The following is a 72,089-nucleotide window of genomic DNA, read 5'->3' on the forward strand; positions in this document are numbered from 1 at the left end:
CCGTCTCGAAGCATTTTTTGATTAAAATAATCTTCTGGCCCTACCTGTCATCCTGGTGATTGTAGTTTGCACGCCGATCTAGTCAAGAGAGGAATATATATCTTAATTTATGGTGGGGTAAATGTTAGAAGTTGTAGCAAACATTGTACACTGCGGGTCTTTTAGCCAAGTTTAGAGGCAAGCATGTGGGGCCAGTGCTATGATGTGTCGCGTCAACACGTACAATGAGGAGAAGCTTGATTACTACTAGTACGCCCTCTCCCTCGCCCATGCGCGCGGTGGCTCACAGACGAGGAGATGCTTTTGCTTACTACAACAAGCTTGTAACGCCCACGATGCGGCTATATCTCCCATGTGTCGAAGCACGACTTAGAGGCATAAATGCATGGTGGTTTTGTTGCAAGAAGGGTCATCTTCACACAATCCCATGTAATGAACAAGAATGGGATAAAGAGAGTTGGCTTACAATCGCCACTTCACACAATACATAAATAAGATCCATACAACATTCAAAATACACTCATAGACCGACTACGGTCAAATCCAAATAAAAAGAAGATAACCCCAAATGCTAGATCCCCGATCGTCCCGACTGGGCTCCGCTACTGATCATCTGGAAACGAAACGTAGTAACGACCAAGGTCCTCATCAAACTCCCACTTGAGCTCGGTTGCGCCACTTGCGCTGGTATCCTCGGCACCTGCATCTGTTTTGGTAGAATCTGTGAGCCACGGGGACTCAACAATCTCACACCCGTGAGATCAAGACTATTTAAGCTCAAGGTAGGAAAAGGGGGGGTAATATGGTGGAACTGCAGCAAGCACTAAGCATATATGGTGGCTAACATACGCAAGTGAGGGCGAGAAGAGAAGCAACACGTCAGCCGAGAAGCTAGAAGTGATCAAGAAGTGATCCTGAAACTACTTACGTACATACATAACCCAAACCGTGTTCACTTCCCGGGCTCCGCCGAGAAGAGACCATCACGGCTACACACACGGTTGATGCATTTTAATGAAGTCAAGTGTCAAGTTATCTACAACCGGACATTAACAAATTCCCATCTGCATCATAACCGCGGGCACGACTTTTGGAAGATAATATACCCTGCAGGGGTGTCCCAACTTAGCCCATCATAAGCTCTCACGGTCAACGAAGGATATACCTTCTCCCGGGAAGACCCGATCAGTCTCGGAATCCCGGTTCGCAAGACATTTCGACAATGGTAAAACAAGACCAGCAAAGCTGCCCGATGTGCCGACAAATCCCGATAGGAGTCGCACGTATCTCATTCTCAGGGCACATTGGATATGTCAAGCTACGAGTAAAACCAACCCTCAAGTTTCCCCGAGGTGGCCCCGCAGGCTGCTCGGTTCGGACCAACACTCGGAGGAGCACTGGCCCGGGGGGGGGGGCTAAAATAAAGATGACCCTCGGGCTCGTGAAAACCCAAGGGAAAAAGGTATAGGTGGCAAATGGTAAAACCAAGGTTGGGCCTTGCTGGAGGAGTTTTATTCAAAGCGAACTGTCAAGGGGGTCCCATAAATCACCCAACCGCGTAAGGAACGCAAAATCAAGGAACATAACACCGGTATGACAGAAACTAGGGCGGCAAGAGTGGAACAAGACACCAGGCATAAGGCCGAGACTTCCACCCTTTACCAAGTATATAAGGTGCATTAATTAAGCAGGAGATATTGTGATAATCCAAAGTATCCATGTTCCAACAAGGAACAAACTTCATCTTCACCTGCAACTAGCAACACTATAAGAGGGGCTGAGCAAAAGCGGCGACATAGCCAAACAACGGTTTGCTAGAATAGGATGGTTAGAGGCTTGACATGGAAATATGGGAGGCATGATAAACATGTGGTAGGTAGAGCTAACATAGCGATAGAGTGAGCAACTAGCAAAGCAAAGATAGAAGTGATATCGAGGGTATGGTCATCTTGCCTGCAAAGTTCTCAGAGTTGTCGAAGGCTTGATCCTCGTTAGCGTACTCAACAGGTTCCTCGTGCACGTACTCGTCTCCCGGCTCTACCCAAAGCAAGAACACAAGCAATGGAAACACAATAAATCACGTGCAATGCACAAGCCACATGATGCAATACATGTCATGATATGCGAGATGTGATATGCAATGCGTATGCGTGCTCCGGAAGGGAAATGATGAACAAGGCATCAACTTGGCAAACCAAGTAGGCCGCTGGAAAGATGAGATAATTTCGGTTGGAATCGATATAAAGATCACCGGAATCGGATGCACGGTTTGCAAATGGCAAGCAAAACAAGAATTGACACAAATCTGCGATTAACAGCACGATGCTACTTAGCATGCAACAAGAAACTATGCTACAGCACACCAACATAAAAACAAAGCATATGGAAGTGATCTACAGGAGATGCTTGACAAAAGAGGAACACTGAGCTACGGCTAAATCACACAATAGCAGGTTCAAACAAGCATGGCAAAAGTGCAAAGGATATCAGGTTGGACATGGCATAAACAGCATCAGGTAGCAATGTTCAGAGCAAGCAATCAACATGCTACAGGAACTTGTAATATCAAAAGAAGACATGGAATGATTCTACTCAAACCATAGAACAAAAGTCCCTTACTGACCATGAGCCAAAAAGGATCAGAAGATATGATGGCACCCATGTAAACATAGCAAGTTCCATTAACAGATTCAGCAAACAGAGCATGGCATTGACAGAATTATGAAGGCATCTTCGCGAGCTCGATTCACTCACCACAAGTCATTGCATGACAAGATAAGCATAGCATAAGCAAGAAGACATGTTTATGAAGCTAACCATGGCAAGAACAAGTTCATAGACTGCAAGGATCAACTACAACAACCTTGGCAAAACTGAATATCATGTAAACAATCTGCCAGGAAACAATTTATAGCAAAAGTAGAGCACGAAAATGACATGCTAGACTACTCCATAATTGCAAACATGGGCATGGATGGATAGATCATAACCATATGTTCAAAACATCCTTACTGATGTATCCAAAATATGCATGGATATCTCTGTAGCATCAAGTTTACATGGCATAAAAATAACAGCAGAACAGGGACTAAAAACAGCAACATCACGAAGCCTAGTTTGCATGCTTGTGCTAGTCACCACATTGATCACAAAAATACATGGTAAGCACCTCTGTAAAGAAGGTATGGCATAGAACAAAACACCTGTAGAGCTCATGCCCATAAGATGCACACAATAAATGTAGCAAAAATGATAAATGCACACATTCTGTTAAGAATCAGAAACTAATATCATATAGCACTCTTGCATCAGAGATTTGGGCATCTCGATGACCTCAAATGAACATGGCCCAATGGAACAAAATGAAGAGCACATCCTGATGAACATTTTGATATATCATGCGCAGGACATGGAGCTACGATGACGGAGTTATGATGCGATGAACATGTCATAAAATTATACAGACTTGGCGGAAAAAAACTAAGTCAACCTAGGTTATTCCAGATCTGGATCCGGCTCGGGCGTGCGGATCGAGGTGGGCTGGTGCCTCGCCGGAGCTACTGGTCGGGAGGGGGCCGGAGAGGAGCTCGGGGAAGGCCGGAGCGCGGTCGAGGTCGGCCGGATCCGGCGGAGGCCGGCGCGGTCCCGCGGCGGGCGAGGCGCCGGAGGACGGACGCAGCAGCGGAGGTCGGCGCGGCGACCGAGGTGGCACGACAGGGATCCGTGGCGGCGGCGGCTGGCAGCTGGCGGCGGCTGGACGACGGTGAGGACGACGAGGCGGAGGCGCGGACGGGCGCGGGCGGCGGTGAATGGGCCGCGGGGGCCCCGTGCGGGCCTGGCGGGCCGGCGGCGCGCGGGCGCCGGGGCCACGTGGCGGCGGACGGTTGGCTCGGGCGGCGGGGCGGACATGTCCGGCGCCGGGCGGACGTGTTCGGCGCGCGGAGGAAGGGGAAGACTAGGGTTTGATCCGGATTTGGACGGGGAGGACATATTTGTAGGTAGAGGGAGCTAGGAGACTCCAAATGGGGTGTAGTTTTCGCCCACACGATCGTGATCCGACGATGGAGAGCATGGAAGTGACTTAGATGGGTTTTTGGGCTTTTCAGGAGGGGTGTTGGGCTGCAACTCAAAAGAGGCCTTTGCGGTTATCCGGTTAACCGTTGGAGTATCAAACGACCTCCAAATGACACGAAACTTGACAGGTGGTCTACCGGTGGTGTACCTAGGCCACTTGGCAAGCCTCGGTCCATTCCAAGAACGTTTAACACCCACTCACAAAAAGACACAAGAGGGGTGCGCCGGTGCATGTGGGAGTGTCGGATTGCAAAATGGACAACTGGGAAAATGCTCGGATGCATGAGACGAACACGTATGCAAATGAGATGCACATGATGACATGATATGAGATGCATGACATGAATAAAATGCAAAACAAAAGACAAAACCCAACCACGGAGGGAATACCATAGCACATAGCCGAAAATGGCAAGAGTTGGAGTTACAAATAAGGGAAGTTACATCCGGGGTGTTACAACACTCCACCACTACAAGAGGATGTCGTCCCAAGATCTAGGACTGAAAGAACTCCGGATATTCGGAACGGAGGTGATCCTCGCGCTCCCAAGTGGCTTCTCGGTCGGAATGGTGTGACCACTTCACTTTCAGGAATTTGATAGACTTGTTGCGAGTCTTGCGCTCGGTTTCTTCAAGAATAGCAATAGAGTGCTCATGATAAGAGAGATCTTCTTGGAGGTCAATTTCTTCAAAGTTGATAGTGCGCTCAGGAGTCTTGAAGCACTTGTGAAGTTGTGACGCGTGAAACACATCATGCACGTTTGCAAAGTTGGACGGAAGCTCAAGTTGATAGGCGAGGTCGCCTCTTTTGCCAATGATCTTGAAAGGACCCACGTATCTAGGGGCAAGCTTCCCTTTGATACCGAAGCGACAAGTGCCTTTCATTGGAGAGACGCGGAGGTAGACATGGTCTCCGATTTCAAAAGCCACATCATGGTGCTTGCTATCATAATAGCTCTTCTGGCGCGATTGCGCGGCTTTGAGATTCTCACGAATGACTTTGCACATTTCTTCGGCTTCTGTGATCAAGTCGTTGCCAAGAAGCTGGCGTTCACCTGTCTCGGACCAATTGAGAGGAGTACGTCACTTTCTGCCATAGAGAATTTTGAATGGGGCCTTGCCCGAACTCGCTTGGAAGCTATTGTTGTAGGAGAACTCGGCATATGGAAGACAATCTTCCCACTTCATGCCAAAGGAAATGACACAAGCCCTGAGCATGTCTTCAAGGATTTGATTGACTCACTCGACTTGGCCACTTGTTTGAGGATGGAAAGCTGTGCTGAAACGAATGTTGGTGCCCATGGCCTTCTGAAAGGAATCCCAGAACTTAGAAGTGAAGATGCTTCCATGATCTGAAGAGATCAATTGTGGAATGCCGTGCAAGGAGACAATTCTAGGGTGTATAGCTCTGCCAGCTGAGCTGCTGTGATAGATTCTTTGATAGGAAGGAAATGAGCCACTTTGGTAAGCTTGTTAATGACAACGAAGATAGCATCATTTCCATGCTTGAACTTAGGAAAACCAGTCACGAAGTCCATCTCGATATGATCAAACTTCCATTCCGAAATAACAAGAGGTTGGAGGAGACCAGCTGGTCGTTGGTGTTTTGCTTTCACCCTTCGGCAGACATCACATTCATTCACGAATTGAGCAATTTCTCGCTTCATTCGAGTCCACCAATACGACTGCTTGAGGTCATGGTACATCTTCGTACTTCCAGTATGAATGGATAGGAGGGAATTATGTGCCTCATTCATGATGACTTTTCTCAGATCACCTTTTGGAACCACAATTCGATCCTCGAAGAAAATAGTATCTTTGTCATCCAAGCGATAGCACTTGTATTTGGAAATGCCCTTGTCGATACCACGTTTCACCTTCTTCACCATGGTATCCAGGAGTTGTGCCTCATGAATTTGATCTTCCAAAGTAGGAGAGACTATGAGGTTGGCAAGAAAGCCTTGAGGAACAACTTGAAGATTCAGCTTGCGGAAAGCTTCACAAAGATGCGGTGGAAATGACTTGAGAATTAGACTGTTGCAATAAGCATTTCTGCTCAAAGCATCTGCAATCACATTCGCCTTGCCAGGAGTATATTCTATACTTGGATTGTACTCTTGAATCATTTCGACCCATCGAGTTTGCCTGAGGTTGAGGTCAGGTTGAGTGAAGATATACTTGAGACGCTTGTGATCGGTGAAAATGTCCACTTGCCTTCCCAATAAGAGATGTCTCCATGTTATCAATGCATGGACAACTGCCGCCAACTCAAGATCGTGAGTGGGGTAGTTCTTTTCGTTGGGCATCAACTGACGAGAGGTATAAGCCACAACTTTCTTCTCTTGCATTAACACAGCACCGAGACCTTGAAGTGAAGCATCACAAAAAACTTCGAATGGCTTAGATTCATCAGGAGGAGTCAAGACAGGAGCTGTGACTAGCTTCTCTTTGAGGGTGTTGAAAGCAACATCACACTCAGGCGTCCAGACATACTTGACATGCTTCTGAAGGAGGTTGGAAAGAGGCTTTGCAATCTTAGAGAAGTTCTCAACGAATCTTCGGCAATAGCTTGCAAGACCAAGAAAACTGCGGAGCTGCTTGACATTCTGAGGAGGTTCCCAGTTCACAACTGCAGACACCTTCTCGGGATTAACAGTAATGCCCTTGGCGGAGATGATATGACCAAGATAAAGAACTTCATCAAGCCAGAACTCACATTTGGAAAACTTCGCATAGAATTGATACTCTCAGAGCTTGTCAAGGACCAATCGCAAATGTTTGGCATGATCCTTCTTATTCTTGGAGAAGACCAAGATATCATCGAGATACACCAAGACGAATTCATTGGTGTAGGGGTTGAAGATAAAGTTCATCATTCGAGAGAACATTGGAGGAGCATTGACAAGGACGAAAGACATGACAGTATATTCATAAGAACCAAAGCTTGTTCTGAATGTTGTCTTGGGAATATCTTGTTCACGAATGCGAATTTGATGATAACCCATACGAAGGTCAAGCTTGGAGAATACTTTAGCACCTTTGAGTTGCTCGAAAAGCTCATTGATGTTGGGAAGTGGATACTTGTTCTTGGTTGTCTTCTTGTTCAATGGACGGTAATCGACGCACAGTCGGTCTGTGCCATCCTTCTTCTGGACAAAAAGAACTCCACAATCCCATGGAGATGAACTCGGTCTGATCAAACCCAGACGCTCTTGTTCATCAAGCTGTTTCTTCAATTCCTTCAGCTCCTTGGGTCCAAGCTTGTAAGGGCCCTTGCAAACGGGTTCAGTTCCAAGCTCAAGATCAATAACGAACTCGACTGGCCGATGAGGAGGCATACCCGGAAGCTCTTCTGGAAAGACATCTTGGTACTCAGAAACGACTAGAATTTGAGAAATAGCATCCAACTCGCCCTTCTCATTGAGAGAAAACAACCGAATGGTTTCATCACGAGCGGCATAGATGATAACATCCTCAGAAGAGTGTGTCAATTGAATCTGCCTAGCAGTACAATCAAGTTGAGCCTTGTTCTTAGAAAGCCAGTCCATCCCAAGAATTAGATCAATATCCGAGTCACCAAGAACAAATGGTTTAGCCAAAAATCTATAGTCGCCCAACTTGATTGTGGTATCCGGAACCACCAAACTAGAGCTCAACCGTTTACCCGGAGAAACGACATCCATGGGTTTACCCAAATGTGAAGAGGTGAATTCATGCTTGGCAAAAAACGGTCTTAACATGAAACAATGCGATGCACCAGTATCAAATAAGACTTTTGCAGGAATAGAGTTAACTAGAAGGTTACCCATGATCACATCTGAAGAATCCTTTGCCTGAGCTGCATTCATCATGTTCACCTTTGCATGCTTTGGATTATGCTTGATCACTGCATTGCTTGAAGATCTCACAGGAGGAGGAGGAGGAAGACGTCTTTGGTTGAAGCACTTGTTCGCATAGTGACCTTTCTGCTGGCACTTGTTGCAAGTCACCTCTGAGACCGGACGATGATACAGAGCATTTGACCTTGGAGCTTGAGAATTTGACTTGTTCTGATAGCCTGGGTTGGGTGGGTGGGAAGATCCACGACCACCTGAGTTCTTCTGCTGGTAAGGCTGACGAAACGGAGGAGGAGGAAGGTAGAACTTCTGCTGCTTAGCTGCCACTTGTGAGGAAGAAGAAGACTGAACTGCATCCCTGATTCTCTTCTTAGAAGCCTCACACTTGAGCTAAGCGCCTTCTTGCTTGAGGGCCATATTGTAGAATTGATCAAACTGAGTAGTCTCGACAAGAACGAGAGCTAACTGCAGATCCTCTCTAAGGCCACCTCTGAATTGATAGATCATACTCTTCTCATCAGGAACGTCTTGTTTAGCGAAGCGAGCAAGTTTCTGAAACTGCTTGTTATATTCGTACACTGACATATTGCCTTGCTTGAGATTGCGGAACTCCTCACGCTTGCTCTCAACAACACTGGTAGGGATGTGGTGAGCTTTAAAGTCCCGACAGAAGTCAGTCCAAGTAATCACTCGACCTCCTCTGGAATCCTTGTATTGCTGGAACCAATCAGCTGCTTGATCCTTGAGCTGAAAAGAAGCGAACTTGACGTAGTCCTCAGGCCTGACATTGCTACATTCAAAATGCTTGTTGATATCCACGAGCCAATCGTTGGCGTCTATGGCCTCAGCACAGTAGCTGAAAGACTTCGGCTGATTTGCAAGGAATTGGTTGAGGGTAGAAAACTGAGGCTGGTGATTGAACTGCCCTTGACTTGGATTCCCTTGGTTGCCTTGGCCTTGGTTGCGCTCTTGCATCAGCTAAATCAGCAACTGAGCGTTGGCGTTTGTGGTTGCCATCAAAGCTTGCCATGCCTCCGGAGGCGGAGGTGGAGGTGGAGGTGGAGGGTTCTCCTGACTCCCATCATTGCGTTCTGGATTCTGATGCATTGTCGGAGCCATCCTGAAGAGGGTGACATCCGTTAGCATCTTGATAGACAGATAGACAAGTTGAATCAACGGATAGAAATTGCAACATATAGTCTTCACAATAAACATTCGAACAAGGATGAACGAATGAATTCCCAAAGCTAACATCACACATCCATTAAGGTGAGAAGCCACTTGATAAGAGATTGATGAATGAAATAAACAAGGTACAACCGAAACAAATAAGTGGTAAGGATTACCTAATCACAAACCAAATATCTGCGGGAAGAAATGCTAGAGCTACTTGAATCCCACCTATAAACTCCCGAAACTTTCTGGTTATGCAATCAGGTGTTGGGGATACAGGGGAAGCAATGTATCTCACCCAAACTAACACTCCCTACATCCAGATGTATCCATCCATCAACACATATCCAAGAAACCTTCGGAAATCGTGCACCTCAACCTTCGAAAAGCATCCGTTATATGAGTTATGGCAATACTCCCGAACTCCCGCCCCAGTACTGGGTGGCGTCGAGGTTATCTCACCAACAACTGCATAAAAGAGATTTTCGATGTTGGCAAAACTCAGGTATTCCAGAACTGCAACGATAAAATTGTGACGACAACACCTCAGAGCTCAACTCCCCAGGTCACTGCCACATAAAAGATAGGAGGCACCAAGAACAATGTTCTCGTCACAAAACCATCAGAACGATTCCAAGATACCCGCGTGATCCTAAATTTTTTTTAGTGAAATTTGAGGAGAGGAAGGTCAAAACATCTACGTCAGGGGACCTGACCAGAGCGATGAAGGGACTGGGGAGTAAAAAGAATCCTACTCTTCGATATATATAATCCTAAGACTCAAAACATTTTTTTGTTCTAGACTCAACAACGCCAGCAAACAATCAAGCAGGGGGCTCCTAAGTCGGGGATGGCTCTGATTACCAACTTGTAACGCCCATGATGCGGCTATATCTCCCACGTGTCGAAGCACGACTTAGAGGCATAACCGCATGGTGGTTTTGTTGCAAGAAGGGTCATCTTCACACAATCCCATGTAATGAACAAGAATGGGATAAAGAGAGTTGGCTTACAATCGCCACTTCACACAATACATAAATAAGATCCATACAACATTCAAAATACACTCATAGACCGACTACGATCAAATCCAAATGAAAAGAAGATAACCCCAAATGCTAGATCCCTGATCGTCCCGACTGGGCTCCGCTACTGATCATCTGGAAACGAAACGTAGTAACGACCAAGGTCCTCATCAAACTACCACTTGAGGTCAGTTGCGCCACTTGCGCTGGTATCCTCGGCACCTGCATCTGTTTTCGTAGAATCTGTGAGCCACGGGGACTCAACAATCTCACACCCGTGAGATCAAGACTATTTAATCTCAAGGTAGGAAAAGGGGGGTAATATGGTGGAATTGCAGCAAGCACTAAGCATATATGGTGGCTAACATACGCAAGTGAGGGCGAGAAGAGAAGCAACGCGTCGGCCGAGAAGCTAGAGGTGATCAAGAAGTGATCCTAAAACTACTTACGTACATACATAACCCAAACCGTGTTCACTTCCCGGGCTCCGCCGAGAAGAGACCATCACGGCTACACACACAGTTGATGCATTTTAATGAAGTCAAGTGTCAAGTTATCTACAACCGGACATTAACAAATTCCTATCTGCCTCATAACCGTGGACACGGCTTTTGAAAGATAATATACCCTGCAGGGGTGTCCCAACTTACCCCATCATAAGCTCTCACGGTCAACGAGGGATATACCTTCTCCCGGGAAGACCCGATCAGTCTTGGAATCCCGGTTTGCAAGACATTTCGACAATGGTAAAACAAGACCAGCAAAGCCGCCCGATGTGCCGGAAAATCCTGATAGGAGTCGCACGTATCTCATTCTCAGGGCACATCGGATAAGTCAAGCTACGAGTAAAACCAACCCTCAAGTTTCCCCGAGGTGGCCCCGCAGGCTGCTCGGTTCGGACCAACACTTGGAGGAGCACTGGCCCTGGGGGGGGGGGGCTAAAATAAAGATGGCCCTCGGGCTCGCGAAAACCCAAGGGAAAAAGGTATAGGTGGCAAATGGTAAAACCAAGGTTGGGCCTTGCTGGAGGAGTTTTATTCAAAGCGAACAGTCAAGGGGGTCCCATAAATCACCCAACCGCGTAAGGAACGCAAAATCAAGTAACATAACACAGGTATGACGGAAACTAGGGCGGCAAGAGTGGAACAAGACACTAGGCATAAGGCCGAGCCTTCCACCCTTTACCAAGTATATAAGGTGCATTAATTAAACAAGAGATATTGTGATAACCCAAAGTATCCATGTTCCAACAAGGAACAAACTTCATCTTCACCTGCAACTAGCAACGCTATAAGAGGGGCTGAACAAAAGCGGTGACATAGCCAAACAACGGTTTGCTAGGACAGGATGGTTAGAGGCTTGACATGGCAATATGGGAGGCATGATAAACATGTGGTTGGTAGAGCTAACATAGCGATAGAGCGAGCAACTATCAAAGCAAAGATAGAAGTGATATTGAGGGTATGGTCATCTTGTCTGCAAAGTTCTCAGAGTTGTCGAAGGCTTGATCCTCGTTAGCGTACTCAACAATTTCCTCGTGCACGTACTCGTCTCCCGGCTCTACCCAAAGCAAGAACACAAGCAATGGAAACACATTAAATCACGTGCAATGCACAAGCCACATGATGCAATACATGTCATGATATGCGAGATGTGATATGCAATGCGTATGCGTGCTCTGGAAGGGAAATGATGAACAAGGAATCAACTTGGAAAACCCAGTAGGCCGCTGGAAAGATGAGATGATTTCGGTTGAAATCGATATAAAGATCACCGGAATCGGATGCACGGTTTGCAAATGGCAAGCAAAACAAGAATGACACAAATCTGCGATTAACAGCACGATGCTACTTAGCATGCAACAAGAAACTATGCTACAGCACCCCAACATAAAAACAAAGCATATGTAAGTGATCTACATGAGATTCTTGACAAAAGAGGAACACTGAGCTACGGCTAAATCACACAATAGCAGGTTCAAACAAGCATGGCAAAAGTGCAAAGGATATCAGGTTGGACATGGCATAAACAACATCAAGTAGCAATGTTCAGAGCAAGCAATCAACATGCTACAGGAAATTGTAATATCAAAACAAGACATGGCATGATTCTACTCAAAGCATAGAACAAAAGTCCCTTACTGACCATGAGCCAAAAAGGATCAGAAGATATGATGGCACCCATGTAAACATAGCAAGTTCCATTAACACATTCAGCAAACAGAGCATGGCATTGGCAGAATTATGAAGGCATCTTCGCGAGCTCGATTCACTCACCACAAGTCATTGCATGACAAGATAAGCATAGCATCAGCAAGAGACATGTTTATGAAGCTAACCATGGCAAGAACAAGTTCATAGACTGCAAGGATCAACTACAACAACCTTGGCAAAATTGAATAACATGTAAACAATCTGCCAGGAAACAATTTATAGCAAAAGTAGAGCACGAAAATGACATGCTAGACTACTCCATAATTGCAAACAGGGGCATGGATGGATAAAGCATAACCATATGTTCAAAACATCCTTACTGAAGTATCCCAAAATATGCATGGATATCTCTGTAGCCTCAAGTTTACATGGCATAAAAATAATAGCAGAACAGGGACTAAAAACAGCGACATCACGAAGCCTAGTTTGCATGCTTGTGCTAGTCACCACATTGATCACAAAAATACATGGTAAGCACCTATGTAAAGATGGCATGGCATAGAACAAAACACCTGTAGAGCTCATGCCCATAAGATGCACACAATAAATGTAGCAAAAATGACAAATGCACACATTCTGTTAAGAATTAGAAACTAATATCATATAGCACTCTTGCATCAGAGATTTGGGCATCTCGATGACCTCAAATGAACATGGCCCAATGGAATCAAATGAAGAGCACATCCTGATGAACATTTTGATATATCATGCGCAGGAAACGGAGCTACGATGACACAGTTATGATGCGATGAACATGTCATAAAATTATGCAGACTTAGCGGGAAAAAACGAAGTCAACCTAGGTTATTCCAGATCTGGATCCGGCTCGGGCGCGCGGATCGAGGCAGGCCGGAGCCTCGTCAGAGCTGCTGGTCGGGAGGGGGCCGGAGAGGAGCTCGGGGAAGGCCGGAGCGCGGTCGAGGCCGGCCGGATCTGATGGAGGCCGGCGCGGTCCCGCGGCGGGCGAGGCTCCGGAGGACGAACGCGGCGGTGGAGGTCGGCGCGGTGACCGGGGCGGCGCGGTAGGGATCTGAGGCGGCGGCGGCTGGATGGCGGCGGGGACGACGAGGCGGAGGCGCGGACGGGCGCGGGCGGCGGCGGACGGGCCGCGGGGACCCCGCGCGGGCCTGGCGGGCCGGCGCCGGGGCCACGTGGCGGCGGACGGTTGGCTTGGGCGGCGGGGCGGACGCGTCCGGCACCGGGCGGACATGTCCGGCGCGTGGAGGAAGGGGAAGACTAGGGTTTGATTCGGATTTGGACGGGGAGGACATATTTGTAGGTAGAGGGAGCTAGGAGACTCCAAATGGGGTGTAGTTTTCGCCCACACGATCGTGATCCGACGACGGAGAGCATGGAAGTGACTTAGATGGGTTCTGGGGATGGTTTGGAGGGGTGTTGGGCTGCAACCCAAAAGAGGCCTTTGCGGTTATTTGGTTAACCGTTGGAGTATCAAACGACCTCCAAATGACACGAAACTTGACAGGTGGTCTACCGGTGGTGTACCAAGGCCACTTGGCAAGCCTCGGTCCATTCCAAGAACGTTTAACACACGCTCACAAAAAGACACAAGAGGGGTGCGCCGGTGCATGTGAGAGCGTCGGATTGCAAAACGGACAACTGGGAAAATGCTCGGATGCATGAGACGAACACGTATGCAAATGAGATGCACATGATGACATGATATGAGATGCATGACATGAATAAAATGCAAAACAAAAGACAAAACCCAACCATGGAGGGAATACCATAGCACATAGCCGAAAATGGCAAGAGTTGGAGTTACAAATAAGGGAAGTTACATCCGGGGTGTTACAAAGCTATCCCTCCCGCACACAGTGGATGGACATGCAACAGTTGATTCGATACAGTACAAGTAGTAACATCATTGTTCGACTTCTCGAAGAGGCGAAGAGCCAAGCACAACCCGAACGTGGTAGTTGCGAATGCTCCCGTGATAGTATTTTGTGTAGGGGTGGGGCGTAGTGCGACAGTTTTGTGGCAATTATTTTCTATTGCTGTTTGCGTCCAATAGATGCCACCGTCGTATGCAGATCTTACGGTTATTGTGGCGATTGCTAGTTATAGTCATCTTACGAAAATCAAATAATCCCAAAACAAACCCTACCATGTTTCTTGTTTGTAGACATGAATAGGAATCAACCAATGAGAGACGTGGGACGTACTACCTAGCACGGCACGCAACGGTCAGTTCATTGCATGCAATGGTATTAGTAATTAGCAAATACTCCCTCCATTCCTAAATATTTGTGTTTCTAGAGATTTCAACAAGTTACTACACCGTAAATGAGTACATATGGAGCAAAATGAGTAAATCTACACCATAAATATTTATGAACGGATGGAGTATTAAGTTCTCTTGTTTTCCTCTCTGCCTTGGTCGCGGTGCACAGTATAGAGTACTACTACTGACTAGTCTCTTTTTGACACGCATTTGCGTTGATACAGCTTCAATGCCAACGAGGGAGAGGGTAGTGGTTCCCTAAACGTTGAACGACCAATGATGCCTCCTCATTCAATTAGCATGCAGAGGTAAGTAATTGGAGAAGCAGAATGGAGCCAGCATGATGTGAATGCAACACAGTTTGGACTCTCATATAAAGGCGCCCCGCCACTCCAATCCATCATCTCCTAGTCTCTGCACAACACAGATCACTACAATCCAAGACCAAGAACAAGTGACCAGAAGCCACAAGCACCCATGGCGTCGATGGACGTGAGTGGCAGTCAGTTGTGCCAGATCGTCCAAGACGCAGGCATGCGGCCCCGCACCACACATCGTTTCCAGATGGTGCTAGCGACCGCCAGTGTCATAGCCCTCGTCGACGCCAGCTTCACCTCTCGCATGCGTGAGATGATGGTCCGCTCCATCCGCAAGTTCACCGCCGTCAAGGAGCGCCCTGACGACCTTGCTATACTCCTCCAGCCAATGCGACAGGCTCCTTGTTGCATACCACCCTCATCGGCCTCCAAGGCGACGAACTCTTTGAAGCACTAGGGGCCCTGTAGTCGCCGGAGGTCGCAACTAAGAATGTGCACCTTGAGGCCGCGCTCGCCGTGCAACGCGTCGCCATGCAAGAAACCGATGACCTGCACATCCACATCTACGACAAAATCGTCTACATTGGCCACTACAAGGCAAGTGAGGACAGAATGATGTTGGACTTCTTCCACCAGCTGGAATCTTTGGACGCAATCATTTGGAAGCACGTTGACCTGGCCACGAGATCCACTGCTACTTAGCTGTTGTTCGTTGGGCCGGCGCCCTGAGTCGAGGAGGAGGTCATCGATGGGTGCATCTTTCTTCTTGCCTCCTGTAACCAGCACTACATCGCCTCGTGGCCTTAATGTGTTAGTGTATGGCATTTTTATTCCAGTCATAAATGACATGTGTGATCCCTTGCTCTTATTTGGCGTTAATTATATGTAGTATCACTGTATCCGTCCTGGTTTACTACCTACATCCTAGTTTACTATGTACGTCCTGGTTTATTACTCCTGTAAGTGCATCTAGTGCCCCTTAGTGATTTTGGTGTATTGAAGACTTATAGGTTAAGGAACTAATGTGTTTGTGAGTGTACACAAGTCTAATAAGTCTATGAGGAGTTTGATATTTCCTAAGGAAGTCGACCCCTAAAAATGAATGCCTTCAGTTGAAGACTTTGAAAATGAGGAATTGGTATGACCTTGGAGATATTGATAATGATGCGAGGACTATGAAGCATGAAAACCTTTTTTCATAGTTTAATTTTCCTTTATTGATTCATAAGAAACACCATAGTGTTAAAGGGGGTCGAGATAATACTAAGGAAAAAATTCCAAGTGATGCTCATCTCAATGCCAACACCTACCCAATCCTTTGAGTGAAGCCTTTGGAAATCTCATAACAGTTCAGTCAATTTCTTCAGTGACAGAGATGAAGATCTTCTGGTCTCCGAGAAATTTGTTCTGACTGAGGAGTTAGGGATTCGCCAGTGCGGATTGCCTACAATGAGGAACATGATAGCCCTGATGAATTTGAGAGCTCAAATATCCGACCGTTGGTGTGCTACGCGCCAGCTGTCCCAAATATCTTATTCACCTAACGGTCATATCATTAGGGGCATTTATGTCTTATCATGTTGGGCTGCTCCCAGACTACAAATAGCCGCCCCTTCAACCACTAGCTGGTTGGCTACTCCGAGAGAAACTGACACTTAGAGCATCCCATCCTCTAAGGACATTGAGAGAAAATCATCAGTGAGGAAAAACCCAAAACCCCAACACCTAAAACCCAAAGTGATTGAGCATCACTGAAGAGATTGTTCCTGTGTGTAACCGATGCTTGTTACCTTTGAAGACTGTGCATCTTCCAGACAGTTAGGCGTCATGGTCTAGAGCATCCAAGAGGAATTGTGGATCGCTGGGTGACCAAGTGGTTTGGAAGTCACCTTGAAGACTTACCACGAGTGATTGGGCGAGGTCTGTGTGACCTTAGCTCAAGGAGAATACTGTAAGGACTGTGTGTCCTGGGACTGTTTGTCCTTTGGTTTAAATACCAAGCCGCTCCAACCAAACGTACAACTGTCATAACAGTTGGAACTGGTCAACCAAATCACTGTCTTCACCAAGCTACTGGTTCTATTTCCTCAACCCTTTCATTTCCTCGCTCATGTGTTGATGAAATTGATCGTTATTATTTGAAGACTTTGACTGAAGACTTTCTCAATTTCCACAATCCTATTTCTTTAGTCATCTTGTCTTGTGCCTGCTTATCCCGTTTACACGCTACCTGTTCTCTATGTATGTTTCATTTCATCATGATGACTATGCTACTGTCTTGTTATGCATGCACCTGAGTACTTATTCCGCTGCTTGTATTTCGTCACTTAGCAAATTCCTCAACTACAAATTCCTCAGTGACGAATTTGTAAAAATCGCCTATTCACCCCCCTCTAGTCGATATAACGCACTTTCAATTGGTATCAGAGCAAGGTACTCCCTTGTTCTGTTTGATTTTGGTTTAACCACCTGGAGTTTTAGTTATGACGACCCTAGGTATGAAGAAAGTGTCATGCCCCATCTTTGATGGTCATGATTATCCTAAGTGGAAGGCCATGATGAGGAAGCGCCTCATGGCGATGAACAGTGAGCTGTGGACCATCACTGAGATTGGTCTTACCGATCTATGCAAGATGGCGCATGCTGATGACATTTGCAAGTACACTCAGCTGGACACTATGGCGAGGGATATTATCTGCTCCTGCCTATCCAGAGATGAGTTCAGGCGCATTATGCATCTTTGCAACGTGAAGCTTATCTTGGAACGAATCTCTGATGTCTATGAAGGTCATCGAACTTGCCAGGATCCTTGGTTCCTCGAGTTTAAGGCATCATTCAATACGATGATGTTCGAACCTGAATCATCCTCTTCTTCAGCACCATGCCTCCTAGCAAAAGGTGCCAAGGTACTCGAATATACCTCATCTGAATCTAGTGAAGATGAGTCTGATGATGATCTTGGACCCAACTATTCCAAGCTTGCTAATATTGTCACTAAACAACAAAAACTTTGGAAAGGGTTCAGAATCTGCTAGACAAAAGCGATGACCTGGTGGCTGGGGAAATGGATCAAACTCAAACTCTGACTAATGATCTTAAGCGTCTTCAGTCTAAGTTTGATAACCTTCAAGGTTGTCATGAAACACTATTAGCCAATCATGAGAAGCTTTCTTATGAATTTCTTCAAATAAAGCAAGATCTTGAGAAACTAAGGGTGAGTCATGATGATCTTCAAAGGGAAAATGATTCTTCATTTGCTCAATAGATCAATTCCGCTCAGGAAGAACTCATTCCACCATGTCTGAAATACATTGAACGTGAATCTGCTAATTCTTCACTTGAAAGTTCAAATGCTTCTATTGCTGCAAATTATTCAACTATTTTTGTGGTCACAAATTCCTCATCTGAGGATACCACAAGTATCACTGATGATAATGTAGGGTTGAAGGAATTGTATGTGACACGCATGTACGAAAGCCTCAAAGGGCATCACGCTCTTTGTAGTGTGCTCAAAAGGCAAATCTTGAACATGAACCCTAGGAAAGAGGGTATTGCCTTTGAGATGAAATTCAATGTTGATGGGACCTATTGGAAACCTGAGCAGTATCCCAAAACCTCATGGGTTGTTGCAGAAGGACCTCCCGTAGATCCATCTACTTTATCCGGCTTTACATGTGAATCTTCATATTCATCTGATGAGTTATTTGAATCCAACTATAAGATGTTCAAAAAGTAGAAAAGTAAAGTATTTGCTTGATATGTTGGAACTAACAGTAGGAACGGTTCCCCTATGAAGAAAATCTGGGTTCCCAAAAAGTGCCTTGAAAGTCTTCAGGTGAATGTCCTCATGACACCACCTATGAAGAATAGGAACCCCAGATTAAATTCTTCATATGGACCAAAGTATTCATATGGATCAAATTCCTCATATAATCATCATCATGCTAATGCATCTATTTCGCAAGGAAAGTCTAAGAGTTATTAATATGTGCACTATTCTTCAAATCATTATGTTCATAAGTCCACGGAGAATTTCTCTGCTTATTCATATGCATACTCTAACCCATCTTATGTGAAACGAAGTGCACTGGCTTCAATTCCACCTTTCTCTTATGGAGCTCGCAGAATGATGAACTCTTTACCACCCCTCCAGATGTGGGTGGTGAAGAAAAAGAACTAATCTCTTATGCAGGATCAGGTCTCCACACAAACTTGAATGTCTGAAGAATTTGCTGGAGACCTGAGAATGCTTGAAAGGAAGCAAGCTAATCATGAAGAAATGAATTACTCATTTCTCATGTCCTTACACTACTATATCTACTACACTACTTGATGAAATTCTATCTGATGAATTTGATGTCATATTCTTCACTATGAAGTATATGAGTTCATAAGATACCACTAATTCATCTGCAGGATGAATCTCTCAAAGCTATTGAGTGGGTCCTTGACAGTGGATGTACAAATCACATGACTGGTGATAAGAACTTACTGATGGACTCGGCTCTATCTCCATAACATCTGAATCATGTTACCTATGCTGACAAAGGAAAAAAACAAGGTATTGGGTCTAGGTAGGGTTGCAATCTCAAAGGATCGACTCATGGACAAAGTCATGCTTGTAGAGTCCCTCAGATTCAACCTCATGCCTGTCTCAGTGCTTGTTGATCTTGAAGGCTTTAGGAGAGGAGACTTGTATATGGTTGATTTCTCTGCAGGACCACAGCCTGCCACATGTCTACTTGCAAAAGCTTCAGAAAAATGGCTATGGCATCGATGACTAGGTCATGCTGGGATGAGGAACTTGCACACTTTGGCAAAGAAGAAGCACATCATTGGCATCGAGGGTGTCAAATTCCTCAAAGACCATTGTCGGTGTCAAAACCGGCGGATCTCGGGTAGGGGTTCCCGAACTGTGCATCTAGGCGGATGGTAACAGGAGACAAGGGACACGATGTTTTTACCCAGGTTCGGGCCCTCTCGATGGAGGTAAAACCCTACTCCTGCTTGATTAATATTGATGATATGGGTAGTACAAAAGTAGATCTACCATGAGATCAGAGAGGCTAAACCCTAGAAGCTAGCCTATGGTATGATTGTTGTTCGTCCTATGGACTAAAACCCTCCGGTTTATATAGACACTTGAGAGAGTTAGGGTTACACAGAGTCGGTTACAATGGTAGGAGATGTACATATCCATATCGCCAAGCTTGCCTTCCACGCCAAGGAAAGTCCCATCTGGACACGGGACGAAGTCTTCAATCTTGTATCTTCATAGTCTAGGAGTCCGGCCAACGGTGATAGTTCGGCTATCCGGACACCCCCTAATCCAGGACTCTCTCAGTAGCCCCCAAACCAGGCTTCAATGACGATGAGTCCCGCGCATAGATTGTCTTCGGCATTGCGAGGCGGGTTCTTCTCCAGATTCTATATACTTGTCGAATAGTGTCCGGCTTCTGATAAATGCTGTGCTCCTTGGCTAACATGCCCAATAATGGCCATCTTCCACGTGGCGAACGAATGCGAAAAGCCAGGGTATTTTTAAACTTTCCCCCCTAGCTGGGCAAATGAGCTGCCTATAAAAAGAGACGAGGATCTCGATCTGAATCACACCATCCCCCCTTCGCAAGCTTTCGTCAGAGCCCCTCTGACAAAAAATCCATTCCACCATGGACAGTCGACGCGGCTCCTCCTCTCGTGCTCCCAGCCCCAAGCCTGGGGATTGGGAGAGATGTTCAGTCCCGCATAGCAAGCTAGTGACGCTCCAAACAAAGGGATTTCTTCCCCCGGCCTTCATGGTTCCGGTTTGAGCCTGACTTGCCACCTACAAGGGTGGAAAACAAGCAGAGAGCGTCCCTGATCCTTCTAAAGGAGAGCGGGTATGCTTTGTCTCTTATCTGATAAGAGGACTCGGATTTCCTATACACCCGTTTCTCCGGGGGCTCCTGGAGTTCTATGGCCTCCAGCTGCACCACCTTACGCCTGCCTCCATTCTGCACATCGCAGGCTTCGTAGCCCTTTGTGAACTGTTTTTGGGTGTCGAGGCTCATTTTGCGCTGTAGAAGAGATTATTCTGCCTCGTACCTCGTTCTCATGAGGGGTCAATATATCAAGTGGGCGGAGCCGAGCTATGGTGCATCACCGGGACCGGATATCTATCCGGAACCCCGAAGAAGGCGTCCAAAGACTGGCCTCCGGAATGGTTTTATATAGAAGACGCCACGCTACCGAATCCCGTTCGGACCAGCCTCCCGGAGTTCAGTAATGCTCCCTTGAAGAAACGCCTAAGTTGGGGTCCACGGAGCCCCCAGAGGAACAACGACAAGGACGTCCTTTACCTGATGAGCCGAATAAGGTTGCTGGCTCATTCCGGACTGACCATGATCAGTGTCATGGCCACATGCATTATGCGGGGGGTGCAGCCGCTCCAGTATAAAGGCCACCCCATGTGGGATTTCAACGGGGAGGATGATGCCACCCGTCATGGCCGTAAGGGGCTGGGATCGGTCGCCGATCTGGTGAAGATTTTGTCCGTGCTGTACAAGGGGGAAGAGGAGGATTTTCTCCGCGTCAGTCCATTGAACGGATTTTTTATGAACAATCCTCGAAGCTGGGTAAGAGAACATCCCCTTTTCCGCACATCTGATCTGTACTCCCATGGTTATATATTTCATTTTGTGAGTTCGACGCAGGAACTGCGTCAGGCCGTAAAAGATATAAGCAGCCCGCCTCCGCAACCCGAGGATCCAGAACGGTTCCTTGATCCGGCCTCCCAAGAGGATCCGGACATATCGGTGGAGATGATTGATGGGGTATTTCACCAACTAAGCATTGATAATGCCTTGATTGCCTTTACGGCCGACTACCCAGGAATACTTCCAGCCTCATAGGTAACTGAGACCGAAGCCCCAGTACCTTGCTGATTACCCATCCGTGCTTTATTTTTTATCACCGTATATCAATGGTGTTTTGCAGGGGGTGCCTTTGAGGCGGGAGGCCGAGCCCGTGGCGGCTAGCCAGTAAGAGGCAGCACGGCCAAGCAGGCTGAAAAGAAGTGCGGTCCGGACTGAAACGCCGCCGCAACGGTAATGCGTGTCACCATATTCCCAGGATTGACTCCGGGAAGGTATATTAACGTTGGTGCTCCTTTCAGGAAAAAGAGCTCTCGCCGGACTGTATCCGGAGAGATGGCCAATCGAGCCTCCGCCAGCCAGGCTCGAACGTCGGGTCCGGAAACGGAGGTAAACACGAGGCGTGCGTCGGATGCTCCTCCGACAGAGGATGCCGACAGATTGTCCGCCACCAACTCCGAGGTGGAGAGTGCCATGAATCACAGGCGCCGCCGGACAGTTCTTCGTGACGCATGTTTCTCCCAAGAAGCATTGAACGCCTTCAATTCGGGAGACGCGCACCTCCGTGCCGCTCAAGATGGTCTAGCCAGAGCCATGGGGCAGTATGTAAAAGACATACGGGTGAGGAAATTTGACAGTTATATATGCCAGTAGCCCCCGAGACTTAAAATTAGTTAGGAGAACTGATTTAAGGGTCATTTGTTATGCAGGATCTTACGGAAAAGAATACCCGACTGTCTCAGGAGCTTGAAGAGTGCAAGCCCCAGCTTGAGGCTGCACTAGCCGCCCTAGGGGGAGCAACAGAGACCCCCTCTGGTAATATATACTTCGAAAGATAAATAGTTTGTGAAGTGCGGCGTGTGTATAAGTCTGACAATAATATTGCAGATGGCGCCGGACTAGATCCGGACAAGCAACATCTCCTGCGCCAGTTAAAGGCCAGCAAGAATGTGCTTACAAGGGTGAGGCAAGAGAAAAATAATCTCCAAGATGCCAACACCAAGCTGGGTGAGGAACTAAAGGATGTTCGAGCCCAGCTGTCTGACTCCGTTAAGGAGAATCGGCGGCTTCGTCGCGGCATTTATAGTAAGTGCTTGAGCGAGCTTTTTTTTTGAAAAGAAGAGTTCGGCGAGGAAGTCGACTAATAGAAAGATGTCTGTAGGTATGCTCATAGGTCGTCCTGCAGAGGAAATGCCCGGTTCAACGGGTGACCTACTTCCCGAGTTGCTGCAACTGCACGAACGAGTTCGGCAGGTGATGAGAGACGTCACCTAGGCCCTGTGGCCATCCATCTCCCTACCCGAAGGCCTTGGAGAGATTGCAGAGAGGCTTCAGGGAGCACGGCGGCGCTTCCGGCTATGGAAGATATCGGCCTGCCGACAAGGCGCCAGGGAGGCCTAGGCCATGGTGAAGATGCGGTACACGAAGGCTGACCCAAACCACATGGCCGAGGTCGGACCTGTGGGGCCCGATGGGAAGGAGATCCCTGTGAGCTTAGTGTACGGCCAAGTAGAGTTGGCCGCAAAGTATTCCCAGCGGGACTGTAAACTAGACAGCCTATTAGATGGTATTGAAGAGGAATACAATCAGTCGATTTGACTATGTAATTAAAAATGACATGTAAAATGCCTTCTAGCCGGATTGTAGATCGTTTGTCGTAGCGGACCCTTTCGCTTCAACCTCGGGACCCTATCGTCCGGAGTGTGTACGAATACCCTCGCGGTTATGTAAGAACTGGGGCATGCATGGAGACCAGGTGTAGGGGTCATTGGTGCTCTATCAGACAAGTGCCCAACTAGTTATGTTATATTACATGGTTAGTAAGAAACATCTTCCAGGGAGAATAGTTCCGTTAGGGGTTCCTTTCCCTGGGAGGCATGCCCTAAAGTGCATGTCCGGACTGCGAAAAAAGCAGAAAAACATCTGGGGGCAGATAAATGAATAAGTAAGAAATCGTCGTTTAGTTCACCGACCGAATATTCCCTTAAGAACGCTAGCTTTCGGCTTCACCCAGTCTGAGGTACGCGTCCGGCTGACCCGGTGGTAACAATCGCAGAGGTGCTCCCTTTACCACCAAGCCGAATAATCGGGAACGTAGGGGTAAGCACAGGAGCCAGGCAATCCAGCTTGGCCAAAACGTAAGTCATATCGATGCATATAATGGTGAATAAAAGGTACATGCGGAAGTGTGACACATGTGTTGGGCATAAAGCCCGTAGAAATAAGCTTCTGTTAAAGAAGCCCCCAGGTATATTGAGCGCGGACAACGCGTCAAGTGTGTGCGAACAATGCACAAACTAGCCTTCAATGGCTTTAGAAAAAGGAGGGAGAAGAAGAGAAATAAAAGACAGTTAAGGTAAAAAATATAGACAGAGGAAGGAGAGGAACCCCGAGTCCGGCGCTAGGCGTAAAATCTTCGGAGACGGGCTGCATTCCATGGGTTCGGCTCCAGTCGGTTATCCGATGCGTTTCGCAGACGGTCCGCGCCTAAGGATGGCAATGGGTCGGGTTTGGATCGGGTTGAACAATATCAAATCCATATCCATATCCATGAAGACAGTCTTTGCCCGCCCATGAAAAAATCCATGGGTGAAAAATTATGTCCATGTCCAAATCCGCTGGATATCCATATCCAGTGGATATCCATTGGGTTCTCTCGGGACATATAAATAAGACTTAACACAATATTAACATAAACTCTTCTATTCATCACCTCGTGGCAGGCTAGGCTTCACATAGGGTAAATTAACATCCAGTAACAACCTAAGATCATTTAGTATTTTTCTAACAGATGAGAATGACGAGTCATTTAAGAAGGAGATAAAAATAAGGGAAGGGGTGTTGGAGTATGTTTCAGAGGGGATTGACTGTCAACTTATAAAAGTTACGATGTAATTTCTTATGCATGTTTTAGATAAAAAAAGTGTAAAATTGTCGTGGGAGATGTGAACATGGGGCAGGGGTAGCAGATTTTTCCCCATTAAGTCTTTCTATCGGGTCGGGTTTGGGTATATCCATGGGTACAAGATTATATCCATGCCCTACCCACGAACAATCGGCTCGGGTTGGGGCGCCGCCATGGAGACAAAAGCATATCCAAACCCTATCCATTCGGGTCGGATATCCATGGATATCCATGTCCATGTATAAAATTGCCATCCTTATACACGCCGCCGGTCAGGACTTGGTCAATGATGAAGGGACCCTCCCATTTGGGCTTGAGTTTGTCCTTTTTCTTGTCCGGCAGGCGTAGAACTAATTCGCCAACATTGTAGGCTTTGGCCCGTACTTCTCTGCTTTGGTATCTTCGAGCCTGCTGTTGATAGAATGCGGAACGGGCTTTTGCCACATCGCGCTCCTCCTCCAAGGCATCCAAACTGTCCTGCCGATCAAGCTCGGCTTCTCTTTCTTCGTACATGCGCACGCGAGGTGAGTCATGAATTATGTCGCAGGGCAAAACTGCCTCTGCGTCATACACCATAAAAAATGGTGTGAATCCGGTAGTGCGATTCGGCGTGGTCCGCAGCCCCCAGAGTACGGAGTCGAGCTCCTCTACCCAATGTGTATTAGATTACTTGAGGGACCGCACTAGTCTAGGTTTGATGCCGCTCATGATTAGACCGTTTGCTCGCTCGACCTGACCGTTAGTTTGAGGGTGATAGACTGAAGCGTAGTCGAGCTTGATGCCCATGTTTTTGCACCAGAGTTTGACCTCGTCGGCCATGAAGTTCGTGCCATTATCAGTGATGATGCTATGGGGGATGCGATAATGGTGTACTACCCCTGATATGAAGTCTATCACCGGTCCGGATTCGGCCGTCTTAACAGGCTTTGCCTCTAACCATTTGGTGAATTTATCCACCATGACCAGTAGGTATTTTTGCTTGTGGGTTCCTCCTTTAAGGGGTCTGACCATATCAAGCCCCCAGACCACAAACGACCAGGTGATGGGTATACTTTTAAGGGCGGTGGGTGGCATGTGGCTTTGATTAGCAAAGAGCTGGCATCCTACGCATCGTTGGACCAAGTCCTGAGCATCTGCCCGGGCCGTCGGCCAATAAAATCCTGTATGGAAGGCCTTGCCTACAAGGGCCCGGGCTGCGGCGTGGTGCCCACCGAGTCCGGCATGAATTTCAGCCAGAAGATTTCGCCCTTCCTCTTCGGAGATACACCTTTTAAGGACTCCAGTTGTGCTTTTCTTATGAAGCTCTCCCTCATGGACCTTATAGGCTTTAGATCGCCGCACTATGCAGCGGGCCTCATTTTGGTCCTCGGGAAGTTCCTGCCTAGTTAGCTAGGCTAGGAATGATTCTGTCCACGGGGCAATGACTGCCATTATTGTGTGGGCTGACGGTGTTATTTCGGTGGCGGAGCCACCAACTATGTCGGAATGTTTGGTGAGGGGAAGTGTGGTTAGGTCCGGGCTGTTATTTCCGGACTCTCCCTCCCATGATATGGATGGCTTGAAAAGCCTCTCTAGGAAGATGTTGGGAGGGATGGCATCGCGCTTTGCGCCAATGCGTGCCAACACGTCTGCTGCCTGATTGTTCTCCCGGGCTATATGGTGAAATTCAAGCCCCTCAAACCGAGCTGACATTTTTAGGACGGCGTTGCGATAAGCTGCCATTTTTGGACCCTTGGCATCAAAGTCTCCATTTATTTGGGATATCGCGAGGTTTGAATCCCCGCGGACCTCTAGGCGCAGAATGCCCATGGAGACTGCCATCCGGAGACCATGTAGAAGGGCCTCGTATTTGGCTGCGTTGTTGGAGTCCGTGTACATTATCTGAAGTACGTATTGGACTGTATCTCCAGTTGTGGATGTCAGAACGACACCAGCCCCCAGGCCGTCCAACATTTTGGAGCCATCGAAGTGCATGATCCAGTTGGAATATGTGCCGTACTCTTTAGGGAGATCGGCTTCAGTCCATTCGGCGATGAAGTCGGCCAAAACCTGCGACTTAATAGCTCGCCTTGGCTTGTAAGTTATGTCGAATGGGAGGAGCTCGATGGCCCATTTGGCAATCCGGCCCGTTGCGTCGCGGTTGTTTATAATGTCATTAAGAGGTACTTCGGAGGCTACTGTTATCGAACACTCTTGGAAATAGTGTCGCAGCTTCCGGGATGCCATGAACACTGCATACATTATCTTTTGATAATGCGGGTACCGTGACTTGCATGGAGTTAGGACAGTGGACACGTAGTAAACTGGTTTTTGGAGAGGGAACTTGTGTCCGTCCGTTTCTTGTTCGACAACGAGCACCGCGCTTACAACTTGATGGGTTGCCACGATGTATAATAGCATTGGTTCACCCATGTTGGGCGCGGCCAGGACCGGATTTGTTGCCAATATGGCTTTGATTTCTTCGAGTCCGGCCGTGGTTGCATCCGTCCACTCGAAGTGTTCGGTGCGCCGCAGGAGGCGATAAAGGGGTAATGCCTTTTCTCCTAAGCGGGAGATAAATCGGCTTAGAGCCGCCACGCATCCAGTCAATTTTTGTATTTGTTTGAGGTCTTTTGGGATATCCAATTGTGACAGAGCTCAGATCTTGGCTGGGTTTGCTTCAATTCCTCTACCGTATACGATGAAGCCCAAGAGCTTTCCGGCTGGTACGCCGAAAACGCATTTTTCCAGGTTGAGCTTAATGTCATATCCTCAGAGATTGTCGAATGTGAGCCTGAAGTCGTCTGCTAGAGTTTTGACATGCTTGGATTTGACGACCACATCATCTACGTATGCCTCCACTGTTTTGCTGATCTGATTTGCCAGACATGTCTGAATCATGCGCTGATATGTTGCGCCGGCGTTTTTGAGCCCGAAGGGCATTGTGTTGAAGCAGAATGGGCCGTATGGAGTGATGAATGCTGTTGCGGCTTGGTCTGGCTCTTCCATCTTAATTTGGTGGTAGCCGGAGTATGCGTCGAGGAAGCACAATGAATCGTGTCGTGCGGTAGCGTCGATAATTTGATCGATGCGGGGAAGGGGGAAGGGATCCTTTGGGCAAGCCTTGTTAAGGTCCTTGAAATCGACACACAGGCGCCAGGATTTGTCCTTCTTTGGTACCATTACTAGGTTTGCTAGCCAGTCCGGATGTTTTATATCTCTAATGAATCTGGCTCCAATAGTTTGGCTAGTTCTTCTCCCATGGCATGTCTCTTGGGTTCGGAGAAGCGCCGAAGAGCTTGTTTGACTGGCTTGAATCCTTTTAGGATATTTAGGCTGTGCTCGGCCAGCCGGCGTGGGATTCCTGGCATGTCTGAAGGGTGCCAGGCAAAGATGTCCCAATTTGCCCGTAGGAATTCTCGTAGTGCGGCGTCTACATCAGGTTTTAATTGTGCCCCGATGGAGGCCGTTTTTGTAGGGTCCGTTGGATGGACTTGGAATTTGACTATTTCGTCCGCCGGTTTAAAAGAGGTGGACTTGGATCTCTTATTGAGTATCACATCATCCCTGTTCACCGTGGAGCGCAGCGCAGTGAGTTCTTCGGCCGCTAGGGCTTCGGATAGTGCCTCCAAGGCTAGTGCGGCTATTTTATTTTCGGCACGGAGTGCTATGTCTGGGTCACTAGCAAGAGTGATGATTCCGTTGGGTCCGGGCATTTTGAGCTTCATGTACCCGTAATGGGGTATAGCTTGAAAAATTGTGAATGCCTCCTGCCCTAATAGAGCGTGGTATTCACTGCTGAACGGGGCCACTTGGAATGTGACCTCCTCGGACCTGTAATTGTCTGGCATGCCGAACACCACATCCAGTGTGATTTTTCCTGTACAGCATGCTTCCCTACTGGGGATTATTCCTCTAAAGGGTACGCTGCTCCGCTCAATGCGGCTCCAGTCTATTTCCATTTTTCGAAGGGTTTCCTCGTAAATGAGGTTTAATCCGCTGCCGCCATCCATGAGTACCTTGGTAAGGCGAAAGCCGTCCACTATTGGATTGAGGACCAATGCGGCTGGTGCTCGGGCTGTTCGGAATTTAGGTACGTCACTAGCGTTAAAGGTAATAGCTGTGTCACCCCATGGATTTATTGTTGCTACCTGGTGGATTTCGGCGAGGCTGCGGATTGTTCGTTTCCGCATTTTATTTGATGCAAAAGTTTCGAAGACTGTTAATACCATACTGGTATTGCTGGGCTGGAGCTCTGGAGCTAGAAGCTCTTCGCCACTTTTGGCCACCTGCCGTAGTATCCAACATGCTCTAAGGCTATGAGTTGGCGTGGCGCCCTCTGTACTATGAATTTTGCAGGGTCCGTTGAGCCATCCCTCCAGTACAGTTCCATGCCCTTTAAAGGGTTTTTGCTTTTTGGTATTTAACCCAGGTGACTGGTAATGATGCACCCTTTTACTTTGGACTGGGGTTGTGTTCAAGGCCGGATTATCCCAAAATTTGATTTCGGTTTTCCAGGCGCTCTCCATCGCACAGTACTTTCGTACTATGGATGCCAAGTCGGCGAAGCGTGTAATTTCGCGACGACTTACAGCGTTGAGGATTCCTTCGTCCGTGCAATTAATGCAGAAGAATGAAATTGCGTCCTCTTCACGGCAGTCCTTTATCCTGTTCATGACCAGGAGGAATCTGGCCCAGTAATGATGTACTGTTTCAGTGGGCTCTTGCCAGATTTGGGATAGATCGCTTATGTTTGGGTGGGCGGGTGGAGTTAAATTCCAAACTCCGTCCGATCTAAGACTCAGGGGCCAAGAAGCTTCAGAACTTGGAAGCTTGGGTTCTTGGACGTTGTCTGATGAATCTGGCCCGCTGCCTGACTTTAAGTTCAGGGCTTGAGTGGTGTTCTCCCCTCCGCGGGAATCCGGCATGGATGGGTCAGGAATCCGGACATAGCTAGTCCTTAGGATAGAAGAAGGGTCGCCGTATTGTTCCTCTACCACAGCAATGTGGTGGGTAGCCTGGGGAGAGTTAATCTCTCTCAGATCGGTTTTAGGCCCAATCTGGTCATAATCTGTAGCGACTCCCAGGGCGGCGATGCGATCCAAGAGCTGGTTCAAGGAGGAGAGCTCCATTGGATCTAACTGCTCGGCGATTTCCGAGTTGACATGAAGATTGCTTTTGATGATCCGAGAAGTCATCGTCGGCGCGGCGGCCGAACAGGCGGTCATAAGAAAACCCCCTAGCCGGAGAGTTCGGCTGATGGCCAAAGCTCCTTTGGCAACGGTGTCGTCTTTAAAGACGGGACGAGGCATCCTTCCTGATGGCGATGGCACAGAGGAACTCTCAATGAAAGCACCAATGTCGGTGTCAAAACCGGTGGATCTCGGGTAGGGGTTCCCGAACTGTGCGTCTAGGCGGATGGTAACAGGAGACAAGGGACACGATGTTTTTACCCAGGTTCAGGCCCTCTCGATGGAGGTAAAACCCTACTCCTGCTTGATTAACATTGATGATATGGGTAGTACAAGACTAGATCTACCACGAGATCAGAGAGGCTAAACCTTAGAAGCTAGCCTATGGTATGATTGTTGTTCGTCCTACGGACTAAAACCCTCTGGTTTATATAGACACCGGAGAGGGATAGGGTTACACAGAGTCGGTTACAATGGTAGGAGATCTACATATCTGTATTGCCAAGCTTGCCTTCCACGCCAAGGAAAGTCCCATCCGGACACGGGACGAAGTCTTCAATCTTGTATCTTCATAGTCTAGGAGTCCGGCCAACGGTGATAGTTCGGCTATCCGGACACCCCCTAATCCAGGACTCCCTCAACCATCTTTGTGGGGCTTGTGATGCTAGAAAGATGACCAGATCCAAGCACCCCTCGAAGACTATCATGACTTCCTCTCGTCCGTTTGAATTGCTTCACATGGATCTCTTTGGCCCCACTCATTATGCCACACTAACAAATGCAACATCTCTATATAGCTTTGTTATTATTGATGATTATTCTCGTTACACCTGGGTGCATATCATCGCTTACAAAACTGAAGTGCAGGAAGTCTTCAAACAATTTTCCTCAAGGGCCTCGACAAATTTCAGTGTGAAGATCAAGCATATCAGGAGTGAGAATGGGAACGAGTTCAAGAATACTAGCCTTGATTATTATCTTGATGAACTTGGTATTACTCGTGAGTTATCTGCCCCATACACTCCTCAACAAAATGGCGTCGTGGAGCGCAAGAACAAGACTCTTGTTGAGATGGCTTGCACTATGCTGGATGAATACAAGACGCCTCCTTGCTTCTGGCCTGAGGCTATTGATACTGCGTGCCACATCATCAATAGGGTATATCTTCACAAATTCTTCAGAAAGACCTCATATGAACTCCTCACTAACAAGAAACCCAATGTGAGTTATTTCAAAGTCTTCGATGCTAAATGTTGGATTAGAGATCCTCATCATAATTCTAAATTTGCACTTAAAGCACATGAGTTTTTTATGCTTGGTTACAGAAAGGACTCACACACATACAGAGTGTTCAACACCTATCACCACAAGGTTGTTTAAACTGTAGATGTGCGGTCCGATGAAACTAATGGCTTGCAAAGATAACACCTACCTCCTGTGCTAGATGAGGAAATTGGGAGGACCTGGAAGACGCATTCCTTGCCAACTTCCAGGGCACGTATGTGCGACCACCGAATGCTGATGACTTAAGTCACATAACCCAACAGCCCGGAGAGTCAGCCAGGAAATTCTGGACTCGGTTCCTAACAAAAAAGAACCAAATTGTCGATTGTCCGGACGCCGAAGCCTTAGCAGCCTTCAAGCATAACATCCATGACGAATGGCTCGCCCGACACCTCGGCCAAGAGAAGCGAAAGTCCACGGCAGCCCTCACGACACTCATGACCCGCTTTTGTGCGGGCAAGGACAACTGGCTGGCTCGTAGAAACATCACACCCAAAAACTCAGGTGATTCAGACGCCACAGATAGCAACGACAAGCCACGACGAAATAGACACAAACGTCGCAACAATGGCCACAACACCGAAGACACGGCAGTCAATGCCGGATTCAGAGGCTCTAAATCCGGACAATGGAAAAAGCCATTCAAAAGAAACAATCCGGGCTCGTCCAGTTTGCACCGCATACTTGATCGCTCATGCCAGATTCACGACACCCCCGATAAACCAGCCAACCACACCTACAGAGAATGCTGGGTGTTTAAACAGGCCAGAAAATTGAATGCCGAAAACAAAGAAAAGGGGCCGCATAGCGACCACGACGAGGAGCCCAGCCGCCGAACACAGGAGGACAGAAGAAATTCCCTCCCTAGGTGAAAACAGTGAATATGATATACGCAACCCATATTCCCAAGCGGGAACGGAAGCGTGCACTAAGGGACGTCTATGCGATGGAGCCAGTCGCCCCAAAGTTCAACCCATGGTCCTCTTGTCCGATCACTTTCCTCACAGGGACCATCCTACCAGTATCTGTCATGGCGGTTCATCCGCATTGGTCCTTGACCCCATCATCGAAGGATTCCATCTCACACGAGTCCTCATGGACGGTGGCAGCAGCCTGAACCTGCTCTATCAAGACACAGTGCGCAAAATGGGCATCGACCCCTCAAGGATCAAGCCCACAAAAACCACCTTCAAGGGTGTCATACCCGGTGTGGAGGCCTGTTGTACGGGCTCAATCACACTGGAAGTGGTCTTTGGATCTCCGGATAATTTCCGAAGCGAGGAGTTAATCTTCAACATCGTCCCCTTCCGCAGTGGCTATCATGCACTACTCGGACGAACCGCATTCGCCAAATTCAATGCGGTACCGCATTATGCATACCTCAAGCTCAAAATGCCAGGACCTCGCGGGGTTATTATAGTTAATGGAAACACAGAGTGCTCTCTCCACACGGAGGAGCACACTGCGGCCCTCGCGGCGGAAGTACAAAACAACCTTCTTAGGCAAACAGCCAATTCGGCGATAAAGAACCCAGACACCGTCAAGCGAGTCCGGAGTACTCCACTATAGGATCATCCGGCACGTCCAGAGCTCGACTAGCAATCCGGCCTCCGTCCTAGTCCCAGTCAAGTGGTGAAATTTGTGCCGCGCGTACACAACTACGCACTTACAATACCCTGGGCACACGCGGAGGCATGGCCATGACACGGTCCACAATGCAGTTCGACCGCCCCAAGACCTATGCATCTTCGCACCTTTTTTATTTCAGGTCCCTATCTTCAGGAGGTTCTTCCGAAAGACTGGCTATTAGCAGGACGGACAGGAGGACAAGAAGCTTTGGCGTACAAGGGAATCCTCAGGTGGTCTCTGATAACGATCGTTATACCTGTTTTACATACCCGCATACAGCCCACTCCTGGTCAGGATGTGTCAAACAGTCCCATTTTACTTATCGGACTACTTGTATATGTACACTTCGACGTATCATTTGAATAACAAGGGAAAATAGTGTACATCGTCAGCTTGCTATTACGTTTATTACCCCTTTCCTTTACTGCTTATTTACCATACCTATGCATTTTGGCACGACCAGTTTGCCAGGGGCTTCAGTGTACCCCATAACCTGGCAAGAAAAGTCTGAATACTTTTGATAGTGCGGCACCCCGAACTCATAGCACTATATGCATCAACTCCTGTAAGTGCAACTAGTGCCCCTTAGTGATTTTGGTGTATTGAAGACTTATAGGTTAAGGGACTGATGCGTTTGTGAGTGTACACAGGTCTATAAGTCTATGAGGAGTTTGATATTTACAGAGAAAGTCGACCCCTAAAAATGAAGTTCTTCAACTGAAGACTTTGGATCTCTGAAGACTTTGAAAGTGAAGAAATTGGTGTGACCTTGAAGACTAGGCAATCATTTGAGGAACATGAAGCGTGAAGACTTTTGTTTTCATAGTTTCATTTTCTCTTTCTTGAGTCATAGGAAACACCGTACTGTTAAAGGGGGTCGAGGAAATACTAAGGAAAAATTTCCATGTGATGCTCAACTCAAAATCCTACACCTACCAATCCCTTCGAGTGAAGCCATTGGAAATCTCATACAGTTCAGTCATATTCTTCAGTGACAGAGACAAAGTTCTTCTGGTCTCTGAGGAATTTGTTCTGACTAAGGAGTTAGGAATTCACCAGTGTGAATTGCCTACACAGTGAGGAACATGATAGCCCTGAGGATTTTGATAGTCAAAATTCCGACAGTTGATGTGCTATGCGCCAGCGGTTCCAAAATATCTACCCACCTAACGGTCATATCAGACAAGGGCATTTATGTCTTATCATGTAGGGCTGCTCCCTAGGCTATAAATAGCCGCCCCCTTCAACCACTAGCTGGTTGGCTGCTCCGAAAGAAACTGACACTTGTCAATTGGGAGCATCCCATCCTCCGAGGACTTTGAGCGAAAATCATCAAGTGAGGAAAACCCAAAACCCAACACCTACAAACCCAAAGTGATTGAGCATCACTGAAGAGATTGATCCTGCGTGGATCCGATGCTTGTTTCCATTGAAGACTGTGCTTCTTCCAGACGATTAGGCATCAAGGTCTAGAGCATCCAAGAGGAATTGTGGATCGCCGAGTGACCGAGTTTGTGAAGGTTCGGAAGTCACCTGAAGACTTACCACGAGTGATTGGGAGAGATCTTTTTGACCTTAGCTCAAGGAGAATACGGTGAGGACTGTGTGTCCGGGACTGGGTGTCCTCGAGTTTAAATACTCAGCCGCTCCAACCAGATGTACAACTGAGACAGTAGTTGGAACTGGTCTACCAAATCATTTTCTTCACCAAGCTTACTAGTTCTATTTCCTCAACTCTTTCATTTCTTCTTGTCTGTTGCTGCGTGCCTGTTCATATCTGTTTGAAGACTTTGACTGAAGACTTTCTCAATTTCCTCAGTTCAATTTCTTCAGTCTGTCCATCTTCTTTCTTGTGTTATCCTGTGTTTACGCTTTCTGTACTCCGTGCTTGTCTTCATCTCGCCATGATGACTATGCTTGTATTCTGTTATGTTTACTTCTGAGTACTTATTCCACTGCTAGTAGTTCTTCATTTAGGAATTTCCTCACCAGCAAATTCCTCAGTGTAGAAATCATAAAAATTGCCTATTCACCCCCCCTCTAGTCGATATAACGCACTTTCAATTGGTATCAGAGCAAGGTACTCCCTTGTTCTGTGTGATTTTGGTTTAACCGCCTTGAGTTTTAGTTATGTCGACTGCAGGATTGAGGAACGTATCTTGCCCCATCTTTGACGGTCATGAGTATCCCCGTTGGAAGGCCATGATGAAGAAGCCACTCATGGCTATGGAAAGCAAATTGTGGACCGTCACTGAGATTGGTCTTACCGATCTATGCTAGATGGTTGAGGCTGATGACATTCACAAGTACACTCTACTGAACCTCACGGCAAAGGATGTCATCTGCTCCTGTCTGACCCAAAATTAGTTCAGGAACGTCATGCACCTCAATCACGCGAAGCTAATCTGGGACCGTCTTTGTGAGGTCTATGAAGGTCATCGTACTCGTCATGATCCTTGGTTTGAGGATTACAAGGATTCTCTCAAAGAGATGACTTTCGCACCTGAATCGTCATCCTCTTCACTGTGCCTCATGGCAGAGGGTGCTAAGGTAACTGAATGCTACCTTTCCGAATCTAGTGATGATGAATCAGGTGATGAATTTGGCCCCAGCTATGTCAAACTTGCTTCCCTTGCCACTAAACAACAAAGAGCTTTGGAAAAAGGTCAATACATGCTTAATAAGAGCGATGATATGTTGGGTGAAGAAATGGATCAGTCAAAAGCATTGGCTGAGAGTCTTTAGCGACTTCAGTCCAAGTTTGACGCCCTTCAAGATCATCATAATTCTCTCTTGTCTGATCACGAGAAGCTTTCTTCTGAATCTCTTCAAAGAAAGCAAGATCTTGAAAAATCTAAGAGTGGATTATGAAGATCTTCAGAAGGATCGTGATTCAATACTTGCTCAATGAATCAGCGCTAACCAAGAAAAAAATGTTCCTCCATGTCTGAAGTGCATTGATCGTGAAACTGCTAATTCTTCACTTGAATGTTCAAATGCTTCTAATGCTACAAATTCTTCATATGTCTTTGCTATCACTAATTCCTCATCTGAGGACAATGCAAGTATCACTGATGATGCAGGGCTGAAGGAATTGTACATGACAGGCATGTACAAAAGCCTCAAAGGGCATCAGACTCTTTGTGATGTGCTCAAAAAGCAGATCCTCAACAGAAACCCTAGGAAAGAGGGTATTGCCTTTGAGAGGAAACTCAATGCTGATGGAACATATTGGAAGCCTGAGCAGTACCCCAAAACCTCATGGGTTGCTGCAAAGGGACCTCCAGTTGATCCATCCAACTTGTCTGGCTTTACATGTGAATCTCCTCATTCTTCTGATGAGTCATTTGACTCTAACTATAAACTGTTCAAAAATCATAATGGTGAAATATTTGCTAGATATGTTGGGACTAACTGCAGGAATGGTCCCCTATGAAGAAAATCTGGGTTCCCAAAAGTTGCCTTGAAAGTCTTCAGGTGAATGTCCTCATGACACCACCTGTGAAGAAAAGGAACTCCAGATCAAATTCTTCATATGGATCCAAGTCCTCAGGTGGACCAAATTCCTCATGTGGATCAAATTCCTCAAAAGGATCAAAGTCCTCATATGATCATCATCGTGCTAACCCTTCTGTTTCGCAGGGTAGAGCTAAGGGCTATGAATACGTGCATTATTCTTCAAATCATTATGTTCATAAGTCCTCGAAGAATTTCTCTGCTTATTCATATGCTTACCCTAACCCCTCTTATGTGAAACAAAGTGGACTGGCGTCCATGCCACCTTTCTCATATGGTGCTCGTAGAGTGATGAATTCTTTGCCAGCCCTCCAGATGTGGGTGGTGAAGAAAAAGAACTAATCTCTTATGCAGGGTCAGGTCTCCAGTCATGCTCAAAACGACTGAAGAATTTGCTGGAGACCTGAACAGTGCATGATAGGACGCAGGCTAATCATGATGAAATGAACCTTCATTTCTCACGTCCTCATACTGACTATTTGTTCTAATTGCTTGATGAAATTGACCTGATGATACTGATGTCATATTCTTCACTGATGAAGTATATGAGTTTGTAAGCTGCACTAATTCATCTGCAAGATGATCAACCCAAAGCAAAATGAGTGGGTCCTCTATAGTGGATGTACAAATCACATGACTGGTGACAAGAATCTCTTGATGGATGCTCCCTTATCACCGTCACATCTGAAGCATATCATCTTCGCTGACAAAGGCAAAAGTCAGGTATTGGGTCTAGGTAAGGTTGCGATCTCTAAGGACATACACATGGACAAAGTCATGCTTGTCGAGTCCTTAGGATACAACCTCATGTCTGTCTCAATGCTTTGTGATCTTGATATTGGTGCTGTCTTTGGCAAGTATCATTGTATTGTGATCTTGGAAGATGACAATTCCAAAGTCTTCGAAGGCTTTAGGAGAGGAGACTTGTAGATTGTTGATTTCTCTACAGGACCACAGCCTGCCGTGTGCTTACTTGCAAAAGCTTCAGAAGGCTGGCTATGGCATCAACGACTTGGTCATGTGTCACGCCCAAGATGCGACCCTATCCTAAAGGAACTCGAAGGTCCCACCAAGGATAGAAGCGCATCTTGAAGACGCTTTTGCAAGGTGGATATCATTACATCAACATTACATAATAGATAGGGATACATACATAAGGCATACAATGCCACACGAATACAACATCATCTTACATAAGAGCACCATCTGACTACGGATGAGACACAAACAAAAACTCAAACAACATCCACCCTACTAGCCCAGGCTGCCGACCTGGAACCTATCCCCTGATCGAAGAGGAAGCAGAAGAAGAACTCCAAAACAAGCAAACATCGCTCTCGCATCATGATCATCGCATAACCTGTACCTTCAACTGTTGTTGTAGTAATCTGTGAGCCACGAGGACTCAGCAATCCCATTACCATGGGTATCAAGACTAGCAAAGCTTAAAGGGTAAGGAAGGGGTAAAGTGGTGAGGTTGCAGCAGCGACTAAGCATATATGGTGGCTAACATACGCAAATAAGAGCGAGAAGAGAGCAAACGGAACGGTCGTTAGCTAACAATGATCAAGAGGTGATCCTGAACTCCTACTTACGTCAAACATAACCCAAAAACCGTGTTCACTTCCCGGACTCCGCCAAAAAGAGACCATCACGGCTCCACACACGGTTGATGCGCTTTAATTCGAATCTGGTGTCAATTTATTTACAACCAGACATTAACAAATTCCCATCTGCCACATAATGGCGGGCACGGCTTTCGAAAGTTTATAGCCTGTAGGGGTGTCCCAACTTAGCCCATGATAAGCTCTCGTGATCAACGAAGGATATTCCTTCTCCCAGGAAGACCCGATCAGTCTCGGAATCCCGGTTTACAAGACATTTCGACAATGGTAAAACAAGACCAGCAAAGCCGCCTGATGTGCCGACAAATCCCGATAGGACCTGCACATATCTCGTTCTCAGGGCACACCAGATGAACACTACGTACAACTAAAACCATCCCTCAAGTTTCCCCGAGGTGGCGCTGCAAGTGGCTCTAGTTTGGACCAACACTCGGAGGAGCACTGGCCCGGGGGGGGGGGTAAATAAAGATGACCCTCGGGCTCCGGAAACCCAAGGGGAAAAGGGCTAGGTGAGGCAAATGGTAAAACCAAGGTTGGGCCTTGCTGGAGGAGTTTTATTCAAAGCGAACTGTCAAGGGGGTCCCATAAATCACCCAACCGCATAAGGAACGCAAAATCTGGGAACATAACACCGGTATGACGGAAACTTGGGCGGCAAGAGTGGAACAAAACACCGGGCATAAGGCCGAGTCTTCCACCCTTTACCAATTATATAGATGCATTAATTAAATAAGAGATATTGTGATATCCCAACAAAATCCTGTCCACCAAGGAGCAATCTTCAACTTCACCTGCAACTAACAACGCTATAAGAGGGGCTGAGCAAAGCGGTAACATAGCCAAACAACGGTTTGCTAGGAAGGGTGAAAAAGGTTAGAGGCTGACATGACAATTTGGGGAGGCTTGGTAAACAAGTGATAGGTAGCGCAGCATAGCGATAGAACGAAGCAACTAGCATAGCAATGATAGTAGTGAGATCCAGGGTAGCGGTCATCTTGCCTGAAATCCCGCTAGGAAGGAGAACGAGTCCATGAAGAAGATGAACGGGAGTAGTCGAACGAATCCTCACAATCGCAACATTACCGGAACTAAGAAGCAACACCGGAAAGAAACAAACAACATGGTAAACAACCATCACATAAACATGGCATGATGCACAACCAAGTATGATGCATGTCCGATTTAATGAGACATGGCATGGCAAAGTGCAACAAACAATATTACAAGTTAAGTGGAGCTCAATATGCAACGAGTTGCATATTGATGAAACACCACAAGCAATTATTTAGTTAGATCTCGGTTATGCTACTCATCAATATTAAATGTTGTTAAACATGGCAAGGGGTGAAGCAAATGGAAACTAACTATTTAGGCAAGTTTAAATGAGGCCGGAACAACAAAGAACAATTCCGAAAAATCCCCATGTGCATAATATGAATTTGGTACAGTTCTGCCCTAAACACAATTTTAATATTGTTAAACAGCAAAATAAGGTGAAGCAAGTTAATCTATGCATTTTTCTAGCCCATCTACATATAAAGAACATTTAAATCCGAGCTACGGTTATTTAATTATGAAATAAAACAATTTAGCATGGCATTTGAGCATATTTAATCAAACAACATTTTAAACATTTTGAACATGGATGAAAACAATATATTATGAAACTAGATAAAATTCTAAGCATTTTACATATATGAATCATTTTAATCCGATGCACGGTTTGTGAGATATTAAATGCATGAACATGAGGGTTTTTATGTAAAACTGCAGTTCCTGAAAAAAAATAGCTAAAATCGTCCAAAGGAAAAAAACATGTCACGGGCCGAAACTGGCTGGCCCAATGGAGAGGAGGGGCTGTGGGCGCTCACCCATGGGCTTGAGCCCAGTCGGTGGATGCAGCTGAGGCGCGCTGGGCCTGGCGCAGATCTGGCCCAAACGGGCGACGCGCACGGTCAATGGGGACGAGCGGGCGAGCGAGCTGCTCTGTTCGTTTCTGAAGAAGGAACAACAGCAGGTCGAGGCAGGGGCCAGGCGTAGCGGCGTGATGCAAAGGAGGCAGGGGTGCGCGCGAGGTTCGTCGGGAAGACGGCAGCGGGCGGCGGACCTGGCGCTCGGGGCGACTCGGCGGCTTGGCGAGGGGAGAGGTCAACGCGGGCGCGGTTGCCTGGCCTCGCTCGATGCAGAGGAAGCAGACAGAGGAAGCGAGACGCGGGGCGCTTCAGGCGATGCAGGGCGCGGAAGCGGATGGAGCTCGGCTGTGGGACTTGGCGCCGGCGTGAGGAGGCTCGGGAGGAGGCCGACAAGGAGGTGTGGAGGAAGGTGGCGGCTCATCTGCTGGGTTCGCCGGCGAGAGGGTGCAGCGGCTGCTGCTGTTGCCTGAAGAAAGAAAACAGAGAGAGAGTCATAGAGGGAACAGAGGAAGGAAGTAAAGAAAGACGGCGGGATAGGGGTCTCCTACTGGCGTCATGGAGGAACTCCGGCGAGGTTCGACGAGGAAGTCCGGGCGCGGAGCTTGATGGGGACCGAGAGCCATGGCGCTCCTATTTGAACAGAGAAAGAGAGACAGGGGGTGAGACGAGGAAAGCAGAGGAACAACAGGAGGAGGAGAAGGGCAGCGGTGCTTATCTCATGGTCGCCGGCGGCAGCGCCGGTTGCCAGACGACGAGGCGAGGTGGAGGAGCACGGGGAGGCTCCCTGGCTTGCGGTCGACGGCGGGAGGCGGCAAGGATGCAAATCAGCAGCTACTGGTCTCGAAGAAGCAGGGCGATCGAGATGGAGGGATTGGGTGGATCTGAAAACGAGGAAGGGAGGGATGGATTGATGGAATTGGGAGGTTGTGGTTGGCCCGATTTGGAAAACGGGGAGGAAGGTGGCGGCTTCGGTTGGTGGTTTGGATCGGGAGGGGATCCCAAGGAGGAGGAGACACTGCGCTGGCGGCGGCGGAGGATGGGACAAGTCCCTAGAAGTTAGGGTTAGGCAGTATATGTAGGTAGGGGGTTAGGGTTGGGATTAACTCGGTACGTCTAATCGAAATCGGGCGGTCAAGAAAAATAGGCTAGGAGGGTCCAAATAAGAAAACGGTGATGTTTTATAGATGTTAGGAGATGATGTGAATGCAACGGTGATGACTAAGCGATTCGGGTTCGGGGCAGTCTCGGACGCGCGCGAGGGGGTCAGTGCACTGGCAAGAGAGGTTAGGTGGTCGGACAAGAGGGAAACGAAAACACGGTTGGTCTCGGGATGGTCAACGAAAACAAGGGGTGGCACGGCAACTACGAACGGGTGCAAGTTTTTATGAAAACATGCAGATGCAATGCGCATGATGCTATGAGATGAGATGCATGACATGAACAACATGCAAAACAAAAGGCAAAACCCAACCACAGAGGAAATAAAATATCGCATCTCCGGAAAAGGCAAGAGTTGGAGTTACAAATACGAAAAGTTGTATCCGGGGCGTTACAACACTCCACCACTACGAGAGGATCTCGTCCCGAGATCTAGGATGGCACCGGAGGGAAAAGGAAGAGGAGAGGTAAAACAAAGTTGCTTATTTGACGAATGAGTGAAACCACGAACCTTGAGAGGTTGAGCAATTGAAAAGAAAGAGTACAACAGAGATGAACGAGATTGCAAACAATCCGTTAGAAAAGATGAACAAGGAGTACGACGAGAACCAAGAGGTTTAGTGATAAGATAGATAAACCACTCCGGTTAAAACTAGATAGAGAAGGGATAAGATTGATATAATTTGGGCAGCACTCCGACTGAAAGAAGAAGGAAAACTTGATAAGATGAAAAGAACTTGAAGAGATGACACAACACTCCGGTTAAATGGATAAGCATGAAAAGAACACGATCCTCACAATACGATATGATGAGTGAAGAGAGCAACATCACAATGCCTCCGGAAGAAAGAATAGAAGATAGATCATTGGAATAACAGAATGGAGTAGAAAATGCCAACTTCTGCCACAAATGAGCTTGGAAAGCACCCTTCCAAGAAGGTTATAACGTAGTTGTTGGAAAACCAACAACGAAACAAATAAGCTTGTAGTGGGCTTATGGAAAACATCTCAAGACTATGAGGTGACAACCGGCCACAAATGGAAACAGTTAATTGGATTGAGATAAGCAAGGAGATGAAAACTCCTTTTAATGAGAGAATAGGAGGAAACTTGGATTATCGATAGGCACCACAATTAGCAACATTCCTTAGAGAAGGCTTTAGGTGTAACCTAAACCAAGATAACTCCTTGGAAGAAAGTGATTGGTTTAAAATATGTCATTCTTGAAAACTTGTGAATCATGAAACACGAAGGGAATTGTCAAGAATGGCATAGTATAGCTTGGTGGATCATAGCTTCGAGAGAAATCTTGAAGAACAATTGAAGAATGAAAAGAATCCTTGACAAACCACCATGTAGAGCCTCCATGAAGAACTCCAGTAATAAAAGGATGATAGAAAGAAAGAGAAGTTGAAAACACAAGGTGAAGCCTTGCAATGATTTAGATGGAGCTTCGCAATGATATAACCGAGAGAACTTGGAACTCCGGAAAGAAAAGATGAACACCAGAACCTAGAATTACTTCATCATGAACAATCTCCAGAAGAAAAGAATTGAATCACCTCGAGGAAATAAGAATAAGATTTATTGTATGCTTATCCTTCATCTAATTAAATTGATGACAAGCAATGGATTTGGCATCCTACTTATTCTCGTAGAAAGGATTAAGAGGGATATAGCATAAACTTCAGAAGGTATTGATGGAACCACCGGTGGGATTAATAGAACGAATGAATTGATATGATAACAAAGGAAGTGAAATCTTGAACGAACCACCATAAAAATTGCAAAAGAGAGTAGCAAGGGCACAATTAACCGGAAAGAATTGGAAAACGAATGAAGATACTTGAGGGGATTTAGATACATGAGAACGAAGAGATCATGAACTGATTAGAGGATATTTGAGTGATTCACCGATAAGATTTGGAGAATGATAGCTACATGCTGAGAATGAAGAATTATGACATGATGGCCTTCGGAGGAAAGAAATGGAAACAACTCGGAAATGCTCCGGATGGGTGAAAATAATAGTCATAATCAAAAACAATTATGAGTATGGCATGAAGCTAGAACCATGAATCTTCAAGAGAATGGACCAAGATTTAAGAGAAACTCTTCTTCGGTCTTCAGAATCCGAGAATGACGACGAGAAACAACACCAAAATTGTTGAGATACTCCTGGAGAATGAAAAGCGAAGAGGTTGAGGCAACAATGAAATAATTTGAAATCGATCTTGGAGAAGACATGTGACTGATGGGATCCATTCTTCCGTCACACTTGAAAAGAATTGAGAATAACTCCGGAAGAATTAGAAGAGTCAGGTAAGATCCTGGGAAAAGACATGTGGGTTAGGGCCCACTCAAAAGAAAACACCGTTGAAAATAATTTTAAAGAGAGATTGCACCGGTTGAATTAAATGGCTTGAATGAGATAACAACCTCGAAATATCTTGAACGGATTGAGAATGGAAACACGAATCTTCCAAGATATCTTCAACACTCCGGATATGAACTGGGAGAGGTGAATAAATAAGAGAGCCTTGGATAAGAAATTCACATGGGAAGATATGTGAAACAAAAGGAAGAGATATGATCAACATCGAAGCTTGAATTGGATCCACCGGAGAAGAATACGAGAATGAAGAATGATGAACTTGAAACTGTTGAGCATCTTCATGGAAAATCACCGGATAAGAACATTGAAAGAAAAGAATGAAGAGACTTCACATCCATAAGATGGATACTTGATTAAGATATCTGAGTCCTTGAAGAAAAAGGGTGGGAGGGCGGGAAAACAAAGGAAACTTGGGGAAGATGGAACAAACACCGTTGAGAAAACTTAGAATTGATCTTGCGGATGTTGAAAATGATCGGATCCACATGAAGAGAAGCACACCAGTTGGAAAAGAGTTGACATGACAATCTCAATGATCAAGAAGGATTAGTACTCCCATAGAAATATGAGAACACCATTTAGAAAAGGTATGGAATCAACACTTGACATTGAAGCAACTAATCCCACAACTCAAAACAAAACAAAGGATTGGCTTGCAGAATAAGCCGGAACAAATACATATGATAGAGATTTACCCAATCCCATATCATGCATCAGTCGGAATGATATTCTAGGAGCTACTTGAATTCCCACCTATAAACTCCCGAAACTTTCTGGTTATGCAATCTGGTGTTGGGGATACAGGGGAAGCAATATATCTCACCCAAACTAACAATCCCTACATCCAGCTGTATCCATCCATCAACACATAACCAAGAAACCTTCGGAAATCGTGTACCTCAACCTTCGAAAAGCATCCGTTATACAAGCTATGGCAATACTCCTGAACTCCCCAGTACTGGGTGGCGTCGAGGTTATCTCACCAACAATTGTATAAAAGAGATTTTCGATGTCGGCAAAACTCAGATATTCCAGAACTGCAACGATAAAATTGTGACGACAACACCTCGGAGCTCAACTCCTCGGGACACTGCCACAACCCCTAAATGTCAGGAGGCACCAAGAACAATGTTCTCGTCACAAAACCATCGGAACGATTCCAAGATACCCGCGTGATCCTAATTTTTTTTGTGAAATTTGAGGAGAGGAAAGACAAAACATCTACGTCAAGAGTCCTCACCAGAGTGACGAAGGGGGATGAGAAGAAAAAAGAATCCTACTCTCCGATATATATAATCCTAAGACTCAAAATAGTTTTCTTCTAGACTCAACAACGGCCAACAAACAAGGGGGCTCCTATGGTCGGTCGAGGCTCTGATACCAACTTGTCACGCCCAAGATGCGACCCTATCCTAAAGGAACTCGAAGGTCCCACCAAGGATAGAAGCGCATCTTGAAGACGCTTTTGCAAGGTGGATATCATTACATCAACATTACATAATAGATAGGGATACATACATAAGGCATACAATGCCACACGAATACAACATCATCTTACATAAGAGCACCATCCGACTACGGATGAGACACAAAGAGAAACTCAAACGACATCCACCCTGCTAGCCCAGGCTGCCAACTTGGAACCTATCCCCTGATCGAAGAGGAAGCAGAAGAAGAACTCCAAAACAAGCAAACATCGCTCTCGCGTCATGATCATCGCATAACCTGTACCTGCAACTGTTGTTGTAGTAATCTATGAGCCACGAGGACTCAGCAATCCCATTACCATGGGTATCAAGACTAGCAAAGCTTAAAGGGTAAGGAAGGGGTAAAGTGGTGAGGTTGCAGTAGCGACTAAGCATATATGGTGGCTAACATACGCAAATAAGAGCGAGAAGAGAGCAAATGGAACGATCGTCAGCTAACAATGATCAAGAGGTGATCCTGAACTCCTACTTACGTCAAACATAACCCAAAAACCGTGTTCATTTCCCGGACTCCGCCGAAAAGAGACCATCACGGCTACACACACGGTTGATGCGTTTTAATTTGAATCTGGTGTCAAGTTATTTACAACCGGACATTAACAAATGCCCATCTGCCACATAACCACGGGCACGGCTTTCGAAAGTTTATACCCTACAGGGGTGTCCCAACTTAGCCCATGATAAGCTCTCGCGATCAACGAAGGATATTCCTTCTCCCAGGAAGACCCGATCAGTCTCGGAGTCCCGGTTTACAAGACATTTCGACAATGGTAAAACAAGACCAGCAAAGCCGCCCGATGTGTTGACAAATCCCGATAGGAGTTGCACATATCTCGTTCTCAGGGCACACCGGATGAACACTACGTACAACTAAAACCATCCCTCAAGTTTCCCCGAGGTGGCGCTGCAAGTGGTTCTAGTTTGGACCAACACTCGGAGGAGCACTGCCCCAGGGGGGGTAAATAAAGATGACCCTCGGGCTCCGGAAACCCAAGGGAAAAAGGGCTAGGTGAGGCAAATGGTAAAACCAAGGTTGGGCCTTGCTGGAGGAGTTTTATTCAAAGCGAACTGTCAAGGGGGTCCCATAAATCACCCAACCGCGTAAGGAACGCAAAATCCGGGAACATAACACCGGTATGACGGAAACTAGGGCGGCAAGAGTGGAACAAAACACTGGGCATAAGGCCGAGTCTTCCACCCTTTACCAAGTATATAGATGCATTAATTAAATAAGAGATATTGTGATATCCCAACAAAATCCTGTCCACCAAGGAGCAATCTTCAACTTCACCTGCAACTAACAACGCTATAAGAGGGGCTGAGCAAAGCGGTAACATAGCCAAACAATGGTTTGCTAGGAAGGGTGAAAAAGGTTAGAGGCTGGCATGGCAATTTGGGGAGGCTTGATAAACAAGTGATAGGTAGCGCAGCATAGCGATAGAACGAAGCAACTAGCATAGCAATGATAGTAGTGAGATCCAGGGTAGCGGTCATCTTGCCTGAAATCCCGCTAGGAAGAAGAACGAGTCCATGAAGAAGATGAACGGGAGTAGTCGAACGAATCCTCACAATCACAACATTACCGGAACTAAGAAGCAACACCGGAAAGAAACAAACAACATGGTAAACAACCATCACATAAACATGGCATGATGCACAACCAAGTATGATGCATGCACGGTTTAATGAGACAAGGCATGGCAAAGTGCAACAAACAATATTACAAGTTAAGTGGAGCTCAATATGCAACGAGTTGCATATTGACGAAACACCACAAGCAATTATTTAGTTTGATCTCGGTTATGCTACTCATCAATATTAAATGTTGTTAAACATGGAAAGGGGTGAAGCATATGGAAACTAACTATTTAGGCAAGTTTAAATGAGGCCAGAACAACAAACAACAATTCCGAAAAATCCCCATGTGCATAATATGAATTTGGTACTGTTCTGCCCTAAACACAATTTTAATATTGTTAAACAGCAAAATAAGGTGCAGCAAGTTAATCTATGCATTTTTCTAGCCCATCTACATATAAAGAACATTTAAATCCGAGCTACGGTTATTTAGTTATGAAATAAAACAATTTAGCATGGCATTTGAGCATATTTAATCAAACAACATTTTAAACATTTTAAACATGGATGAAAACAACATATTATGAAACTAGATGAAATTCTAAGCATTTTACATATATGAATCATTTTAATCCGATGCACGGTTTGTGAGATATTAAATGCATGAACAAGAGGGTTTTTATGTAAAACTGCAGTTCCTGAAAAAAAATAGCTAAAATCGTCCAAAGGAAAAAAACATGTCACGGGCCGAAACTGGCTGGCCCAATGGAGAGGAGGGGTTGTGGGCGCTCACCCATGGGCTTTAGCCCAGTCGGTGGATGCGGCTGAGGCGCACTGGGCCTGGCGCAGATCTGGCCCAAACGGGCGACGCGCACAGTCAACGGGGACGAGCGGGCGAGCAAGCTGCTCTGTTCATTTCTGAAGAAGGAACAGTAGCAGGTCGAGGCAGGGGCCAGGTGCAGCGGCGCGATGCAAAGGAGGCAGGGGTGCGCGCGAGGTTCGCCGGGAAGACGGCAGCGGGCGGCGGACCTGGCGCTCGGGGCGACTCGGCGGCTTGGCGAGGGGAGAGGTCAACGCGGGCGCGGTTGCCTGGCCTCGCTCGATGCAGAGGAAGCAGACAGAGGAGGCGAGACGCGGGGCGCTTCAGGCGATGCAGGGCGCGGCAGCGGATGGAGCTCGGCTGTGGGACTTGGCACCGGCGTGAGGAGGCTCGGGAGGAGGCCGGCGAGGAGGCGTGGAGGAAGGTGGCGGCTCATCTGCTGGGTTCGCCGGCAAGAGGGTGCAGCGGCTACTGCTGTTGCCTGAAGAAAGAAAAGAGAGAGAGATTCATAGAGGGAACAGGGGAAGGAAGCAAAGAGAGACGGCGGGATAGGGGTCTCCTACTGGCGTCATGGAGGAACTCCGGCGAGGTTCGACGAGGAGGTCCGGGCGCGGAGCTTGATGGGGACCGAGAGCCATGGCGCTCCTATTTGAACAGAGAAAGAGAGACAGGGAGGTGAGACGAGGAAAGCAGAGGAACAACAGGAGGAGGAGAAGGGCAGCGGTGCTTATCTCATGGTCGCTGGCGCCAGTGCCGGTTGCCAGACGATGAGGCGAGGTGGAGGAGCACGGGGAGGCTCCCTGGCTTGCGGTCGACGGTGGGAGGCGGCATGGATGCAGATCAGCAGCTACTGGTCTCGAAGAAGCAGGGCGATCAGGATGGAGGGATTGGATGGATCTGAAAACGAGGAAGGGAGGGATGGATTGATGGAATTGGGAGGTTGTGGTTGGCCCGATTTGGAAAACGGGGAGGAAGGTGGCGGCTTCGGTTGGTGGTTTGGATCGGGAGGGGATCCCAAGGAGGAGGAGACAGTGGGCTGGCGGCGGCGGAGGATGGGACAAATCCCTAGAAGTTAGGGTTAGGCAGTATATATAGGTAGGGGGTTAGGGTTGGGATTAACTCGGTACGTCCGATCGAAATCGGGCGGTCGAGAAAAATAGGCTAGGAGGGTCCAAATAAGAAAACGGTGATGTTTTATAGATGTTAGGAGATGATGTGAATGCAACGGTGATGACTGAGCGATTCGGGTTCGAGGCAGTCTCGGACGCGCGCGAGGGGGTCAGTGCACTGGCAAGAGAGGTTAGGTGGTCGGACAAGAGGGAAACGAAAACACGGTTGGTCTCGGGACGGTCAACGAAAACAAGGGGTGGCGCGGCAACTACGAACGGGTGCAAGTTTTTATGAAAACATGCAGATGCAATGCGCATGATGCTATGAGATGAGATGCATGACATGAACAACATGCAAAACAAAAGGCAAAACCCAACCACGGAGGAAATAAAATATCGCATCTCCGGAAAAGGAAAGAGTTGGAGTTACAAATACCGAAAGTTGTATCCGGGGCGTTACATCATGCTGGCATGAGGAATCTGCACACGCTCGCGAAGAAGAAGCATGTCATTGGCATTGAGAATGTCAAATTCCTCAAGGATCAGTTATGCGGAGCCTGTGAAGCTGGGAAGATGACAAAGGCCAAGCATCGAGCGAAGACTCTCAGGACTACCACTCGACCATTTGAATTTCTTCACATGGATCTCTTCGGTCCTAATCATTATTCTGCTGTGACAAATGATGCATCTCTATATGGCTTTGTTATTGTTGATGATTATTCTCGTTACACATGGGTACACATTGTCACTTACAAACATGAAGTGCAGGAAGTCTTCAAACGATTTTCCTCGAGGGCTTCAACCAACTTTGGTGTGAAGATCAAGCACATCAGGAGTGACAATGGAACTGAGTTCAAGAATTCCGGTCTTGATGACTATCTTGATGAACTTGGTATTACTCATGAGTTATCTGCTCCTTATACTCCTCAACAAAATGGCGTCGTGGAGCGCAAGAACAGAACTCTTGTTGAGATGGCTCGCACTATGCTTGATGAATACAAGACGCCTCGTCATTTCTAGAGTGAGGCAACTGATACTACTTGCCACATCATCAATAGAGTATATCTTCACAAATTCTTCAAGAAGACTTCCTATGAACTCCTCACTGACAAGAAACCCAATGTAAGTTACTTCAAAGTCTTCGGTGCTAAATGTTGGATTAGAGATCCTCATCAGAATTCTAAGTTTGCACCGAAAGCACATGAGGGTTTCATGCTTGGTTTCGGAAGGGACTCGCACACCTACAAAGTCTTCAACAACGTTCTTCACAAGGTTGTTGAAACTATGGATGTGCGGTTCGATGAAACTAATGGCTCGCAAAGAGAGCACCTACCTTCTGTGATAGATGAACCAACACCTGAGGATTCTATCAAGTTCAAAGCCACTGATGATGTCATTCCTACTGAAGAATCTGCTAAAGAATTCATTCCAGAACATGATGAACGTGGAGCTGGCGCACCTGAAGAAAATGGTGCTGAGGAAAATGCTCCTGAAGAGAATGCGGATCAAATTCCTCGAAGACAACCCGCTCATCCTCGTATTGCAAATGAAGTGCAAATCGAGAAGATCATCGATGACATTGAAGCACCAGGTCCTCTCACACGCTCAAAAGCTTCACATTTATCTAACTTTTGTGGGCACTTTGCGTTTGTCTCTATCACAGAGCCCACTAAGGTAGATGAAGCATTTCTGGAGCCCGAGTGGATTCAAGCTATGCAAGAAGAATTACATCAGTTCGAGCTCAACAACGTATGGGAACTGGTCAAACGTCTAGATCCTCACAAGCACAACATTATTGGCACAAAGTGGATCTACCGCAACAAGCAAGATGAAAATGGCCTTGTGGTGAGGAATAAGGCACGTCTTGTAGCTCAAGGCTACACACAGGTTGAAGGAATTGACTTCGATGAAACTTTTGCACCTGTTGCTAGACTTGAGGCTATTCACATATTACTTGGCTATGCTAACCATCATGATATTATCTTACAACAAATGGATGTGAAAATTGCATTCCTCAATGGTAATCTTGAGGAAGAAGTATATGTTGCTCAACCCCCGGGTTTTGAAGATCCAAAGAATCCTGACAAAGTCTCCAAGCTCAACAAGGCCCTATATGGCCTCAAGCAAGCCCCTCGGGCGTGGTATGATACCTTGAAGGAATTCTTCATGAAGAAAGGCTTCAAACCCGGTTCACTCGACCCAACTCTTTTCACTAAGTCTTATGATGGTGAATTGTTTGTGTGCCAAATATATGTTGATGATATCATTTTCGGCTGTACTGACCAATGATATAGTGATGAATTTGCCTATATGATGAGTGAAGAATATCAAATGTCTATGATGGGAGAGTTGAAATTCATTTTAGGTCTTAAAATTCGTCAACAGCGCAATGGAATATTCATATCTCAGGAGAAATACCTCAAGGATGTATTGAGGAAATTCGGCATACAAAATTGCAAAGGGGTCAAAATTCCAATGCCCACAAATGGCCAACTATGCACTGATGAAAATGGTAAAGACTTCGATCAAAAGGTATACCGCTCTATGATTGGCTCTTTATTTTACATATGTGCATCTAGGCCGGATATTATGCTTAGTGTTTGCATGTGTGCCCGATTTCAAGCTACACCGAAGGAATCACACCATAAGGATGTGCAGCATATTCTTCGATACTTAGCTCACACACCAACACTTGGATTATGGTATCCCAAGGGCTCCACTTTTGATCTCATTGGATATTCAGACTCTGACTATGATGGCGATCGCGTGGACCGCAAGTCAACATCTGGTACATGTCATTTCCTTGGACGATCTTTGGTCTGTTGATCCTCGAAGAAATAGAACTGCGTATCTCTATCCACTGCAGAAGCTGAGTACATTGCTGTTGGATCGTGTTGTGCTCAACTACTATGGATGAAGCAAACAATCAAGGACTATGGCATCAACATGAAGAATGTCCCTCTCTACTGTGACATTGAGAGTGCCATCAAGATTGCTCATAACCCAGTTCAGCACTCGAAGACCAAGCACATCCAAATTCGTCATCATTTTCTTCGTGATCATGTGTTGAAGGGCGACATCTCCATCGACCACGTCAGCACTGAAGATCAATTGCCCGATATCTTCACAAAGTCCTTGGATGAGAAGAGATTTAGCAAGTTGCGGTGTGAGCTAAATATCCTAGAATCTTCGAATGTTCTCTGAAATGGACACACCTCCTAACACTTATACTGACTTGATGACTTAGATGCGCAACACACGAAGTAACATGTTTCTTCAATAAATGAAGACTAACCCTCTAAGTGTGAAGAAATTAATAAAGAAATTGATTCTCAGTGCCCTACGACAATTGTACGCGGTGTCTGAAATCAGCTTTCTTATACGGTAGGTTACGCCACCAACCAGAGTTGAAAATCTTCAATTTGAGTTTTTCTTCGTTTTTGAAATTCCTCAGTTTTTCAAATTCTTCAACTTTGCATTGTCTTCACTCTTTCCGGTGTTGTTCTTCATTCGAATATATATGATTTTATGTCCTCTACATCATTCACTTAATGTTATTTCTTCAAGTTGATTTCTTCTGCTAAGTGAATGTGATCGGACCCTTCCCCCTCTATGCTAAACTCAACCCAGTCTATTCAAAAATTCCTCATATGCGTTCTATATGAAACTCGTTCAAATTCTTCACTATGTCCTTGACAGCTGAAGAAATTGCGAACGGAACTTTTAACTTATCTTATTTGAATTTTCGGCTTTGCCGCTCAAACCGTTCCTCTTCTCACGACAATACTTATATATTCACCCACGATCCTACACGATCGCCACCTCTCAGTACGTGGGTGACACATGTCAAGTGAATGAGAAGAGGCCAGGGGCATGTTCGTCCGATTTCCTCGGTTGAACAATTTTTCACTCCCTCTATAAATACCCCTATCTCTTCCTCACTTCACGTTCACCTCGCTCGTGCTCTCTCTCCCGTTCGAGCTTCCCAAAACCCTAGCGCTGCCACTACTTCATCATCGCCGGTGAGGAAGAGCTTCACTGCCTCGACCTTGTCGCCATCGTACTCGCACCGGTTGCGGATTTCTTCACTGCGCCGCCGCCATAGCCGTCTTCCTCTGCCGAGTTAGGGTGTGGAAGATCTGACCTGACAAACTTCACTTATGTTCTTCCTAGTTCATCATGTTCTTCACTTCGGGTAATTTAAAGTTACTTTTAACTGCTCGCTTTGATTCTCAAGTTTTCCTGAAAATCTTCAAAAGTGTTTATTCTTCAATTTTTCACACACATAAACACCTCACATGTCATCTGCTCTTGATTCGTTTCTCTAAGCAATGATTCTCTTCAAGATTCCTCAATTGTGTGGATTTTCAATCTACACAACTCTGGAACCTAAGAAAAGGAACGCTTAGTGAAATTCCTCAAGACTCATTTGGTCAAATTCCTCAAAACCTATTCTTTTTGAAAAACATTCTGAGAACGCATATGACCTCTCCAAATTCCTCGCAACTATACTCTGTTCACAGGTACAAATATCTGCTCCTGAATCACTAGGTTCTCATCAACTTAACTCATTTGCAGCGTTCCTCGAAGAAAAGTTGCATACCTCTTCAGAAACTTCAGTTGTTCATATTCCTCAGCTGAAGAAAATGGGTGACAAAAGGCCACAGAAGGGAGGAAAGAGGCCTGAGGTCAATACTGCATTTGAAATCCCTGAGGACATATATAAGGACTACTGCACACCTAATGAAGCCAAATTCGGCAAAGAGGACAAGAATCAGCGCAAGGTGCGCATACAAAGGATAGAGAGGAGATGGGCACGAGAATGGAGGGAGTACAGATATGTCACTCCCAAGTATATGAAGAAATTCAACGCAGACTCTGCTGCTGCTGCTGCTGCCTCTGCTGAGGCCTCTGCTAGTCAGCCAAATAAGGCAATGCACAAGAAGCCTGCACATAAATCCAGTGCTTCACCTTCAATGCCCTCACGGCCAAGCTCCTCTGCTATGCCATCAAGGCCAGATTCCTCAAGGCCCTCACGGCAAATTCCTCAGACTACTCCTTCAAAGTCCTCAGCTCCTCCATCAAAGTCTTCAGCTGCTCTGACAAAATCCTCGGCACCTGTGCATCTCGCCACATGCCAAAGGACTCAAGGCTTCTCTATTGCCTCAGGAGCATCTGCAAGCTCCTCAGCTGCTCGAAATTCCTCAGCTGGTCCCTCTCTGCTGAAGAAAAAGGCCACTGCTGGACGAGGCACTCACCCAAGCCCTCACAAGAAGCAGGTCACCTTCCATGTACCCTCTGATGATGATGAGGCTGGTGATGAAGAACTTGCCGAAATCATCAGAGACAGGCAAGCCAGGGCCGCTAGAGCCAAAGGTAGCACTGTGCCGCTGATGCTGGATCCAAAGTTGATCCTTGACTCTATTGACCTGTGGCACAAGGATCCTAACACACCTTTGCCGGAGATGAACCTCACTCCTAGTCAAAGTCATGTTCTTACTGCCTTCATTGAAGAAGAAAAATGGAAATTTGATCAAGGCAGAAGTTTGAAGAAAGCGCAGTACAAGAAACAGCGCTACCTCAAGGACAATGTCCTCACTCTCACTCCTGATCAGCTCCTTGCCTTGCAAGTTGAAATCAAACAGCTGAGTGATGAATTTGATCGCTACCATGCTGATTGGAAGGGCGCCAAGGTGCGTTTCGTCAACCTGACGAAGAAATTCACTTCAAGTGCTGCTCCACCTGTGCACGTTCAAGTTACTCAGGCTGAGGCATCTGCTCAGCCTACTGAAGAACATGCCAGCACCACTGATGACAATCAGGCTACTGAAGACCATGAGAGTGCCAGGGCTGATGACTCCATTCCAGCCGCTGAAGATATTGCCAGGGCATCCACTAGTGATGCGCCTGAGGGAAGTGAACAAATCAGGACAACTGCATCAGTTGTGCCTAAGGAAAATGAACCTAATTCCTCTGCACCTCCTGCGCCTACACAAACTCCAATCCTTCCATTTGCATTAGATGCGAAGAAGACCAAGGCTGCAGAACGTGCAACTGTGGAGAATAGGAAGGCATCAACTTCCTCAAATTCTTCAGCTCCAAAGAAGATGAAGACTCTGATCAGTTCAATTGACAATCCAATTGATGTCGTTCCAGTCTCATCAATGCCATCAAAGGATCTTGTTCCATTTGGTGAAGATTATGTGATTCCTGATGAATCTGATGAAGAATCTCCTTCTGCTGCTACGTTAGAGTAGTTGGACGAAGAAATTGAAGTGGATAATCCTTCAACCCCAGTCATTTCCTCACCTTTGCCTCAGTTTACTGTTGAAGAGGCAGGTGTTGAATAAATTGAAGAGGAGGATGTGGACATTGGCTGTACCACTCCTGTGCTCAATGATGAATTTTGGGACAGTCAACATCCCAACTCTCCAATGTTCACTCCCCTTCAAGCTATTCCTCAGTCCCCTGCCGCCACTGAAGTGCAAATGGGATCTGAAGAACCTCATGCAACCCCAAGTATTCATGAAGAAATTCCAGCCACTAGTGCTGAAGAAATTGTCAATAAAAAGTTGACAACCCAGGCTGAAGCTGCCGAAGAGCCTGAAATTCCTCAGCCTAAGGAACCTGAGATTGCGATTCCTGAAGTAGTGCTGCAATTGACTGACACTCCTCAGCCCAAGCCAAAGGATCCTTTCTCCAAGAAGCAAAAATTCAAGGCTGATGATTTCTTTGGCGAGCACGTATTCTTCACGGAATTCAACCCCTATGACAATGCTCGTCTTAGAAGGAAGCATTTCTGGACTGCCAGCCAGGCCAACTTCTATTCCTCAGTGCTCTTCAACAAGGACAAAGTCTTCGATCATGAGCATATTCCTCATGTGGACATGGAATCCATGCCTTGCTTCTCTCAAGTCCTCAGCATGTTTCATGACGCTGGCTTGCTCAATTTCTGCTCTGACATAGTTGATTGGAATGAAGAACTTATTCTTCAGTTCTACGCAACTTTGCATATCACAGGCGATGTTGCTGACGTCAACTCATGGGTGTTGGACTGGATGACTGAAAACACTCATTACAAGGCACCAGCCTCTGAATTGCTTCGTGCCCTACCAATCAGCCCTCCACCTGACGGTGCTCGTTGTTTGTATGATGAGCATGAACTCACTGATCACTATATGAAAGTGCTCATGAAGCCGCTGAAGCCGGGACAAGCTCCAAGGACCAAATTCCTCGTGAAGGAATTGCTCTATGTGCCAAGAACAATCTACCGCATTCTGACGAAGACCATGAGTCCCATCAAAGGCCATGACTCATCCGATGAAGAAATTATCGGAATGATGAAGAACATGCTTTTCAACATCATGCATGGCATTCCCATAAATTATCATGATTTCTTCATGAGGACTCTGGCGAATGTTGCACTTTCTCCATTTGAGCTGAAGCCTTACGCGTCGTGGATCATGAGATTCCTCAGAACAAGGTCTTCCCTCAAGTACAAGGCTGATTTTCAGAATCACCTCAGCTACTTGCCCCCTATTGAAGTCCTCAAGCGGACAATTTCCTCATCTGATGAGAATGGCAAGTCATCAGCCGTTATCAATGAAGGCATTCGTCCATTGGATGGTCAGTTCCGCAAAGCGGCATCTTACTCCACCAATGATGACTCTGCCACTCATGATACTGCTGCCAATGCTACCAAGACAAGTCCTCAAGCTACTGCTCCTCGTGTGCTGACTGATCGTGAACTACTGATAAGTCTTCACCAGAAGGTGGATCCAACCACAAGTGGGTTAAGCGTCAGTTTGGTTCTATTCTTCACAACACGAATTCCACACATAATGTAGTGAAGAAAAACCACTACTACCTCCATGAAGTGTTTGATCGCACCTGGGCTCTTGTGTCACATCTATATGGTGAAGAAGATCTGAAGCAAATGGGCTTCAAGGAAGACTTTGACTGGTCTGCTCCTCCACCGAAGAGATTCAAGAGGGTCAAGGTTCCTTCCGTGGTGGCCAGCTGCTACCTCTTGAGCACTGCGTTGGATTTCCCCGAAGAGGAGAGGATGATGCAGCAAAGTAGCGTAAGTATTTCCCTCAGTTTTTGAGAACCAAGGTATCATCCAGTAGGAGACCATGCACAAGCCCCTCGTACCTACACAAAACGATAGCAACTCGCAACCAACGCTTAGGGGTTGTCAATCCCTTGACGGTCACTTACGAGAGTGAGATCTGATAGAGATAATATTTTTGGTATTTTTGATAGATAGATGCAAAGTAAAAGTAAAAGCAAAGTAAAAACAAAGCAAGTAAATAAAGTGATATAGATTGATATGATGAGAATAGACCCGGGGGCCATAGGTTTCACTAGTGGCCTCTCTCAAGAGCATAAGTATTCTACGGTGGGTGAACAAATTACTGTTGAGCAATTGATAGAATTGAGCATAGTTATGAGTATATCTAGGCAATGATTATGTATATAGGCATCACGTACAAAACAATTAGATCGAAACGATTCTGCATCTACTACTATTACTCCACTCATCGACCGCTATCCAGCATGCATCTAGAGTATTAAGTAAAAAAGAGTAACATCGTAAGCAAGATGACATGATGTAGAGGGATAAATTCATGCAATATGATAAAAACCCCATCTTATTATCCTCGATGGCAACAATACAATACGTGCCTTGCAACTCTTTCTGTCACTGAGTAAGGACACCGCAAGATTGAACCCAAAGCTAAGCACTTCTCCCATTGCAAGAACTACCAATCTAGTTGGCCAAACCAAAAAGATAATTCGAAGAGACTTGCAAAGATAACTCAATCATACATAAAATAATTCAGAGAAGAATTAAATATTTTCCATAGATAATACTGGATCATAAACCTACAATTCATCGGTCCCAACAAACATACCGCAAAAATAAGATTACATCGAATAGATCTCCATGAGAGAGGGGGAGAACGTTGTACTGAGATCCAAAAAGAGAGAAGAAGCCATCTAGCTACTAGCTATGGACCCGAAGGTCTGAAGTAAACTACTCACACTTCATCGGAGGGGCTATGGTGATGATGTAGAAGCCCTCTGTGGTGGATGCCCCCTCCGGCGGAGCTCCGAAACAGGCCCCAAGATGGGATCTCGTGGATATAGAAGGTTGCGGCGGTGGAATTAGGTTTTTGGCTCCTGTTCTAATCGTTCGAGGGTACGTAGGTATATATAGGAGGGAGGAGTACGTAGGTGGAGCTCCGAGGGGCCCACAAGGTAGGGGGCGCGCCCGGGGGGGGGGGGGGGGCGCCCTCCACCCTCGTGACCTCCTCGGGCACTGCTTGGAGTAGGGTCCAAGTCTCCTGGGTCACGTTCGGTTGGAAAATCACGATCCAGAAGGTTTCATTCCGTTTGGACTCTGTTTGATATTCTGTTTCTTCGAAATACTGAAAAACGCAAAAAACAGCAATTCTGGGCTGGCCCTCCGGTTAATAGGTTAGTCCCAAAAGTAATATAAAAGTGTAAAATAAAGCCCAATATAGTCCAAAACAGTAGATAAAGTAGCATGGAGCAATCAAAAATTATAGATACGTTGGAGACGTATCAAGCATCCCCAAGCTTAATTCCTGCTAGTCCTCAAGTAGGTAAATGATAAAAAAGAATTTTTGATGCAGAGTGATACTTTGGCATAATTTCAATGTAAATCTTCTTAATTGTGATATGAATATTCAGATCCGAAAGATTCAAGACAAAAGTTCATATTGACACAAAAATAATAATACTTCAAGCATACTAATCAAAGCAATCATGTCGTCTCGAAATAACATGGCAAAAGAAAGTTCATCCCTACAAAATCACATAGTTAGGCTATGCTTCATTTTCATCACACAAAGATGTTCCCAACTTCTATACCCCCGATGACAAGTCAAGCAATTGTTTCATACTTAAATAATCTCAAACTTTTTCAACCTTCACGCAATACATGAGCGTGAGCCATGGATATAGCACTATGGGTGGAATAGAATATGATGATGGGGATTGTGTGGAGAAGACAAAAAAGGAGAAAGTCTCACATCAACTAGGCGTATCAACGGGCTATGGAGATGCCCATCAATAGATATCGATGTGAGTGAGTATGGATTGCCATGCAACGGATGCACTAGAGCTATGAATGCTCAACAAAAGAAAACTAGTGGGTGTGCATCCAACTTGCTTGCTCACGAAGACCTAGGGCATTTGAGGAAGCCCATCGTAGGAATATACAAGCCAAGTTCTATAATGAAAAATTCCCACTAGTATAAAAAAAGACAACTTATGAGACTCACTACATGAGGAACAAGGTGCTACTTTGAAGCACAATATATGAGACTCACTACATGAAGAACAAGGTGCTACTTTGAAGCACAAGTGTGGAAAAAGATATAGTAGCATTGCCCCCTTTTTTATTTTATTTTATTTTTTGGGGCCTTTCTTTTTTTCTTTTTGGTCTTTCTCTTTTTTGGGGGGCAATGCTCTAATAATGATGATCATCACACTTCTATTGATTACAACACACGGATTACAACTCGAAACTTAGAACAAGATATGAATCTATATGAATGCCTCCAGTGGTGTACCGGGATGGTGAAATGAATCAAGAGTGACATGTATGGAAAGTAATGCATGGTGGCTTTGCCACAAATACGATGTCAACTACAAGATCATGCAATGGCAATATGACAAAAGTAATGGATGTCACGATGATGATGGTGGAAGTTGCATGGCAATATATCTCGGAATGGCTATGGAAATGCCATGATAGGTAGGTATGGTGGTTGTTTTGAGGAAGATAAAAGGAGGTTTATGTGTGATAGAGCGTATCGTATCACGGGGTTTGGATGCACCGGCGAAGTTTGCGCCAACTCTCAAGGTGAGAAAGGGCAATGCACGGTACCGAAGAGGCTAGCAAAGGTGGAAAGGTGGGAGTGTGTATAATCCATGGACTCAACATTAGTCAAAAGAACTCATATACTTATTGCAAAAATTTAGAAGTCATCAAAAATTCAAGTACTACGCGCATGCTCCTAGGGGGATAGATTGGTAGGAAAAGACCATCGCTCGTCCCCGACCGCCACTCATAAGGATGCACAAGCCAGGCACACTTCATGTTTCAAATTTGTTACACAACTTTAACCATACGTGCATGCTACGGGACTTGCAAACTTCAACACAAGTATTTCTCAAATTCATAATCACCCAACTAGCACGACTTTGATATTATCACCTCCATATCTCAAAACAATTATCAAGCATCAAACTTATCTTAGTATTCAATTCACTCAAAAGAAACTTTCACATATCTTGAACACCAAGTATATTAACATTAAGCAAATTACCATGCTATTAAAGACTCTCAAAATAATCTAAGTGAAGCATGAGAGATCAAATTGTTTATTTAAAACAAATCCACCACCGTGCTCTAAAAGATCTAAGCGAAGTACTAGAGCAAAAATTATCACGCTCAAAAGATATAAGTGAAGCACTATGAGCAAAACTATCAAACTAAAAAGATATAAGTGAAGCACGTAGAGTATTCTAACAAATTCCAATTCATGTATGGCTCTCTAAAAAGATGTGTACAGCAAGGATGATTGTGGTAGACTAACAAGCAAAGACACAAATAATACAAGACGCTCCAAGCAAAACACATATCATGTTGGTGAATAAAAATATAGCTCCAAGTAAATTACCGATGGAAGTGGACGAAAGGGGGGATGCCTTCCGGGGAATCCCCAAGCTTTGACTTTTTGTTGTCCTTGGATTATCTTGGGGGTGCCATGGGCATCCCCAAGCTTAGGCTCTTGCCACTCCTTGTTCCATAATCCATCAAAAGAATTCACCCAAAACTTGAAAACTTCACAACACAAAACTCAACAGAAATCTCGTGAGCTCCGTTAGAGAAAGAAAACAAAAGACTACTTCATGGTACTGTAATGAACTCATTATTTATTTATATTGGTGTTAAACCTACTGTATTCCAACTTCTCTATGGTTTATAAACTAATTTACTAACCATAGATTCATCAAAATAAGCAAACAACACACGAAAAGCAGAATCTGTCAAAAACAGAATAGTCTGTAGCAATCTGTAACTAACACAAACTTCTGGAACTCTAACAATTCTACAAAAATAGGAAGTCCTGGAAAATTGGTTTATTGATCAGCAGCAAAAAGAATCAACGCAAAAGCACGTTCCTGTGATTTATCATAACTAAATTAGTGCGCGCAAAGTTTCTGTTTTTCAGCAGAATTAAGTCAACTATCATCGTAGGTTATCCTATAGGTCCTACTTGGCACAAACACTAATTAAAACATAAAACAACATCCAAACAGAAGGTAGATGGATTATTTATTCCTAAACAGAAGAAAAACAAAAAACACAAAATAAAATTGGGTTGCCTCCCAACAAGCGCTATCGTTTAACGCCCCTAGCTAGGCATAAAAGCAAGGATAGATCTAGGTATTGCCATCTTTGGTAGGCAATTCCTCAATGAGGCAATTACCTCCTTTCGAATTTTATTTTTTCCTAGTAATTGACAAATTTGCAGGCAAAAGATCAAACAATTCATCTATAGCAAATTGTTCCTTAATGATGGTAAAAAGATTGGGATGAACACTTATAGATTTAAGATCCACAGTTTCCTTACTAGATGATTCATCCTTATTCTTAGGAACATAAATAAGCTTAGTATTTTTAGTAGAAGAACTTGGAGTGTTTTGAACATAAGAAAAAGCGGTTCCCAAGTTGGTAATGATACCCTCAAGTTTATCGATTCTTGTGGAATCTAGATTTATTTTTTCATTAACAAGGGGTTCTTTTTGTTTAATATTTTTCAAAGTCATTCCTACCTTAGATCCATATTGGGTAATTTGATTGTGGATCTTTTTGTCAAGATTTTCAATTGATTCAATGGTAGCAACTTTATTTTCAATAGCTTCAAGCCTTTGCATAACATGCTCCAAAGTTAACATAGTTCCATTAATCAAAAGGGGCGGTGCGCCAGATATATCTATTAAAGCATTATAAGAATGAAAAGTATGGCTACCCAAAAATTCCCTCCGGTAATGGTGTGAAGGATATATCTATACCAAGGATTAGCACCTACGTAATAATTGCGAAGAAGAACTGAGGTAGATTGCTTCGTGGTAGATTTATTTTGAGCATTGCAAATTCTATACCAAGCATCTTTTAGATTTCCTCCCTCCCTTTGTTTAAAATTTAAGACCTCATTCTAGGGAGATAACAGAGACGAAATGAAACTAGTCATGATGACAAGCAAACTAACACACGAGCAACAGAAAGGCAACAAGAAAAAGGCAAACGGGAAAGAGAGGAGGAGATTGGGAAAGAGAGGGCAAATAAAACGGCAAGGGTGAAGTGGGGGAGAGGAAAACGAGAGGAAAATGGCAAATAATGTAACGTGAGAGATAGGGATTGCGATGGGTACTTAGTATGGTTGACTTGCTTGCGTGAGCCTCCCCGGCAACGACGCCAGAAATTCTTCTTGCTACCTCTTGAGCACTGCGTTGCATTTCTCCGAAGAGGAGAGGATGATGCGGCAAAGTAGCGTAAGTATTTCCCTCAGTTTTTGAGAACCAAGGTATCAATCCAGTAGGAGACCACGCACAAGTCCCTCGTACCTACACAAAACGATAGCAACTCGCAACCAACACTTAGGGGTTGTCAATCCCTTCACGGTCACTTACGAGAGTGAGATCTGATAGAGATAATATTTTTGGTATTTTTGATAGATAGATGCAAAGTAAAACTAAAAGCAAAGTAAAAACAAAGCAAGTAAATAAAGTGATATAGATTGATATGATGAGAATAGACCCGGGGGCCATAGGTTTCACTAGTGGCTTCTCTCAGGAGCATAAGTATTCTACAGTGGGTGAAAAAATTACTGTTGAGCAATTGACAGAATTGAGCATAGTTATGAGTATATCTAGGAGATGATCATGTATATAGGCATCACGTCCAAAACAAGTAGATTGAAACGATTCTGCATCTACTACTATTACTCCACTCATCGACCGCTATCCAGCATGCATCTAGAGTATTAAGTAAAAACAGAGTAATGCCGTAAGCAAGATGACATGATGTAGAGGGATAAATTCATGCAATATGATAAGAAAACCCATCTTATTATCCTCGATGGCAACACTACAATACGTGCCTTGCAACTCTTTCTGTCACTAAGTAAGGACACCGCAAGATTGAACCCAAAGCTAAGCACTTCTCCCATTGCAAGAACTATCAATCTAGTTGGCCAAACCAAAAAGATAATTCGAAGAGACTTGCAAAGATAACTCAATCATACATAAAAGAATTCAGAGAAGAATCAAATATTTTCCATATATAATACTGGAGCATAAACCCAGAATTCATCGGTCTCAACAAACACACCTCAAAAAGAAGATTACATCGAATAGATCTCCACGAGAGAGGGGGAGAACATTGTATTGAGATCCAAAAAGAGAGAAGAAGCCTTCTAGCTACTAGCTATGGACCCGAAGGTCTGAAGTAAACTACTCACACTTCATCGGAGGGGCTATGGTGATGATGTAGAAGCCCTCCGTGGTGGATGCCCCCTCCGGCGGATCTCCGGAACAGGCCCCAAAATGGGATCTCGTGGATACAGAAGGTTGCGGCGGTGGAATTAGGTTTTTGGCTCCTGTTCTGATTATTCGGGGGTACGTAGGTATATATAGGAGGAAGGAGTACGTCGGTGGAGCTCCGAGGGGCCCACGAGGTAGGGGGCGCGCCCAGGGGGGCGCCCTCCACCCTCGTGACCTCCTCGGGCACTGCTTGGAGTAGGGTCCAAGTCTCCTTGGCCACGTTCGGTTGGAAAATCACGATCCCGAAGGTTTCATTCCTTTTGGACTCCGTTTGATATTATGTTTCTTCGAAATACTGAAAAAGGCAAAAAACAGCAATTCTGGGCCGGGCCTCCGGTTAATAGGTTAGTCCCAAAAGTAATATAAAAGTGTAAAATAAAGCCCAATATAGTCCAAAACAATAGATAAAGTAGCATGGAGCAATCAAAAATTATAGATATGTTGGAGACGTATCACCAGCTCATATTCTTCATCACGCGCCACGGACGAGCATGAAGACTTGGACGACACTGCAGCAGGCCCTACATCAACTCAAGACCCTGACAACGCTGGCGCTCGTCCATCTTCATGATATTCTTTAGGGGCGTTAGTCCTAAGTTTCAACCCTTTTGGTCATTCAATGGCAAAGGGGGAGAAATTTGTGTTAGTCTTCAAGCGGGTCTATCTTATATGGGCGTTTTTTGCTAAGTTACAACTCTCGTTCTTCTGATGACTTTGCTGGATCGAGTTGTAATCTTAAACTCTATGGTGACCTGATACTTTTGCTGTGTTCTTCTGCATGCTTATTCCTCATTAATGTTAATGCACGCATGCTGAATTACATCAGTCATCATATTTCATCATGCATTTCAAATTCTTCATATTATATATAAAATGCGTGTATGAATTACAAGATATAGGGGGATATCTCCATGATTATACTCTTCAAGTGTGCATTGCTTCAAAAGCAAATTCCTCACTATGCACATCTTCAGGGGGAGTTCTTCTATATCTTGCAATCAAATTCCTCAATATCAGTATTTACACTTCACATGTTTATCCCCGTTGAAAACTTAACCTATATTGTCATCAATCACCAAAAAGGGCAAGATTGTAAGTGCATCTAGCGCCCCTTAGTGATTTTGGTGTATTGAAGACTTATAGGTTAGGGACTGATGTGTTTGTTAGTGTACACATGTCTATAAGTCTATGAGGAGTTTGATATTTACAGAGAAAGTCGACCCCTAAAAATGAAGTTCTTCAACTGAAGACTTTGGATCTCTGAAGACTTTCGGAAGACTTTGAAAGTGAAGAAGTTGGTGTGACCTTGAAGACTAGGCAATCATTCGAGGAACATGAAGCATGAAGACTTTTGTTTTCATAGTTTCATTTTGTCTTTCTTGAGTCATAGGAAACACCGTACTATTAAGGGGGTCGAGGAAATACTAAGAAAAAATTTCCATGTGATGCTCAACTCAAAATCCTACACCTACCAATCCCTTCGAGTGAAGCCATTGGAAATCTCATACAGTTCAGTCATATTCTTCAGTGACAGAGACAAAGTTCTTCTGGTCTCTGAGGAATTTGTTCTGACTGAGGAGTTAGGAATTCATCAGTGTGAATTGCCTACACAGTGAGGAACATGATAGCCCTGAGGATTTTGATAGTCAAAATTCCGACCGTTGCTGTGCTATGCGCCAGCGGTTCCAAAATATCTACCCACCTAACGGTCATATCAAACAAGGGCATTTATGTCTTACCATGTCGGGTTGCTCCCTAGGCTATAAATAGCCGCCCCCCTTCAACCACTAGCTAGTTGGCTGCTCTGAGAGAAACTGACACTTGTCAATTGGGAGCATCCCATCCTCCGAGGACTTTGAGCGAAAATCATCAATTGAGGAAAACCCAAAACCCAACACCTACAAACCCAAAGTGATTGAGCATCACTGAAGAGATTGATCCTGCGTGGATCCGACGCTTGTTTCATTTGAAGACTGTGCTTCTTCCAGATGGTTAGGCATCAAGGTCTAGAGCATCCAAGAGGAATTGTGGATCGCCGAGTGATCGAGTTTGTGAAGGTTCGGAAGTCACCTGAAGACTTACCACGAGTGATTGGGCGAGGTCTGTGTGACCTTAGCTCAAGGAGAATACGGTGAGGACTGTGTGTTCGGGACTGGGTGTCCTCGAGTTTAAATACACAGCCGCTCCAACCAGATGTACAACTGAGACAGCAGTTGGAACTGGTCTACCAAATCATTGTCTACACCAAGCTTACTAGTTCTATTTCCTCAACTCTTTCATTTCTTCTCGTCTGTTGCTGCATGCCTGTTCATATCTGTTTGAAGACTTTGACTGAAGACTTTCTCAATTTCCTCAGTTCAATTTCTTCAGTCTGTTCGTCTTCTTTCTTGTGTTATCATGTGTTTACGCTTTCTGTACTCTGTGCTTGTCTTCATCTCGCCATGATGACTATGCTTGTATTTTGTTATGTTTACTTCTGAGTACTTAATCCACTGCTAGTAGTTCTTCATTTAGGAATTTCCTCACCAGCAAATTCCTCAGTGTAGAAATCATAAAAATCGCCTATTCACCCCCCTCTAGTCGATATAATGCACTTTCAGCTCCGAATCATGTCTTGGGTCAATAGTTTGGTTTGACCGGCTCCTATGTTTTGGTACCTTACGTTCCGCTATATCGGCAAAGGTAGCGTAGGGAGAACTACTACGATTGTGTCCCGGTTCTTCCGGACGAGCACCTCAGTAGAGAAAGCCGAAAACTGACTGTCTTGATAAGGCGAGAGCTGGTCGCTGTTCAACACGTCTCAAATCCTTCAAGATTTTTTCCGCTTCATGTGAGGAATCGGCCTCGCCTGATTTAGGCATGTATAGCACCCCGAGTCTGGCCTTCCGGATACTAGGGGCTTCGCCACAATGTAAAATTGTAGAATTCTATGGCTAAGTGAGAGCAGTAAAGCCGTATAGTCTGATTGCCTTGTTCGCAGCGCTAAACACCTCCTTAAAAGGACCAAAAATTTGGATAAAGAGTATTTATACTTATCCCGAACACCCTAGTACTAGTTACATGGGGGCAGAAGCCGACGATTGGCAACTCTCAAGAATTTATAAATGGCCGCACAGAAGGTAATATTTTAAATTAACAAGCGCCATATAGCACACATGAACTCATTTTCATATTACATGATGACATGAGTACATTCATTCAAATATTACATCCTTGGTACATTCATCCGCCAAGGCGAGCACCCTTAATGACATTGTCATAATATTGTTCGGGGTGGCGATGCTCCTTGCCCTTCGGCGTCCCCTCCGTCACCAGCTTCTCGGCGTCCATCTTCCCCCACTGCACTTTCACATGGGCCAAAGCTCTGCGTGCACCCTCAATGCATACGGACCGCTTAATGACTTCAAGCCGCGAACATGCATTCACCATCCGCTTGACAAGGCCAAAGTAGATGCTAGGCAGGGGCTCGCCAGGCCACAGCCGGACTATGAAGTTCTTCATGGCCAGTTCGGCCACCTTGTGAAGTTCGACCAGTTGCTTCAGTTGGTCGCTCAAGGGCATCGGATGTTCGGCCCCAATATACTGGGACCAAAACAGCTTATCCGTCGAGGTCCCTTCCTCAGCCCGGTAGAACTCTGCGGCATCAGAGATGATGTGCATCAGATCTGCGAATGCTCCTGGAGAGCTCCGAATTTGGGTAAGTAAAAGGAAAGTATCCTTCACATGCCTGCTTTGCATAATGAAAGCCTTACCCGCAGCTATCTTCTTGGCTGCTTCAATTTCCTGGAGGGCCTTCTGGGCTTCGACCTTGGCGTCTTGCGCGCTTTGACGGGCCTTCACAAGCTCCAACTCTTGTGTCTTGGAGTCACGCTCCAAGGATTCGAATTTTTTGACAAAATCCTGGAGCTCTTTCTGGACCTCATCGACCCAAGCCTCTTAATATTCGTGCTCGGTGCGCTCCTTGGCCGCTTTGCTTTCGGCCTCGGACAGTGCCTTCTTAAGGGCCGCCACTTCAGTCGTGGCCCCTAGTAAAATTCATCATGCTTCTATTAGCATCAATGATTTTTTCCTTTATATAACATTCAGACAGGGTATTACCTACCTTTGTTCTCCTCGAGCTGCCTCTTCACGAGGCCGAGCTCTTCTTAGGCCCGCCCCGGGCTCTGCCTCAGTCCGGAGACGTCCACAGTGGCGGCGGCAGCCAACAACGACGCCTGCTTATTCACATAGACATAATATGATTAGACTCCTGGGAATAATATTTGATCCTCTGTTCGGCCTTTCTTTCCGAACACCAAACAGAGCATTAGGGGCTACAGTCTATACTGTGATACTTTCTCACTATTTAAATTATTTACTTCAAAGCCTGTTAGGAGGCTGGCGCAGGCTCCGGTCAATCCGCTTTTGGTGGACTGAACCTTCGCAATCACCGTACTCATAAGAGTACGGTGTCCTTCATCAAGGGTAGTGCTCTGAAGCGCTTCCACCAAGTTATCAGATGCCTCTGGATGGACAGAGGTCATTAGCACACGCGGCTCGCCCCCCCTGGGCGAGGGGCAGCCTGCCTGAATCCGGAACCACTGGAGGTTCCGGTGCAGTATCCAGCTGGGGGCCAAGCTTACCGCGGCCCCCTTCATCAGAATCCATGGGGATCTCCCCCCCCCCCCATGAGCCCGGCATCGTGGGTTTCGCCTTGAGGCGCCTCCAGAACTATCTCTCCCTGGCCCGGTATCCTCTAATATAACAACTGAGTGTCATCCGCGGGCTAGGGAGTGGAGGCCGTCGGGATCGAATAGCTGTTCATCTCCGACGAGCTCAAAGACCCATCCGAGGAGGATAAGTTGATGTGGGCTTTGGACGGACTGCATAAATATATTTCGACATGATAAAGAAGCAATAAAGCTAAAACATGCCAGAAGTGTTATGGTGTCCGGATACTTACGACTTCGCCAGGGGTTTATCCCTTGGTAGCCACTCCTCATCGCTGTAGGCAGCTGTGATGGAGTGGTTCGGAGGGAGGGTCCTTCCCTTATTGGACCCTTCGGCCTCCTCAGAAGGGGCGGCCTTCCTTTTCTTCTCCCCCCCCCCCGGTTTGGGGGAGAAGGTTTTCCTCTTCCTCCTCCTTGTTGTCGTTGGAGGAGTGCGCCTCGGTGTCTTCGGACGATGAGTCCGACAGCACCTTGCATCGGAGACTTTTTCTGGTCCCCGTGGCCTTCTTCTTGGCCTTCTTCTCCAGCACCTCATAGGGCGCCGGAAACAGCATCTCCGTCAGGAGATCAGTTGCTGGATCTTCAGGCAACAGAGCTAGACAGTCGATCCGCTCCGCTGTCGCCACATAGTCCTGTTAAATCAGTATAATGGCTCAGATTCAACCCACGAATATACCGAGGAAAGGCACATCTGGTGAAATATAGAGTGGTTACTGAGTTGGCGTGGCGCTTTGCGCTGAGTCCGTGGTCCTCGGTGGTGGGAGGAGGTACTTTGGCGGCCTTGAACAACACCTTCCAGACGTCTTTGTGCATCGTGTCGAAGAGCTCTTGCAGCATCTGGTGTTTCACTGCATCGAACTCCCACAGGTTGAATGCCCGTCTTTGACACGGGAGGATCCGTCGAAAAAGCATGACCTGGACCACGTTGACAAGCTTGATCTTCTTGCTTATCATATTTTTTACGCAGTTTGGAGTCCGGTCAGCTCCGCGGGCGCACCCCAGGCTAATCCCTTCTTCTTCCAAGAGTTCAGCCACATCGGAATGCCAGATCGGAATTCGGGGGCCGCCGCCCAGTTGGCGTCGTGCGGCTTGGTGATGTAGAACCACCCCGACTGCCACCCCTTTATGGTCTCCACATAGGTGCCCTCAAGCCAGGTGACGCTGGGCATTTTGCCCACCATAGCGCCTACGCACTCCGCTTGCTGGCCAACCACTATCTTCGGCTTCACGTTGAAGATCTTCAGCCATAGACCAAAGTGCGGCTTGATGCGGAGGAAGGCCTCGCACACGATGATGAACACCGAGATGTTAAGGATGAAATTAGGGGCCAGATCATGAAAATCTAACCTGTAGTAAAACATGAGCCCGCGGACAAATGGGTGGAGGGGGAATCCCAGTCCGTGGACAAAGTGGGCGAGGAACACAACCCTCTTGTGGGGTTGTGGAGTTGGAACGATCTGCCCTGCGTTTGGGAGCCGGTGCGTGATGTCTGTGGCGAAGTATCCGGCCTCTCGGAGCTTCGTAATGTCCTCCTCCTTGACGGAGGAGGCCATCCACTTGCCTCCCGCTCCGGACATGTTTGGAATGGCTGTACGGAGAAGGTGAGAACTAGGGCGCTGGAGCTCGGGCGTGCGAGAATGGATGAACGAGGGAAGAAGAAGGCGTGGGTGAAAGAGGAGAATCTCTATTTCATTATAAAGGCGGTAGAAACTATGCGCCTCCCCACTCGCCCGTTAAAGTCGCTTATTCCCCAAGCGCCAAGATTAATGGCGCGGTTGGGTTAACCAAGCCCATATTGATGGGAATCCCGCAATAAGGGGACACGATCTCTGCTTCGACAAGACGTGTCAAGGAAACCGCCTCGCATTATGTGCAGTTGCTGGTTGTGAAAAATGGTTCACATAAAGACCGGGTTGTGGTGTGATGTCACGCTATGAAAAGTTGTCAGCAGATTAGATCCATGGAATATTATGCTCTCTATGGTGGTATGTGGAATTTGTTTTGCAGAGCCGAACATGATTCTCGTGTTCAAAATCTTCTATGGAGTATTCGGAGAAGGAACCCGCCTTGCAATGCCGAAGACAATCTGCGCGGCGGACTCATCGTCATTGAAGCCTGGTTCAGGGGCTGCTGAGGGAGTCCTGGATTAAGGGGTCCTCGGACAGCCGGACTATATACTTTGGCCAGACTGTTGGACTATGAAGATACAAGATTGAAGACTTCGTCCCGTGTCCGGATGGGACTCTCCTTTGTGTAGAAGGCAAGCTTGGCAATTCGGATATGTAGATCTCCTTCTTTGTAACGGACTCTTTGTAACCCTAGCCCCCTCCGGTGTCTATATAAACCGGAAGGTTTAGTCCGTAGGGCAACAACAATTATAATCATAGGCTAGCTTCTAGGGTTTAGCCTCTATGATCTCGTGGTAGATCAACTCTTGTAATACTCATATCATCAAGATCAATCAAGCAGGAAGTAGGGTATTACCTCCATCGAGAGGGCCCGAACCTGGGTAAAACATCGTGTCCCCTGCCTCCTATTACCATTAGCCTTAGACGCACAGTTCGGGACCCCCTACCCGAGATCCGCCGGTTTTGACACCGACAATGAACTCCTTGCTCTTGTGCTTCAAATGATAGTCTCCCCAACACTCAACTCACTCTCATAGGATAGGATTTGGTGGAAAGATGATTGGAGTGGAAAGCAGCTTGGGGAAGGCTAGAGATCAAGATTCATATGGTTGGATTGGAATATCTTGGTATCAACACATGAGTAGGTGGCTCTCTCACAGAAAATGAGTACTGGAAGTGTAGGGACGATCTGATGACTTCCCTCACGAATGATGAGAGGGTGGAGGGGTATATATAGCCTCCACACTAAATCTAACCGTTACACACATTATACCAAACTCGGTGGTACCGAATCAGAAAACTCGGTCGGACCGATTCAGTGCATATGTGCCTGTTAGGCAATTTCGGTGGGACCGACATGTCATATCGGTGGGACCGATATCATTAGGGTTAGGGCATAACGTAATCTCGGTTGGACCGACTGGTAATAAGCTAACCAGAGAGTTGGTCAGGCAAACTCGGTGGGACCGATTCACTCGTCTCGGTGAGGCCGAAGCGTTACGAAAAGGAAACAGAGAGTTTGCATTGCATACTCGGTGGGACCGATCGCTCATCTCGGTTAGACCAAAACGTTATGAAGGGAAACAGAGAGTTTGCAACCCCATCTCGGTGAGACTGAGATCCCTATCGGTGAAATCGAAAAGACTAGGGTTTCTGGCAGTGGCTATGTCAAATGAACTCGATGGCGCCGGATAGATCAAATCGGTGGGGCCAAGTTTGACTTTTAGTTTGGGACAAATGTGGATATGAGAAAGTGGTTGAGGGCTTTTGGAGCATATCACTAACCATTTTGAGCAAGCAAGCCATTAAGCAACACCTCATCCCCTTTTAATAGTATTGGCTTTCCTATAGACTCAATGTGATCTTGGATCACTAAAATAGAAAATGTAGAGTCTTGGACTCTGAAGCTTGAGCCAATCTTTTGTCCTTAGCATTTTGAGGGGTCCACATTCCTTATCCATGCCATGCCAATCATTGAACTTTCCTGAAATATTTATCTTGTAGTGGCATTAGTTCAATGAGCTATATGTTGTTAATCATTACCAAAACCACCCAGGGATAGTTGCACTTTCAATCTCCCCCTTTTTGGTAATTGATGAGAACATATAGATCAAAGCTTCGACAAATGATAATAAGATTGAAGTACATTGTCGCTTTGAGAAGTATGTGACAAACAAGAGCTCCCCCTAAATTTGTGCATTATTTAAAATTTGCTTTGGACTGCAAATGTGCAATGTGTTAGGATCATGGGTCACTCTTCCATGTCCCATACATCTTGGTGGAGCACTCAAAATGATAATAATTGAACACGTGCACTCATCACCAAGCAAACTGAATGATCATCAATAGATATGAAGGATATATCATTCAAGCACACATTAAAGTAGCATATGATCAAACACATGATCATCCAAGTATCTCACAAAAGACATAACGTATCAAGCAAACACACAATAAAGTTCAAGCAAATAAAATGCAAAGAGAGACAAAAAGCAACACTCTCTCTTTCGAAGACTATGATCTATACATATTTCTCCCCCTTTGGCAACAAGTACCAAAAAGTTATAAATATGCATGGTGCTATGCGTCTCTCAGGCTTGGTCTTCATAAGGTGGTGTAGAGATGACTCCAAGGACGAAAGCATTTGTAGATGTGGTTGGAGCTGGTGGAGTGGCTGCTGGAGCTGGTGGCACTGAAGCTGTGGCTACTAGTGCAGATGTAGTAGCTCTTGTGTTTGGGACAGGCACTGCAGCAGACCTCTGACTCCTAGGCCCTCTAGTGAAAG

The sequence above is a fragment of the Triticum aestivum genome, chromosome 2B, assembly GCF_018294505.1.
Source record: "Triticum aestivum cultivar Chinese Spring chromosome 2B, IWGSC CS RefSeq v2.1, whole genome shotgun sequence".
Classification (NCBI taxonomy): domain Eukaryota; kingdom Viridiplantae; phylum Streptophyta; class Magnoliopsida; order Poales; family Poaceae; genus Triticum; species Triticum aestivum.